The sequence below is a fragment of the Xyrauchen texanus genome, chromosome 14 (assembly GCF_025860055.1).
Source record: "Xyrauchen texanus isolate HMW12.3.18 chromosome 14, RBS_HiC_50CHRs, whole genome shotgun sequence".
Taxonomy (NCBI): domain Eukaryota; kingdom Metazoa; phylum Chordata; class Actinopteri; order Cypriniformes; family Catostomidae; genus Xyrauchen; species Xyrauchen texanus.
Window position 1 is genome coordinate 18,313,830 of NC_068289.1, and position 63,609 is coordinate 18,377,438.

General features: G+C 42.5%; 1 protein-coding gene across 2 annotated transcripts; it reads left to right on the forward strand.

Annotated features, from left to right (window-relative positions):
* The first annotated feature begins 260 nt into the window (after nucleotides 1–260).
* Nucleotides 261–42,955, forward strand: LOC127655278 (cyclin-dependent kinase 16). Of its 2 annotated transcripts, none has more exons than XM_052142991.1 (17): nucleotides 261–379; nucleotides 12,830–12,992; nucleotides 14,740–14,858; nucleotides 17,434–17,559; nucleotides 21,473–21,529; nucleotides 21,850–21,964; nucleotides 23,436–23,530; nucleotides 23,621–23,683; nucleotides 26,763–26,886; nucleotides 27,093–27,213; nucleotides 29,004–29,101; nucleotides 29,256–29,361; nucleotides 29,932–29,974; nucleotides 31,881–31,971; nucleotides 37,390–37,467; nucleotides 38,495–38,599; nucleotides 39,932–42,955. In XM_052142991.1, the coding sequence occupies exons 2-16, from the start codon at nucleotides 12,863–12,865 to the stop codon at nucleotides 38,584–38,586; spliced, it is 1,458 nt and encodes a 485-aa protein (XP_051998951.1). In that variant the 5' UTR covers nucleotides 261–379; nucleotides 12,830–12,862; the 3' UTR covers nucleotides 38,587–38,599; nucleotides 39,932–42,955. The 2 variants fall into 2 exon arrangements, with proteins under 2 accessions (XP_051998951.1, XP_051998950.1); XM_052142990.1 differs by lacking the exon at nucleotides 261–379 and adding an exon at nucleotides 1,626–1,813.
* The last annotated feature ends 20,654 nt before the right edge of the window (nucleotides 42,956–63,609 follow it).

A 63,609-nucleotide genomic window follows, 5' to 3' on the forward strand; every position in this document is an offset into this window, starting at 1 on the left:
CTCTGGAGACACACATTAACATCTGTCAGTGCTTGTATTCAGTGCTGACTGTGGGTGACCAACACTGTGTGTGTGCTGTTCTAGTGTCAGTATTAGAGCTGTGGTGTGTGTGCTTGCGTGTGTGTGTGTGTGTGTGTGTGTGTGTGTGAGTGTGTCAACATAAATTGAAATACATTACAATCATAATTAGATTAATTAAAAAATATAAGTATTTTAAGTAGTGGTCTTAAACTATTGGACCCCGTTGTGTGTGTATGTGTTTGTTTGCAGACGGCTGGGTTCCAGGACACACTGACAGAGATGAGATTCTGGCTCTGATAGTGGGCTGCATTTGCCATGATTTGGACCACACAGGAACCAACAATGCTTTCCAAGCCAAGTGAGACTCTGCAACTACTCATCCACAGTTCAAATATTGAGTTCTTGAGCATCCTTGTGGCAGTTTGTAAAGCTCAAACATATCCAAGAGGAAATTGGGAAACTTTCATTAGCGTTATTACATAATGCTCTCTCTGTATCTTCTTTATCTTATCTTATCTTAGCCATGAACGGGTAGACAGACTGACAGGGAACACGGACAGAAGGCGTTTAAGCAGACATCGGAACTGATACACGGAAACGTGATACTAACATTAACGAACGACAACCACAGCACTAAACAGACAGGGCTTAAATACACAGACAGAGAACAAAGGAACCAATGAGCAAACAAAACCAATGACAGATTAACGAAGACAGGTGATAATAAAATAGACGACAGGTGCGGACAATAACGCTGTGACAGCGGTGATGAGGAGTGAGGACGAAGGGAAGTGTAGTTCTAACAGAGACAGTGAAACAGGCGGGCAACAAGGAAGACATGACAGGGAGCGTGTTGGTGAAACCAAAAACACGGAACGGATACCAAGAAAGAGTGACATGAACGTGACTAGAGAACACAGGGATCGTAACAGATATACAGTAGGGTAATAGTTAAGGGGCAAATTTTTTACCCCAAATACTATCCTTGCACTTATTGGACAGTTATTGAAAAATGTGGGATTTAATCACCTTGAACAAAACTGAACATGACAAAGAAGTATATTGTATGAAAATAAATGTGACCATTTCAGAGATTCTCTTTAGCTACTTAAATTGGCAACAATGTAAAATCTACCTCAAAATCAACCTCTAGACATTGCAGGTGATGTCCTCATGGATCAGGACAGTTTTGCAGAGCATAGAAACAAACAGATGGAAATGCTGTGGTTTTGTTGCTATTAATTGTATAGCCTAAGTAATACATTAATGTGTTGTTGACTGATGGAAATCGAATTTATAAGCTTACGAACCACCCCAAATTCGGACATTCTATCATAATTTTTTAAATCTAAAAAGATAATTTTCTTTTTCTTTTTTATTAAGACTGCGATTGTGGCTTTAACTATAATAGTTTTTGCTTATTACACGCTAATAAAATATACGCATTATTTACTTTACTGCCCTTTAAATGTTGTTCTTTTATATTATAAATAATGCTATAAATAGGAAAGGTGTTAATGTATGAAGAGCAACGATTCCGCTATGGGATATTTACTGGAACACGCGTCAGCGTCACAGGGCTGCGCGGTCACGTGATTACAAGTCCTGGCCGGACGGGAGAAATGTCCGTTCATCTGTCCGTGATTCAGCTCGAACGTTTTAAACATTCACCTTATCACAGTACAGATGTTATCTTGTGAGATATAAATGTGACTTAGGCTACTGTACTGCAGTGAGTAGTACTGAATGCGGCTGTCTCAGCGGACATCACACGCGTCGCATCTTACTGCAGGTACTGTATCTGAATGACCCGCTGCGGTGCTTTAGTCATGATTCTTCATAGGATGCTTTCATTATTGCTGCAGTTACACTTTAAGTAGAGTTACTGACCGTGGCACAGTTATGTTGGTTTTACCTGTAACTCAGCGCATTTATAGCGTGTGTTGTCATGAAATCAATTGATTTGAGAATCTGAACTGAACACGACAGACTGAAATGACGCGTGAGTTTTGCGCTGGGACAAGATGTCAAAGTAAACACCAGTCAGCTGCTTCAAATAACACAAATACACGTATATTATCCTGTATCACCTTCATCATTTAAAGGATTAGTTCATCCAAATTCTGTAATTTCTCACCCTCATGACTTTCTTAACCCATTTGATTGTTTTCTTCTTTAATGGAAGTGAAGATTTATTGATGAAGAAATATATGCAGAAGCATGACACTAGGATAGGGGACAAGACTCCCTATTTCCTTACTCAATGATATCTTATAATAGGGCTATGCCTATTCAATTATAACAATATATTTTTTCCACACTATATTGCATCAGTGGGACTTTAGATCTTTGTATATTTTGTTATTAATTTATGAATTAGTATTAATCAATATTAAACAATATTTATTTATTTACTGTATGTCTGATTTCATATCACTACATGGCCAAAAGTAGGCTTCTGTATGTGGACACCCCCATCTTAATAGTGGGCTGTGCCAAAGTTTGTTTCAAGGCAAGTCAGTCCACTCTGCAGCTATCTTGGGAATGCTCCCAGGCCGCTATTTTATATGGACACAAGCTGCATAAAGGTACAGCTTCAATATATTTGAATGGGAAAAGACAGAAATCTCCAAAACCATCTGTCAAGATTACAATCAAACAATATACTGTATTTCAAATCAGCAGTAAAAAAACTAGATTTTTAGTGGACTGCCTTACCAGAAGAATACAGCTTCCACCTGTTATGGGGAGGGAATGCAAACTGTTGGTATGGAACTCAAAACTTTTTGTGAGGGAGCGCAAACTATTGTGAGGGTAAACATAATTTTTTGAGAGGAAACGCAAACTATTGCGAGGGCAAGCCAAACATTTTGCAAGGGAATGCAAACTATTGCAAGGGAAAGCACATTTTTTGCGAGGAAATACAAACTTTTGCGAGGGAAAGCAAAAAGTTTTGCAAGGGAATGCAATGTATTGTGAGGGCAAGCAAGAATTTTTGCGAGGGAATGCAAACTATTGCGAGGGATAGCAAAAAGTTTTGCAAGGGAATACAATGTATTGTGAGGGCAAGCAATACTTTTTGCGAGGGAACGCAAAGTATTGCCAGGACAAGCAAAACCTTTTGCAAGGGTGCGCAAACTATTGCGAGGGAACTCAAAACGTTTTACGAGGGAGCACAAACTATTGGAAGGGAAAGCAAAACTTTGTGAGGGAGTGCAAACTATTACGAGGGAAAGCAAATCTTTTTGCAAGGGAACGCAAAATATTGCAAGAGAATTAAAAACTTTTTGCGAGGGAGCACAAACTATTGCGAGGGCAAGCAAAACTGTTTGCGAGGGAATGCAAACTGTTGCAAGAGAAAGCAAACGTCTTGGTTACTAATGTAACCTCTGTTCCTTGATGGAGGGAACTAGACATTGTGTCGATGTAGTGACACTAGGGGTTCGCTCTTGAGAGCCCCAATCACCTTTGATTTATTCAGAAAAGGCCAAAGAAAATTAGCTAGTGGAATTTGCATGCCGCCACGGATATACTGGTAAATAAGGAGATGGCGTGTACCACTCATTCATATTTATGCTGAGGAGCCAAGAGAGAGTCCCAGCCATGTCAGCGGTCAGTTCAGTGCAGCGGCAGGAGGGACACAATGTCTCGTTCCCTCCATCAGGGAACAGAGATTACATCAGTAACCAAGACATTCCCTGTCTGTCACTCACTCAACGTTGTGTCGATGTAGTGACACTAGGGATTCCTATACAAAATGCTGCAGGCGCTGGGGTATGGAGGAGCAGACACGGGCAAGCTGCTGTGTGCCTCGCAGCGAGCACTCGATCACGTCGTGACCTTACAGCGAGTTAGGTAAGGCGTTTTCCTGGTCCCATTAAATGCAAACTATTGCAAAGGAATGCAATACGTATTGCAAGGGAATGTAAACTATTACGAGGGCAAAACATTTTGTGAGAGAGCACAAACTATTTTGAGGGAAAGCAAAACTTTTTAGAAGGTAGCGCAAACTTTTGCGAGTGAACGCAATCTTATTGCAAGGGAACAAACTATTACTTTGTGGGAGGAGACACTTACCCGAGGAGGCTACAGGCGGTGGCCTTTCCTGATTTTGTATTAAGCAATATCCCACTTAGCAGAGCTGGGAAAGTGCTCTTCCCTCTCCAGCAGGGAGAGTACTATGGAGACTGCATCCTACTGGAGGGAGGTAAACATGTGGTGAATACCTCACATGGACTTACCGACCGGGAAGGTCACATATGGAACATACCCTATCTATGGAGTGGGTACACAGCCACAGTGGCTGAGGCAGAGTGGAGCTCACCGAGGGGAAGGTACAGGTTTCACCGAGGGAGAAACTGGACAGTGGAAATACATCATATTGGATTACCGAGGGGGGTCACCACGTATGGAGCATTGAGCCCAAGTACACGGGCTCACCTGAAAAGGGGCATACCATGAGTGCCAAGCCTGGTGGCATTACTCCTCCGCCAAGTTCATCATCGGACAGTGCTAAAGAAATCGAGAAGGCGTCCAGTATTCACCAGTTGCGGGGACTGTTGTTGACAAGATAGCACACATTATTACCTAGAAAGGAGCAAGGCACTAATGCAAGCGATACACCCAACAGGCTGCCTGAATTTAGCTTTTGGTAACCCATAACACTTGGGCTGAAGCCGGTGCTCTGCACATGTCTGGTAGAGCGCCGCCATTTGTCAGTGCCCAGGAGGACACAACACCTCTGTTGGAGTGCGCCCGAACTCCCAAGGGGCACGGCAGGTCTTGTGATTGGTAAGTCAAAGATATGGCATCCACAATCCAATGGGCCAGCCTCTGTTTGGAGACAGCATTCCCCTTCTGCTGTCCTCCAAAACAGACAAAGAGCTGCTTCGAGCTTCTAAAGATCTCGGTGCAGTCCAGATAGATGCACAGAGCATGAACTGGACACAAAGATAAGGTCAGGTCTTCCTCTCCTGAAGGGAGCACTTGCAGGTTCACTACCTGATCCCAAAAGGGAGTGGTTGGAACTTTGGGCAAGTAACTGGGCCGGGGTCTCAAGACCACGTGAGAGTGTACTGGCACAAACTCCAGGCATTCGCTGGTGACAGAGAGTGCTTGCAGGTCCCCAGTCCTCTTTACAGAGGTGAGCGCTACCAGAAGGGCCATCTTCAGCGACAGAGTGCTGAGCTCGGCCTTCTCCAGGGGCTCAAACAGGGCTCTCTGTAAGGCTGAATGGACCACAGAGAGATCCCAAGTGGGAATTAGGCACAGTCTAGGAGGATTCAACCCTTGAGGAGCCTGATATTCAGTTATTGCTGCCGCGAGGGTCTCCCATCCAGTATATCATGATATGCTGTAATAGCAGCCACGTACACCTTCAGGGTGGAGGGAGACAGCAGTCTCTCCAGTCCCTTCTGTAGGAAGACCTGATTGCGCACCTCTGTGGATCCCCCCAATGGGAAGAACACACCAGTTCATGAAAAGACGCCACTTCAGAGCATACAGCCGCCTCGTGGAGGGGATCCTGGCTTGAGCGGTCTATCACCACTGGGGAAAGGCCTGCTAGGTCTCCAGCATCACATCCGGGATCCAGATGTGAAGGTTCCAGAGGTCTGGCCATGGGTGGCATAGTGTGCCCTGCCCCTGAGTTAGAAGTTCCCACCTCAGGGAAATACGCCAGGGAGGAGGTACTGCCAGTAGCATCAGGTCTGAGAACCAAGTCCGGTTGGGCCAGTATGGCACAACCATCATGACTTGCTCCCCATCCTCCCTGACTTTGCACAATGTTTGTGCAACAAGGCTCACTGGGGAAATGCTTAATTGTGCAGCCCCTGAGGCCAGGTGTGCGCCAAGGCATCCGTGCCGAGGGGAGCCTCGGACAGGAAGTACCAAAATGGGCAATGAAAGGACTCTCGGGAGGCGAACAGGCCCACCTTTGCCACCCCAAATCTCTCCCAAATTAGCTGGACAGCATGGGGGTGGAGTCTCCCCTCTCCGCGAAGCATTACTTGTCGTGAGAGTGTATCCGCTGCACAATTGAGGACGCCCAGGTCTTGAGTGGCTCACAGAGACTTCAACATCTGCTGACTCCAAAGGAGTGTGGTGAGTGGTGACGTGAGTGTACGCCACCCTGGTGGTGAGGCATGTCATCATGGGGACCGAGTCCAGCTCCATACTGAGAAAAGAGATGCGCTGCACAGGGGAGAGCTTGCTATTTTCCCGGTTGACCTGAAGCCCTAGTCGGCCGAGGTGCAGAAGCATACAGGTCCTGTGCGCACACAATAGATCTTTAAGCTAAGACCAGCCAGTCGTTGAGATAATTGAGGATGCGAATGCCCTTCTCCCTTAGTGGGACCAGGGTAGCCTCTGCGAATTTGGTACAGATACGAGGGAATGAAAAACTTATTGCGAGAAAATGCAAACTATTGCAAAGGAATGCAATACGTATTGCAAGGGAATGTAAACTATTACGAGGGCAAAACATTTTGTGAGAGAGCACAAACTATTTTGAGGGAAAGCAAAACTTTTTAGAAGTTAGCGCAAACTTTTGCGAGTGAACGCAATCTTATTGCAAGGGAACAAACTATTACGAGCAAATTCAAAACTTATTGTAAGGGAATGCAAACTACTATATTAAGAGGATGTGCAAAACTTTTTGTGAGGCAGTACAAACTATTGCAAGGGAACGCAAACTATTGCTAGGGAACGCAAAACTTATTGCAAGGGAATGCAATACTTATTGCAACGCAATGCAAAACATTTTATGAGGGAATTCAAACTATTGTGAGTGAAGTATTATAGAAAACAAATACTTTCCCTGTCCTCTAAGGGGCGCTGTATGTTTCCACGACTTTACAAAATCGCTGATGTAAAGTATTTCACCATCAAAAGTTGAGAACATATTTTGCCAATGATTTCTTTGTCATGCTTTTTCTACTGGGCATTTGAGACAAAACACTGGATTATTTACTCAAGAAATCTCTGAGAAAATTGCTAATTTGAAAGAAAATAGCCTAAGATTGGAGCTGATATAGAGTTTGTTTGGCTACTTTGGGCTTACAGAAACAGTGATCGGAGCAGTCATGAGACGTTTGTTGTCTTACAGAGATCATATTTCACTTTGTGATTCTTTAGGTAATTATTCGAACTGTGGTATTATGGGGGAAAAAATTAATAACTGCATAGTCACGTTCCTAAAAACAAGAGCTTTCTTTTGATTTATTACTTGACTCTTTTAGTGCTATTTGTAAAACTTTTATAGTCATATTCATATTTTTCCATGATTGCCACATGGTGCTCATTTGTGATGCTGACATATTCAGGTCTTTTCTTTTTTTTCTGTTACATAAATGCAAAAATGTTGGAGTTCTGTGAAAAGTTCAGATGCTAAGCTTTCAAATGTTACCACATATGACTATTTATGTATCCAGGGACTTTTACGTTTGAAACATAAACTTACTACACACTTCTGGCCCTGGCCTCTCCTGTCTTCAGAGTCTCTGCAGCCTCATACAGTTTTTGAGTGTCCTACTACGTCCTTTGGGTTTTTTAGATGACAAGATAAGTTATAAATAATCAAAATAAAATTTGAGACTTCTGTGGTCAGTTCCATTCTGTTGCACTCCGTCTAGCAGTTTTAAATGCAAGAATGGATCTTTTGAAAACACCCCATAAGAAATAAGTAAACCCAAAGTGTTCTTGTGTTGCATTATGAACTGTGGTGTTGTCACGTTCCTGTGTTGTCTGCCCTATGTTCTCTGTTTCACCCATCACGTTGGTGTTATGTTTCCGTGTTGTCTGCTCCGTGTTTTCCGCTTCACCCGTCACCGATCCCATTCCATGTCACGTTTTCCCTGTTGTCCGCCCTGAGTCTCACTGTCCATGTGTAAACTACAATTCCCACAATTCCTGGCCTCTCTCACTGCCTGCACTCTTCATTGTTCTCACCTGTGTCTCGTTTAGTCTTCATTGTGTTGGTTTATTTAACCCTGTCTGTTTCTCCTTTCCCGTGTTGGTCTTTGTTGTATGTAGATGCCGGTTTCCCATGTTTCATCGTTGTTTTCGCCACAGTTATCCCCGTGTATACCTTCCGTGTTATGTTAACCCTTTGTTTGCTTTTCGTGTTTTGTTTACCTTTTCCCATCGTGGATGTTTCCTTTTGTGCATGTTATTTTGTGTTGCCCTTTTATTTTAATAAACCTTGCTGCGTTTAGATCCTCGTCCTGTGTCTACTTCCACAACATCATAACAGAAAGACCAACCGCCAAATGGATCTAGTAGCGGTTTTCCTCGAATTGTCCCGGGCAAATCTTCCCGTCCGCGAGTACTCACGGCTCTTCTCCACGGTCGCCATCCACACCGGGCTCAACGATGACGCCCTGAAGTCCATCTACTGGGTCGGGTTACCGTCATCCCGGTGGAGAGTGGCGGCGATACCCAGAGAGCTCCTGTGGAGGGAGTACGTGAGCCTCGTTCTGAGGAACCTCGCGCCCGAGGAACCACCCCTCATGATTCCGGCTGTCGAGCCTGAGCCCCTGCCTACCCGGATCGATGAGCCAGCGCTGCCAACTTCTTCCGCCTGGAGGAGGAGGAGAAGGAAAGCCTCTTCTCTCCAGCTCACGTCTGCCACGGTCAGCGAGCCAGCGCCTACGCCTACCACGATCAGCGATCCAGCACCCACGCCTACCACGGTCAGCAAGCCAGCGTTGCCAGCCTCGACCATCCCAGAGCCAGAGCCTGTAGCCTCAACCGTCCCTGAGCCAGCGCCTGTAGCCTCGACCGTCCCTGAGCCAGAGCCTGTAGCCTCGACCGTCCCTGAGCCAGCGCCTGTAGCCTCGACCGTCCCTGAGCCAGCGCCTGTAGCCTCGACCGTCCCTGAGCCAGCGCCTGTAGCCTCGACCGTCCCTGAGCCAGCGCCTGTAGCCTCGACCGTCCCTGAGCCAGCGCCTGTAGCCTCGACCGTCCCTGAGCCAGCGCCTGTAGCCTCGACCGTCCCTGAGCCAGCGCCTGTAGCCTCGAACGTCCCAGAGCCAGCGCCTGTATCCTCGACCGTCCAAGAGCCAGTGCCTTGGAGCCAGCGCCAGCAGCCATGACCGTCCAAGAGCCAGTGCCAGCAGCCCAGACCGTCCCAGGGCCAACGCCAGCAGCCATGACCGTCCAAGGGCCAGTGCCAGTAGCCAGGACCGTCCAAGAGCCTGCACCCCTCGAGCCTTCCAAGGCTCCGCCTCCCGAACCTCCCGAGCCTCCCAGGGCTCCGCCCCTCAAGCCTCTCGAGCCTCTCAGGGCTCCGCCTCTCGAGCCCCTCAGGGCTCCGCCTCTCCAGTCTCTCGAGTCTTCCAGGGCTCCTCCTCCCAAGCCTCCTAGGGCTCCGCCTCTCAAGTTTCTCGAGTCTTCCAGGGCTCCTCCTCCCGAGCCTCCCAGGGCTCTGCCTCTCAAGTCTCCCGAGCCTCCCAGGGCTCCGCCCCTCGAGTCCTCCAGGGCTCCTCCTCTCGAGCCTCCCAGGGCTCCGCCTCTCAAGTCTCTCGAGCCTCCCAGGGCTCCGCCTCTCAAGTCTCTCGAGCCTCCCAGGGCTCCGCCTCTCGAGCCTTCCAGGGCTCCGCCTCTCCAGTCTCTCAAGTCTTCCAGGGCTCCTCCTCCTGAGCCTCCTAGGGCTCCGCCTCCCAAGTCTCTCGAGTGTTCCAGGGCTCCTCCTCCCGAGCCTCCCAGGGCTCTGCCTCTCAAGTCTCCCGAGCCTCCCAGGGCTCCGCCCCTCGAGTCTTCCAGGGCTGCTCCTCTCGAGCCTCCCAGGGCTCCGCCTCTCAAGTCTCTCGAGTCTTCGAGCGCCCATGCCTACCACGGTCAGCAAGCCAGCGTTGCCAGCCTCGACCGTCCCTGAGCCAGAGCCTGTAGCCTCGACCGTCCCTGAGCCAGCTAGGGCTCCAGGGCTCTGCCTCTCAAGTCTCCCGAGCCTCCCAGGGCTCCGCCCCTCGAGACTTCCAGGGCTCCTCCTCCCGAGCCTCCTAGGGCTCCGCCTCCCAAGTCTCTCGAGTGTTCCAGGGCTCCTCCTCCCGCCTCCCAGGGCTCTGCCTCTCAAGTCTCCCGAGCCTCCCAGGGCTCCGCCCCTCGAGTCTTCCAGGGCTCCTTCTCTCGAGCCTCCCAGGGCTCCGCCTCTCAAGTCTCTCGAGTCTTCGAGCGCCCACGCCTACCACGGTCAGCAAGCCAGCGTTGCCAGCCTCGACCGTCCCTGAGCCAGAGCCTGTAGCCTCGACCGTCCCTGAGCCAGAGCCTGTAGCCTCGACCATCCCTGAGCCAGAGCCTGTAGCCTTGACCGTCCCGAGCCTCCTAGGGCTCCGCCTCTCCAGTCTCTCGAGTCTTCCAGGGCTCCTCCTCCCGAGCCTCCTAGGGCTCCGCCTCTCAAGTCTCTCGAGTGTTCCAGGGCTCCTCCTCCCGAGCCTCCCAGGGCTCTGCCTCTCAAGTCTCCCGAGCCTCTCAGGCCTCCACCCCTCGAGTCTTCCAGGGCTCCTCTTCTTGAGCCTCCCAGGGCTCCACCTCTCAAGTCTCTCGAGCCTCCAAGGGCTCCGCCTCTCGAGCCTTCCAGGGCTCCGCCTCCCGAGCCTCCTAGGGCTCCACCTCTCCAGTCTCTCAAGTCTTCCAGGGCTCCTCCTCCCGAGCCTCCTAGGGCTCCACCTCTCAAGTCTCTCGTCTTCCAGGGCTCCTCCTCCCGAGCCTCCCAGGGCTCTGCCTCTCAAGTCTCCCGAGCCTCCCAGGGCTCCGCCCCTCGAGTCTTCCAGGGCTCCTCCTCTCGAGCCTCCCAGGGCTCCGCCCCTCGAGTCTTCCAGGGCTCCTCCTCTCGAGCCTCCCAGGGCTCCGCCTCTCAAGTCTCTCGAGCCTCTCATGGCTCTGCCTCTCGAGCCTTCCAGGGCTCCGCCTCCCGAGCACCCTGAGCCTCTCGAGCCTCCTATGGCACCATCTCCCTCGGCTCCGCCTCCAGAGCCTTCCAGGTCTTCGCCTCTAGAGCCTCCTACGGCGCCATCCCCCTCGGCTCCGCCTCCCGAGCTTTTCCCGGCTCCGCCTCCTGAACCTCCCTCGACTCTGCCTCCTGAGGTCCCAGAGCCTTCCTGGGTTTCGCCTCCCTTGGCTCCGCCTCCTGGATCTCTCTCCCAGGCACCCCGAACCGGTCCTTGCCTTAAGGCCAGCTCCCGGGCCACCCAAACCTGTCCCCATAGCATGGTCGCCTCCCAGGCCACCTAAACCGGCCTCTGTCCCGTGGCCACCTCCCAGGCCCCCAGAACCGGCCCTTGCCTTGGGGCCAGCTCCCGGGCCATACAAACCTGTCCCCCTATTGTGGCCGTCTCCCAGACCACCTAAACCTGTCCTTGCCCGGTCGATACCTCCCGGGCCTCCTAAACCTGTCCCTACCCGGTGGACGCCCCCCAGGCCACCTGACCCGGTTCCCTTCACACATCCCCAGAGACTGCTTGCTTGCCCTCTCGGCCTCCCTGGTCTGCCTAATTGCCCCTTGTACCCCTGTGGACTGCCTAACTGCCCCTTGTACCCTCGTGGACTGCCTAACTGCCCCTTGTACCCTCGTGGACTGCCTAACTGCCCCTTGTGCCCCCGTGGACTGCCTAATTGCCTCTTGTGCCCCGTGGACTGCCTAATTGCCCCTTTTTCCCCCATGGACTGCCTAATTGTTCCTTGTGCCTCCTTGGTCTGTCTCCGTGTCCCTTGTGCCTCCTTAGCCTGTCTTTGTGTCCCTTGTGGCCCCTTTGGTCTGTCTGTTTTCCCCCTTGTCCAGCCCCCCTCTCCTTGAAGCTTTGTTTATTTTTTCTGTTCCTTTTCTTAGGACCGTCTGGAATCCGGTCCTTTTGAGGGGGGGGGCTATGTCACGTTCCTGTGTTGTCTGCCCTATGTTCTCTGTTTCACCCATCACGTTGGTGTCATGTTTCCGTGTTGTCTGCTCCGTGTTTTCCGTTTCACCCGTCACCGATCCCGTTCCATGTCACGTTTTCCCTGTTGTCCGCCCTGAGTCTCACTGTCCGTGTGTAAACTACAATTCCCACAATTCCTGGCCTCTCTCACTGCCTGCACTCTTCATTGTTCTCACCTGTGTCTCGTTTAGTCTTCATTGTGCAGGTGTGACATATTTTGGAATGCAGCAATGCATAAAATTTAGCTTGTTTAGTTCGAAACACTCACAAATTTGCAGTGTATTTTCTTGTGATTATTTGTATTTTGTCTTGTTAACTTGTGGCTGTCACTTTTAATAGGCAATGTTTAAGACTTTAAATGATTAGCTCAATGATTTCAAATGGGCATATCAGATAAATATTCAAGCTAAAATACAGCCAACATATCCGTCTGATAAGAGGCATATTTAAATGCCACTTAAAGGGTTAGTTAACCCAAAAATGTTAATTCTGTCATGAGTTCCTGACCCTCACATTTCAAAATTGTATGACTTCTATGGAACGTTAAAGGAGAAATTTACCAGAACATCAAGCTGCTCTTTTTTCCATACAATGAAAGTGGATGGTGATGCTGTCAAGCTCCAAGAGGACAAGATAGCACAATCAGACTGAAAATGAGCACTTGGTGGACTGAAAACCATATTTATTTGTGTGTATGTAACCATTAAGTGTCTGCTATTCTTTCATGGTTATTTGTTGATTGTAAAGAGATATTAAATTTAGTTGTGCTCTAACTTATGTGCCCCCCTAAAGTGTGTCTTATTATGTACACTGGGAGGGATTGTGAATGCTTTAAGGGTCATTTGTAAGCAAATAAGTTGCAGCTATTGAATGTGTTTAAATAAACCTTGAACTTCCAGAATCATCTAGGCCACAGGCAGAGCCGAGCTTTGATGGACCGCATGAAGATCATAAAAAAACATCTGTCCATGAGCTTGCACAGTGTCCGGCGTCTTGATGAAAGTCTGTCAGATCTTCCAGAACACACTGGATTGGATGAGCCCTCCGTGTCACTGGCCTGTGGTAAGAACAGGCTTTTTACAGACACACACACACACATATTATAAAAGCATTTGTACACTTAACTGCAGATTCAGGGATTTTATCCTGTAGCCATGTTTCAGTAATATTAAATCTCAGTACCCTTTTAGTTCTTGCAGTTTTGTCATTTGAAGCATGAGAATGTTAATGTTATCGTCGAGAGTGTACATTAACAGAATATCTAGGTCCAGCCAATATCAAGACACCAATGTTGGCCTATTTAGTACACTTCAGTGTTCTCTCACACTGCTGGTGACCCCTCATCACCTCTCTAGACTTAATTGGTTTTTAGATTCTTGACAGGTAAATTTAGTGGTAGGATGATCTGAAGTGCAGGACTAAATACGTTTGATTAAATAAAATAAAACAAAATCATTGTACAACAGCCTCTTTTTTAAATGTACAGACTGTTACGGTAATGAGAATCATCAATGAAAACAACAAAAATAATAAAAAAATAAAAATATCCAGATGTGTTACGTAATAAGAATTGGGTGTAAATAAAAAGGGATAGTTCACCCAAAAATACAAATTAAAAATTCTCTCATCATTTACTCACCCTCATGCCATCCCTGATGTGTATGACTTTCTTCCTTCTGCTGAACACAAACGAAGATTTTTAGAACAATTTTTCAGCTCTTATGGTCCTTTCAATGCAAGTGAATGGTGGCCAGAACTTTGAAGGTCCAAAAAGCACAAAAAGGCACAAAAAGTAATCCATATGACTCCAGTGCATAAATCCATGTCTTCAAAAGAGATATGATAGGTGTGGGTGAGAAACAGATCAATATTTAAGTCCTTTTACTATAAATTCTCCTTCCTGCCCAGTAGTTGGCGATATGCACAAAGAATGCGAATCGCCAAAACAAAAGAAGAATGTGAAAGTGAATGTGGAGATTTATGGTAAAAAAGGACTTAAATATTATCTGTTTCTCAACCACACCTATCATGTTGCTTCTGAAAACATATATTTAACCACAGGAGACATATGGATTACTTTTGTGCTGCCGTTATATGCTTTATGGAGCTTCAAAGATCTGGCCACCATTTACTTGCATTTTATAGACCGACAGAGCTGAAATATTCTTCTAAAAATCTTTGTTTGTGTTCTGCAGAAGAAAGAAAGTCATACACATCTGGATATCATGAGATAATTAAAAATTTTAGTTGATCTATTTCTTTAAGACTTCTTTCTTTTAAGTTCCCAGTCTTATATTGTGCATAATTTATTAGTGAACATTATCCTGTCTTTTTAATAGTTCTTAACATCACTTAGGCCAAGAGCTATTGGTTAATATAGTAACCAGCATATTTACATTTATGCATTTGGCAGATGCTTTTTCTTCCCAAGCAATTTACAATGCCTTCAAGTGTTGCACTTTTTTTCATACATTGTGGAGAAAATATTGTACATTCTCTTGAGTATTTAAAGAACAGACATGTACAGAGAGACAGGAGTTTTTTTACATACCTATGTTAGGACACCTTCACGTCATACACAGTCTCTGACACTCATGTTGCTTCAATTCGATAACACTGAAAATGAATGATTTCTAGTCATTTTGTCCCTGCAATACACTGTCAGTGTACATTTTATACATCAGATCAGATGACCTGTCATGATGTTCTCAACACTGGATCATGGGTTTTATTCTTGTGTGGTGTGCAATGACATGAAGTACAAGGCCTCAAGTGTGTGCTTGTTTTCTGTGTGTGTTTTTATATACAGTTCATGTTAAAATGGGTTCAGATGGAGAGAGTGATCAGGCTTCAGGAGCCTCTTCTGATGAAGTTCAGAGTCCTGTAAGAGTCCGAATGCGCAACCTTCCACAGCGCATCTGTAATGAGGTACACACACACACACACACACACACACACACACACACACACACACACACACACACACACACACACACACACACACAGCACAGACAGACAGACAGACAGACAGAGTGGTGTCTTTCATAAGCATTTCCATATTTATTGTTAAAGTCCCTGCAAAGGGAAACTTCTTTTCCACTGACACGAATGATGATTGTGGCAGCGGAGGCGTGGTTAAGCGCCTGTCCGGAGAGAGAGAGAAAGTGGTAAGGGCGCTTACACCTGAGCTAAATTATGTCTAACACCTGCCTCTAATTCTAGTGAACTTGGGAAGTGCGTTCAGGTTGCATTTTCCTCAGTTGAAATGTGGAAATTCAGACACTCCGAGTTGAATGGAACACTTCATGAATCACAGCAACAACAATACAGAGCATTGCGGCTTTCCTAACAAGAGTGAATAGTTGGACACACACACACTTCCACATACACACCAGGGGCGTGTGGTAGTGTATAGCAGGTGAGTGTTTCAAACAGCTAAACAGAGCGCTGTTAAATGGAACACAATGCAGAATCTTCAATACAGCATATTAAAATCCAATGGTTATGGCATCTCCTGTTATTTGAAAATAGGCTGTTGCGCACTTACTAAGAATACTATGGTAACCTGAAGGAAGAATAGACAGACGCGTGTTGTGCACATTCTTTCAGATTTGGGCAGCGAATCTTCACATAATGACAAAATATGATGCATTATATTGTGATTATGCAATCTTTTGTACATTTTGTAACATACTATTTTAAAACAGCCTGTAATAATGAATAGATGATACACTGGAACAACAAGACACAATGCAGCAGCCATAGACGTTTGTCAGACATGTTGTTATATATACAGTTATGAACACAACGAGTACTCGAGTAGACAAAATGACCAAAATGCCTATCCCTATTCCAATCCAACTTGTAGATGTAAGCGGCTTTCCCACATGTAATAGGGGACTTTGGAATTCACCCAGCAATGAAGGGGCCTATGCGAAGGATCCATAAGGGGGTGACCACCGCCACAGAAGCTATAAAAGCCAGAATGTGCTGGAACCAGGGATAGACTGGCCATCAGGAGCACCAGAATGTTTTCTGATGGGGTGGTTGGTCAAGTATAAATACTAGAGTATAAATACTCGGGTGCTACCCGATTAAACCGCAAAGCGTATCCACTGACTGCTGCAGCGCAAGAGATTTTTCCAGGGCTGATTTTTACACCCAGTCCAGATTTAGCTGGGACATACAAAGTGTAAAGTTTAGCCTGGGTTTGAACAGGGACAAGCATTGTCACATGGCCTGTATAAACAACTCTAAAAGCCGTACACTCATCGTGCACGAGACCAATTCCAAACCGAGGAATGAGATCTTCCTGCAGGGTGTAAGTGAGCTCTAATTACGAGTACTTGATTTTTGTAATCAGATTATATAATCCAGATTACATTTATTAACATTATTACCCAACAAGGTCTATTGTTTAATCACAATTGACCCTTCGCTAAACACTGCCCCCCTTGGTTACAGTTGCTCACTCTGCAGGCAAGCTGTGTAGAGCTCCCCATAGGAATGAATGGGAGATTGACATGAACGGTGCAGTTTTTGGCAAAATCGCAAAAATATTCTCATTAACAGAATGGATAATATTCTTACATGGGCTGAAATAAAGAGTGACATTGTAAGGCATATTGATCTTATGTTTTTTGTAAAGAAATTGTTAAATTATAGAGTAATTTGATTTACTGTAAATCAGACTGCAAATCAGAATAAAGGCAAATGATAGTCACAGTCACTTGAATAGAGAAAAGCGTCATTTGATAGCGATTACACACATGTTAACATAAATTTAAGTGAACAGAAATGTTAATAACATTGCTACAAGAAGTCTCTGACTTCTCAAGGAGGAAGTGAGGGACAGGTAAACGTTCAACACAAGTCTTTTATTTTACTCACTTTGTCGTCTAACACAACAAGGTTGTCACCAACACTCTGCTGCATTTGTGTTTCTCTCTCCTCCTGTGGTCTAGACTCAAGTTTTATCCCTCTCCAGCTCTCACTGTATTTCAGAACAGCCGTTAGAGATATTTTCCCACAGGTGTCAATCCTTACCTTTCTTCCTCTTCCAGCCTTGCTCTCCACAGATGTTTCTCGGCCACACCCACATCACCACAAACATCTCATAACACATTCACAATAATCCTGTGAACTGTTGATTTACTATTGCCTTTATTAAGACCTGAATCAATAAGTAAATTAATTAACATTAAGTTATTAGCTTTATTTTATTTTGGGACCAATGTAGTTGTCCTCGCTGCTGTTATACATGTTCATACGGGTATGAGGAATGACACAGTTTGCTCCATAGCAAACTCTTCATGAGATTTATTGAAATATTTTTTTAAAAGAAAGAAAATAATAAAATATACTGTATACTGTATGTACTGGTAAAGGAAATACCTTTTTCACTATTGAATTAGGAAAAGCTGCAACATCCCAACTGTTCTAGACACAATATTTCCTTATTTCCTTACCTTTTATTTTTTCTTTAATTTGTTCTCTCTATTAGGACATAAATAAGCGCCTGTCACTGCCAGCTGATATCCGTTTGCCGGAGGGTTACCTGAAGAAGTTTACCACAAACAGTCCCCCATTTGACAAACCTTTGAGTCGAAGGCTTCGTCGAACTTCACTTGTGAGTTTTTCTTGCTCATGACCAAACCCCCAAGGAATCTGCGCACGCAGATTTCTGCAGAATTGGAATGCCTGTTCTTCACAGACCTCCACACATCCTATAACCCTTGTGTGTTTGTTTATTCAGTATTTTGGCTAATTTGATAGTGTTTTCAGCCATCAATAAGGGTGTAGTAGTTTTATTTCTGATTAACGCATTTTACCATTTTTCGGTAGATTACTTCTGAAATCCAATCCAGTTGTGATTCCAAATGACAATGGCGCTGACACCCTAACAAAGCAAATAGCCACGTTCCACCGGCTGATTCATATTGTGGAGGATGAGAGTTTAAAGGAATGGCCATTATAATAAATACCTACTTGAGACAAGTTATTTCAAAAAGTCAAACTCCCAATTAAACGTTTAATGTGACTTGAATTGGAGCTATTTTGGTGCATTTCTATCTTTATACTGTGAAAGTCTTAGAACAACTGTGTGTTTAGAACATTTTAATGAAGCATTATATTGTTACGTATTGTTTTCTTTTCTAAAAAGGAAATTTTGGCATGAAAAGAAGTAAATATATAGTCAAACTTCAGCACTTTCAAAATCTGCGATTAATCGGGATTAACTAAAAAACAATTATGCGATTTAGTACCATAGAATACTTCTTTCATTAAATGTAAGTAAACACAAAATCAAACAATAATTTTTGTTTGTCACTCAATAAAACAAAAGGTACTTGAGGTTCATGAAAAACAGAATTACACTTGATTATATTATTTTTTCCAAAATGGAAGACAATAATGTCATGGTCCTGTCACTCTCTCAGTCTGGTATTTGTGTGACAGGACCATAACATCATCGCTCTATGTCTGTCTTGTGTTTAATTTTCTATCTCTGTGTGAGTGCATGGCTTCGGTTGTTATTTCCCTGCTGTGCGCTCCTCGTTGGTCTCATTTTTCATGTTTGGAGCATGGTGTCTGGATCCTGACTTCCCTGTCTGGTTCGGATTTGGTTGGTGTGAGGATTTGGACACTCATGCTCCATGTTTTTTCTGTTATTGGCATGAGTGCATTGCCCTTATGTCAGTTTGGCGGCATGCACTCACGTCAATAATTTTTGTATCTCTCGTGACCTGTCTTCACGTTGGTCACTTCAGTCTGAGGTGTCGTGTTTGTGTGTGGCCGCACTCTCGCACATGTGTCATGTCTCATTTTGTCACCTGTTGCATTTGATGTACGCTCAGGCTTTATCTTGTTTGGGAATGCGTAGCATTGCTTTGTTTGCCGTTGCAACGCATTCTCTCCTCTTGTCTGTTGGTTGGCATAAGCATATATTGCCTTATTGTCTTGGCGTTGTGTGATTATGCCTTCTGGGTGTTTGTGTCTTGTGAGAGCACGTGGCTTTGTTTTTTTTTTCTGTGTAGCTATGTGTCTCTCAGTCTTGCATCATACATATCCCACCTCATTGTTTGCCTGTTATTAGTTCATTTGTAATGGGTTCAGTTGCCCTGTCCATTAATCTGTTTGATTTCTTTCCCTATTTTAGTATCCTCTTGTGTGCTGTCCAGTGCCAGTTCGTCTTGTGCTTGTTTCATGTTTATGTCAACCCTTTTTGCCTTCCAGTCTGTCGGTTCCGGTTAGTCCTGGACAAATTTGCCCCCAGCCTGTCATCTAGTTTGTTGCCCTGGACTGTGTTTTTTCACCTACGGGGTAGTTTTTGTTTGGTTTTGTTTATTTTGTATCAATAAATCCTTTTGTTTTTTAAATCTACATTTGGGTCCTGCCTCTTCTTCAACCTGTGAATGTACAAACTGGCCTTATTGAACCCAGCAAAGTAATGTGCATTTTTAGTACCATCTTGGGTAGGATTTCCCAAGATGGACACAGCTTTGGCATTTATGCTGAGGAGCTGGTCCTGGAACCCCACAGGTGGTGATGAGATCTGTCTCAAACATCTTTTCTGTCAGGTCTGGACAAACTGCACATTGTCGAGGAGCTGGGTGAGATTTTTTTTATTGGCCCTTATGGGATCTGGTGGACCATGTATGCCATCTTGCGGAGGTGGAGTTCATGATGCTGAGATGGAATGCCAGATCCATCAACCCTCTCACCCCGTGCCCTGTTTTAGCCACAGAGGCCGTTTCCCTGCTGCTGCCAGCGCTCACGGCCACGGAAGCGTTCCCCTGCCACTGCCAGTGCTCACAGCCACAGAGACGGTTCTCTTGCCACTGCCAGTGCTCATGACCATGGAGGCCGTTCACCTGTCCCATCAGTGCTCAAGGCCACAGAGGCCGTTCCTCAGGCTCTGCCAGCATTACTGACCACTGCGGCCATTGATTAATCTGTCCAGTTCCCTGTGGCCATCGACGAGCCTGCACAGTTTCTTGCGGTCATCGAGTCTGTCCAGTTCCCTGAGGTCGTTGACAAACCTGCCCAGTTCCCTGCGGTCATCGAGTCTGTCCAGTTCCCTGAGATCATTGACGAGTCTGCCCAGTTGCCTGCGATCATCCAGTCTGTCCAGTTCCCAGCGGCTTCCGCTCAGTCAGACCCCTATTCAGCATCCACCACTGCAACCGACCCTACCCAGTCCTCTGACCGCTGTCAGGCATTCTCTCCCTAAAACCTCCACACAAACTGCTGGACCCCGCCACTGCCCTGTGGCCTCCTCGCAGGCCACCGGACCCCACCTCTGGCCTGAGGCCTCCTCGCAGGCCACCAGACCCCACCTCTGGCCTGAGGCCTCCTCGCAGGCCACCGGACCCCACCTCTGGCCTGAGGCCTCCTCCCAGGCCACCGGAACCCACCTCTGGTCTGAGGCCTCCTCCCAGGCCACCGGACCCCACCTCTTGCCTGAGGTCTCCTCCTAGGCCACCGGACCCCACTTCTGGCCTGAGGTCTCCTCCCAGGCCATCGCACCTCTTTCCTTAAACCCCCTCCCTGGTTTCACTCTCTTCCCTCCCTTTCTCTTGACACTAGAGGTAGACTGATATATTGGTTTTACAGATTCATTTCTGTTCTTTGTTAGTTCCTGTTCTGTTAGTCTTGTATATTGTTTGATGTTCCCCTTTTTGTGATGCCAGGAGGCATCCCTTAGAGGGGTGAGGGTTAATGTCACGGTCCTGTCACTCTGTCAGTCTGGGTTTTTGTGTGGCATCATCGTTCAATGTATATCTTGTGTTTTGTTTTCTGTCTCGGTTTGAGCACACGGATTTGGTTGTTATTTCCCTGTCGTGTGCTCCTCGGTTGGTCTCGTTTCATGTTCGGTGCATGTTGTCTGGATCCTGACTTCCCTGTCTGGTTCAGTTTCGGTTGGTGTCGGGATACGGACACTCAATAACACCCGTGTTCTGTCTGTTATTGCTGTGAGTGCATGGCACTTATGTCATCTTGGCAGCATGCACTCACATCAATCGTTTTGTCTGTTCATGTTGCGCTGTTTTACTAGCTGTCTTTGCGTTGTGCTGAGGTTTGGTTACTTCGGTCTTAGAATATAGGACTATAGGTCTATAGGACTTTTTTTTTAATCTGGCCTAGAAATCAATAATGAGAGAATGGATAAGATGGAGCGATGTAAAAAAGTGTACCTCCTTAGGTAATTCAATACTATTCAACACTTTGCGTGTTTAAATACATTCTGCAGAATGCCGCTGTTTTTTTTCTCCCAAAAATCAGGGCAAACAATTGGAAAAAAATCAGCACTTTCCATCGGAGCATAATCATGACCCATCAGTATGGGATCATAATCATGAATATAAAATATATTCATTATCGTTTCTGTCTTGTTCTTTTTGTAAGATTCCTTTAAAATCAAATGTAATTGAGAATTGTGTCAGATCTCTTTGTGTGCCAGTGGGGATCAGTTTATTGCTGATACATCTCTTTCGGCAACTACACTTTAGCCCAATAATCACTTTTGTCTTTTTTTTCAGTCAGAAATTGGCTTTGGCAAATTAGAGACATACATCAAACTGGACAAACTGGGAGAGGTGAGATGCTGAAAATCTCAAAGCTTCTTCACCACAGTTTATAATATATTTCTCTTTAATATGATGCTGAACTGAATTAGTTTGATTATGTGTTTTGATTTTGATAAAATATGTTTGGAGATTGTGTCCAGACTGGTTTGTAGACCACTGATATTACGATGGTTATATTTTAGCATTATTTATTAAAAACATTTCAGATAGCCCTTCTGAGTTGCAAACAAATATTCATGTTGACTTTAATTACAATACAGTAAAAATACTATTTAAAAAAACCTGTTAAAAGTGAACCTGTATCTATATGTTATTCCATGTGTGTGTAGGGCACATATGCAACAGTGTTTAAGGGTCGTAGTAAATTAACAGATAATTTGGTGGCTCTGAAAGAGATCAGACTGGAGTATGAAGAGGGCGCACCCTGCACCGCCATACGAGAAGGTACAGTGCTTATACAGTTGGTTCCACTAGTTAAATGCTTCTTTTTTGCACACTTTTATAGTTAAATAAAAAAAAAAAATCCAATTATTAAGTTGATTTAATGAATTAATTCAGTGCAATTAATATATTCAAAATAACGCATTAAAACATTATGCAATTCAAGCTTGAAGTACTACCTTAATATTTTTGTCAGGGCGCAGTCAGTGATAAAAGACCGTCTTCTATGTGTAATGAGTGAGTTGAGGTGACATTGCAAGAGACTGCGATGTCAGGCAAGTTTCATTGAGGTCATAGTTAAACTAACAGCTTTAGCATTACTGCCAATCAAAGCTGAGAGACGCGACAGACCAGACAGTAATTAAAATTGCTTGGGGCACCTACCTGATAAACAAGTTTCAAAATTGGGATGAGATATGTAAACTTTCAACATGACGGAGGAGAAAACGGTTGTGTCAATGTCAAAATAAGAGTTCACCAAGATGTATACAAGAATAAACTGGCGTCCTCCAGATTTTTCTCTGATAATAAAACACTTGAACGGGAGAGAAATGCTCGTAGGATATTTCTAATACCAGCATCCATGATCGCTCGGAGTAGATTACTACCACACAACAGCTGAGAAATAGTATGGAGCCAAGCAGGGACACGTAAGAAATAAAATGAGATCTGCTAATACATACCCACAATTTTGCAATTCATACTCTGTTTATAAACCATACTCACAGATTTGTAAACTGTTACTCCATTTAAAAAACAAATTTGCTCACAGTTTTGTTCACAGTATCTCTCAATTTTGCAAACTTTACCCACAGTTTCATAAACTATACCCATAATTTTACAATCCATACCCACGGATTTGCAAACTGCCCATGGATTTGTAGCCCCTTCCACATTTTAGAAATTTGAACCAGCGATTAGACCTACACACAAGATAAACTAATTTAATAGTATAATTAGGTAATCTAATAAGGAACGTTTTTTCACAAATCAGTTTGAATCAATGACTTAAATTCTAAACACATAAAAGGCACACAAAAGACTCACAAAATGTCTCCATCTATTGGTGTAAATATGTAAGATCACAGGTATGAATGAAAAGCTCCACCTCTGGCTCTATGCTCTGCTCACATTCCTCTAGTTCGGAAACTTACGAATACAAGCAGGGTGATACAAACAGTGAAGTTTCCTAATTCTGTTGGACTCCTATATCAGTACTCGCCTCTCATCCAATCAGATTCAAGGACCAGAATTAACTATTGTACAATTTGTTATGTTTGTGTATTAAGTTGTTAAAAGAATGCAAAATAGAAGCATTTTCACTAGCGGGCTTAAACTATCCAAATATACAGCCAGTGACGCATACAATGCCACTGCTGTAAGTCTATTTTGCTGTAAGAAATTATTTAAATGTCACTTGACATGATTAATGAATTCATGTTGATTTGATGTTGCATTTGTTTCTCTCTATTAGTGTCTCTCCTAAAGGATTTAAAACACGCCAACATCGTCACCCTCCATGACATCATTCATACAGACAAGTGCCTTACACTTGTCTTCGAGTACTTGGTGTGTGACATGCATGTATATTTTTGATTCAGTGTTGTATGTGTCCTTTTGTCCATCTTTTTCAAACACGTGTGTTTCTGTGTATTTCAGGAGAGAGATCTCAAACAGTACCTGGATGACTGTAGCAGTATAATGAGTGTTTATAATGTGAAGGTGAGACATCTGTCAAGTTTCAAATAAGTATGTTGATTATCCTAAAAACTTGCAAATAATTGTAAAAAATAATAATGCAAATCAAAGAGAATATCACAGAGAACAATGTTGCAGCAAAAGCAGGGTAGAGAAACACATGCATTGATTTTATTAATTAAATTGATTGATTAAATCTGTATGCATGCACATTCAAACATTATGTAAATGGTCTTGCGCCTAAACACTGACTATACCTAAGTACTGAGGGTGGAATTTACCCAGAACTGTGAACTGTGCTCACTGATGGCGTTGTTTATTTGTTCATGCTTTCTGCATTGTTTTGGTGCTGAGGGATTAATAAACAGACAGACTCACAGACTCAACTAAACTGTCCTGTCTCTCTCATGTTTCACTGAAAATAATATCATTGAAGTGAATCGATAAACAATTTTTGTTATAATAAACAATTCCCTTTATAACTATGTTTACTTTTAGTGAGTCGATTCTTTAGGACAGTTCATGTAAATTACCTAATTCACATAAATTATTCACTTGAGCCCTGCACAGCCTTAAAGGGACTTTGCCTTTTTTTAAAGCAAATATTTAGTTAAAGGTGTTGTAAATTATTTTACATAGCTGTTCTGGAACTTCCACCAGACTAGCTATGAATAAGCCACCCCCCCTCTTTCCAAAACCCCACACCCTAAAGACGCGCACACAAACACACTAGAGACTGCTGTGTTGGAGCAGATGGAGGGCAAAGGCTCCCCCTGAGTATTTTGCCATCTGACTATGGGCGTTTCATGGGAATAGGACACCAGACCGGCACTTATACAAGCAGATTGTATATGAGCTGCCCTGTGAACACGCACAGTGATTGACAGGCAGAATGCCTTTTGATTGGCTAAACAAACAATCTTACAGTGGCCAACGAACATCTTTTTTCCCCACTGTTTACAGAGCTTAGGACTGTTACAGAGACAGGTGTGATATTTCATGACACATATTTCTGTAATTTCTGACTGAGGTGGTTTTTGCATATCATATATCATTTTCAAAATAATTATTACAGCACCTTTAATTTTGTTCAGTTATATAAAAAAGGAAAAAAAAAAATTCTAGTTCAGTCATGACAACTATGAAAGATTTAGCATGTGAATGTGGGTTTGACATATTGATTAGATATTGGTCTTTGCGGACTAGATCTGCTACGCTGTGTTAGCATGTGGACATGCTGCACAATGAGACAAAATGCAAGACATGCTGCATCGAGCATGTGCTACATGCTGCTGCACAGTTACACATTTATACAATCCCACAACAAAGCAGGGAAGCTGCACAAACACATTACACATAAACACAGAACACAAACCCCCAACCAGGCAGATCTATTGCCAAGAATTGTGTACTGCTACTGCTCCAATGAGCCATGTGCACTGAGTGGATACTAGCTAGGGATGCCTGGGGGTCAGGCCAAATGGCGTAATGCTTATGAACAAAATTTCTATGTGTGCCTCAGCCTGCTTAGCCGAATAGCTTAAATGCTAGTGACCTAACTCATAATGTTTACCGGAGCTAGGAAAGGCCAGAGATTATTTAACTAGTGACTTCAAATACCTATGTGTGGATTTATTTAATCTAATGACCTAAGTTAGAGATGTGTGCCAGCCAGATTTGTCTAAAGCTGCGTACACACTGCCAGCGACTTTGTCGCTGCAGGTCGCCAGTGGCTGGCGGTGAAGTCGCTAGTGGGCGTTCCCACTACTGGTTGCCTAGTAACGTTTATAAATGACATTCACAGATGTCATTCCATTGCTCTTGACAGCGAATCTCTTTTCTTGGCGCTAAAAGCATTTTTGAGGGAAAAGACTTAATATAATTGAAATCAGTACATAAAATGCTTTATATCAAAGATGAATGAGAAACAAGGCGTGCTCTTTGCCATAGCGGCTTTTTATCTGTGGCGAAAATGCAAACGGCGGTCTGTCTGGGTCCACAAAACCATTAAATCTCGGAGTCAGCACGGCGAGTACCACCGGCTCGTGCAAGAGCTGCGGCTGGATATACCATATCCATATCATAGAGCACTGAAAAATTGCTAACAGCAAGAATTAGCCTTTCATCCATCTTTCCGTTACTGCAGGAGCTGAGAGAGAGAGAGAGAGAGAGAGAGAGAGAGAAGGATCACGTGAGCTCTCCCGTCTTCTCTCCTGTTGGCTGTCGCTTCCGTTAGTCACTCTTCATTTGAATAAAGTTGAACTTGTCCCACATCTAGTCGCCAACGGTCACGACAGCTCGTGTCGCCGGAAGTCGCTGTGCTCTCATTGAAAATGAATGGGATGTAGTCAATGTCGCTGGCAGTGTGTACGCAGCTTAAGGCTTACCTTATTAAGACGTGCTTCTATGTGTCATGGCCAAAAGCAGAAATTATGTACAAGCTGATAGAAGGAACCCCCAGCAAACCACCTGAACAAATTGCCTTTTCAGAAACCAGTTTAACTGCAAAACTGAGTAATATAAACAAGTATAGGTCTCTGTGGAACAATAATGGGTGTTTTCCAATCGGTGAGCATTTTCAAACCGGGATGGGCGTTTCTAAATTATCCAATGAAAGTAGGGAATCTCAATGGTTTGAAAACGTCCACTGAATGGGAGCCCATTTTTGTTCTGCCGAGACATAAGTCTCCATTTAAATGTTAGACAAGGAAAGAGACTAAAGATGATCGGCTACCCGATAACAAGTCAGAGAACCAATCAGATTACGCCATGCAAACCGATTGGCTTAACATGTCACATGTGAGTGAGCCGATTAGTTAACAGATAAGTCAAGGTCATAAGTCAAAGATCCTATCAGTTCATTAGTATACATTTATGTTCAATTTACTGTTGTCCATGGTTTAACTAAATCAACCATGGCTTTACTATAGTAATATTGTTGTAACCATGTTTTTTTTTTGGGTGAAAACCCTGGTTTTATCGTAGTAATAAGTAATATTTTTGTATTAAATAATATCTTCCAATTGTTATATATCTAAAAAGATTATTAATAATATTAATAAAATTTTATGACATGCTTTTGATCTTTGTGTCCACTTGATAGATTTTCCTATTTCAGCTCTTGCGAGGTCTCGCTTATTGCCATCGTCGAAAAGTTTTGCACAGAGACCTAAAACCTCAGAACATTCTGATCAACGACAGGGGAGAACTCAAACTCGCTGACTTTGGTAGGTACAATCACACATACATCAAGTTCTCATCTATTCATATATAGATACTAGAGCTGGCAATCAATTACAAAAATAAATCTAATTAATTACATGATACTTTGATTAAACAAATGAATCGCAATCAGTCGCACATAAGTATTTGCTGAGAAGAGATTAAATTACTGTAGCACTGTTTACAGTTTCTTTGTTCCTGTCTGTTGTAGGTCTTGCGCGTGAAAAGTCAGTGCCCACAAAGACATTCTCAAATGAAGTCGTCACACTCTGGTACAGACCTCCTGATGTGCTGCTGGGCTCAACAGAGTACTCCACCTCCATTGACATCTGGTAAGATTCCAAAAATCTTTATTTGTTGATTATTAGTAGGTTTCCACTGCATCAGCCAATTATGAGCAGTGATCAGTATAAAAAAGGCTGAGAGTGGCAATCCATTGAGCTAAAGTTGCCAAATAGTGATATTCCATACGATGATTAGTGATGATAATGATTACATTCAGCAGTCAGTTACACAAAAACATTAGATCTGTGGTTCTCAATCTTCAGAAAGACAGGATTTTGGAAAAACAATTAACAGTGTAGAACAGTGTGGTGGTTTGCCAAGCCAACATTATTACAGATTCAAAAAGAACGTCAACTAAACGATCATTATTTCTTGACTAATTAATGTAACATTTTTGTAGTTCGTCAGCCATTTGTATATCCATTCTGTTTTTTCATCTTTATGAAGAAATCACACAAGCCTTTTAGCACATCACATCCATAGTACATCCAAGGAAAATTCCAAATTTGTGACAGAAAATGTGCATACAATAAAAAGAGCCTCCTGCAGAACAATGCAGAAAAAAGACCCCAATGTAGACAATGCACTATCCTACACTGAATATGCTTGTTACTGGTTTAAACTATCTGATTTCAAATCTCATGTAAATGCATGTTTCGTGCGTTTTTTTTTTTTTAATAAGCTTATTTTTGATAGTTATCAGCGTATATATGTTGCAAGACTTCAGTACATGGATATAGCATGCAAATTGAGTGAGTATTAAGTATTAATTACATTTTAAGTATTATAAATGTGAATATATTTGTTACAATTGTCATTTGTTTATAGAGTAATGGGTCACCGTGCTAATGTGATTGTTTGGTCATTTGATTTCCGTAGGCTAAGTTATTAGCACATTACTGAGTGCTTTTGTTAAAATTGGGCTGAGCCTAGATTGTTAGACTGTTGGTAGTTTGGTAATTGGGTCACTGCATTGACTAAGGTAATTTTTTTTTATCTTTTAAATATATAGTTTAAATGACATGTTTCAAGTTTGTAGAAATGCCATCTTTGAGTTTGTTGGTTTCCATACATTTTTTAAAGCATTTATTGCATTATCTACAAAAAAATTGATTTCATTTAAAAAAAATGTAATTTGGTGTAACCATCAAGCAATTTTTTTATTATTAATAATTCTTCACAAACCATCATGAGGGTCTAGGTCCTCTCTGTTTTATGTTTTTTGATTTTATGTTCAAATTTACTAATAAAAGATCATTGTGCACATGACAATATTTATTTTTTCAACTATAAAATTTGTTCTTTTTACATCACATTATTGCCCCAATTGTATTGGTTGTGAGAGGTGATTGCATAATGCTCGGTGTTGACAGGAGTGTTTTGCACATGCACACCAATACATAGTATTGATAAAACACACAAAGCTAACAATATCACAAATAGAAACAGGTTTTGAATATTTAACATTAGTGGCACACTGATTGATTCAGTTGGCAGGATTGGGGTTGTGTCTAGAAGGGAACCATCTGGTTGCAAAAGTCTCACAAGAGTGGCATTTGCTGTTACAGAGGTTAAGGTTGGGTAAGGTATAGGTTTAGGGGTAAGGTTAAGATTAGATTTAGGGGCAGGGACTGCTGAAGAGTTTCTGTGGGACTCCAAATAAACAGCGCATGAATGTTGCGTGCAACTCTCGTGAGACGTTTGCAATCAGAGGGTTACCTTCTAGACATGACCCAGGATTGGTACTCCTGGAGAACATTTCTGGTCTAAGAACAGGAAATAATTCCAAAGAGAAATCTCAGTGATTCTAGCTGTCTGTTTTTGTTTGTTAACGTAGGGGTGTAGGTTGTATATTCTATGAAATGATCACAGGACGGCCCCTGTTCCCTGGATCAACTGTGGAGGATGAACTTCATCTTATATTTCGCATCTTGGGTAAGAGCTATGATGTTATGTTTTAATCTTAGATTTTGTGAGTTTCATCATCTTCCCAGCTTTACTAGTTCTGTTTAAATCTCAAAATACAACTAGTGACACCCGTGATAGCAAGTGTAATTGGCATGTTTGTATCTTGTGCCTTTATCTTCAGGTTCTCCTACTGAGAAGTCTTGGCCAGGAGTCAATACCAATGAAAACTTCCATTCATACAACTTTCCTCCTTATGATGGTGAACCTCTCATCACACACGCACCCAGGTATGTGTCTGTTAATTTTGCACTTGTTGTTAAATGGCATCAACATTGTGGGGCTATGTGTGTACAAGTTTGGTACCTGTATATAAACTGTTGTGTGGCAGGTTCTATATAACATTTTAGCAGGGAAAAAAGTACTTACTACTCCACCCCTCTCCTGACAAGCTGCCATTGAGGAACAGTTATTTATATGGCAATCCAAAGGATCAATGATTGAAAAGGAATGCAAAGGTCAACAGTGTAAACAGTTAAAAAAAAAAACAACTAGTCCAAAATGAAGAGCAGAAGACAAGAACAGGATAAGAGTGACTAAAATTAATCAAAGATGAAGACTGTAGGACTGCAGAATATGCTGGCAATCCTATACAAAAAATAGTAGAGCTATTCATAAAGCTCAAATGACAATAGAGGTGTATGCAATCATGAATGATGAACAGTTGAGAATTCATATGACAACACAAAATGCCCCCAGATCCCACTTGACAATAATACACATTTTTAAATTATGGGGGACCTGTGCAAGGTTAGAAATGCCCCTGATCTGGAGTATGTTTGACTGTTTTTGTTCTACAGGATCGGTAATGATGGTCATGGTCTACTCTGCCAGTTATTGCAGGTAAACCACACATCTGCTTTCACCCTTTCCTTGCAAAAGTTGTAAGCCATTAAAAGTTTTTTGATTATTGTCTTCATTAATGATTTACATTTTACTTGGACATTTTAGTTTACGTTCAGCATCAGTGTTGGGAAAGCTATATAATATATATATAGTGCATTCAGAAGTATATTCTATTCAGAAAGAACACCTTTCATTTTTTTCACATTTTGTTATGTTGCAGCCTTGTGCTAAAATGCTGAAAATTATGTTTTGTTTTTTTCAAATCAATCAACACTCCATACCCCATAATGACAAAGCAAAAACCTAAATTTTGATAACTTTGTACATTTATGAAAAAAATAAAAGACTGAAATATCACATTGACATTAGTATCCAGACCCTTAACTCAGTACTTAGTTGAGGCACATTTGGCAATGATTACTGCCTCACGTCTTTTTGGGAATGATGCAACATGCTTTGCACACCTGGGTTTGTGGATTTTCTGCCATTCTTTTCTGCAGTTCCTCTAAGCTGTCAGGTTGGATGGGGACCGTTGGTGGACAGCCATTTTCAGGTCTCCGCAGAGATGACCGATTGGGTTCAAACCACATTCCCAGAGTTGTCCCTAAGCCAATCTTGCATTGTCTTGGCTGTGTGCTTAGGATCATTGTCCTGTTGGAAGGTGAACATTCAGCCCAGTCAGGTCCTGAGCACTCTGGACCAGGTTTTTATTGTCTGTATTTTTCTACGTTCAGCTTTCCTTCAACCCTGACCAGTCCCCCAGTCCCTGCTGCTGAAAAACACCTCCACAGTATGATGCTACCACCACCATGCTTCACTGTTGGGATGGCATTGCGCTGAGGTCAAACAGTTCAATCTTCGTTTCATCAGACCAGAGAATTTTGTTTCTCACAGACTGAGAGTCCTTCATGTGTCTTGCACTGAGGAGAGGCTTCCCACTGCCACTCTGCCATAAAGCCCAGATTGGTGGAGTGTTGCAGTGATGGTTGGCCTTTTGCAAGTTTCTCCCATCTCCACATATGATCTCTGGAGCTCAACCAGACTGACCATGGGGTTCTTGGTCACCTCTCTTATCAAGGCCCTTCTCCCCAGTTTGGCCGGGCGGCCAGCTCTAGGAAGAGTTGTGGTTGTTCCAAACGTATTCCATTTAAGAATTATTGAGGCCACTGTGCTCATGGGAACCTTCAATGCAGCCAAACATTTTTTATAGACATTCCCAGATCTATGCCTCGACACAATCCAGTCTCTGAGCTCTGCAGGCACTTCCTTTGACCTCATGGCTTGGTTTTTGCTCTGATATACATTTTCAGCTGTGAGATCTTATATAGACAGGTGTGTGCCTTTCCAAATCATGTTCAATCAATTTAATTTGCCACAGGTGGACTCCAATCAAATTGTAGAAACATCTCAAATATGATCCAGAGAAATGGGATGCACATAAGCTAAAATTCAAGTGTCATAGCAAGGATCTGAATACTTATGTCAATGTGATATTTCAGTTTTTTATTTTTAATACATTTGCAAAGTTATCAAAACTCTGGTTATTGCTTTGTCATTATGACAAATATGCTTTGTCATTATGTATATACACTGATGAGCCAAAACATTGTGACCACTCACAGATGATTCAAATAAAGTTGATCATCTTCTAAAAAGGCCACATATCAAGGCCTGGGTAGATTAGATGGTTCTCGTAGTCAATGTGTTGAATGCTGTAGAAATGGGCAGGAGTAAAGACCTGAGTGACTTTTTAAAAACAATTTATTATTTATGAGCCTTAGGGTTTACAGTGTAGTATTACTGCCTACGTTTCCATTTTAGTGCTGTTTTTGCAATGAGATGTCATTTGAAGACATGCTCAAAGACCAAAAATAAATGAACTCCCTGGATGTGTGTTTTATAGTTTGAGGCAAGACAGCGTATTTTGGCAGAAGAGGCTCTCCAGCACATTTATTTCAGAGATCTGGGAGACAAAGTGCAGGAACTGGCTGACAGTAAGTTTTTAATACTACTACATGAACATATTAGTCAAGTGTAAGCTCATTTGAGACATACTGTTGACTCGAGACATTAGCAAAATTTGTTGAACAGTGTATTTTTTCTTGTGATGTCTACATCTCATTCTGTTTCCCAAATGACTTGATGAATAAGTTAAAAAGGCTTTACAGGACAAGCTTCATGAGGCCGTTTCTGCTTGTGGTCAGTAAGGACAGTGTTATGAATAGAGGAAGAGGCAAACGGGAGGTGTGGATCCAAACACAAACTTTATTGTAGGCAACTAAAAATAACATAAAAACACAGGAACAAAAGAAAACATCCACAATGGGAAAACTGAGACTGAAACTTGAAAGGACATGGGGACATCTACAAGGGGCACAGGAACCTCGAACGAGTGAGTAATCACAGGAAACACGGGCAGGAAGCAAGGAGCTAACTCATACAACGATCGACCAGGAGTGGAAAACACACAGGGTTTATATACACAGACACAGGAGGATCACAAACGACAAACAGGTGCAAACAATGACACAATAATGGCAGTGAGAAGATCTGGGAATTGTGGGAAGTCTAGTTTTTCACAAGGACAGTGAGACTCGGGGCGAACAACAGTGAAAACGTGACATGGAATATGAACGGTGAAACGGAAAACACGAGACAGACAACAAGGAATGGTAACATAACCCCCCTCAAAAGGACCAGATTCCAGATGGTCCTGAAAAACACAAGAATAACAAAAACAACCAAATGTTCAAGGAGAGAGGGGCTAGAACTGGGGGAGAACAGACAGACCAAAGGGGGCACAAGGGACACAGAGACAGTCCACGGAGGCACAAGAGGCGGACAGGCAGACCAGGGAGGCCGAGAGGGCAGACAGGCAGTCCACGGGGTGTGAGACGAGGCCAGGTTCAGGTGGCCTGGGGGGCATCCACCGGGTAGGGACTGGTTTAGGTGGTCTAGGAGGCAGCCACGCTATGGGGTCAGGTTTGGGTTGCCCGGTAGCTGGCCACAAGGCAAGGGCCGGTTCAGGGAGCCTGGGAGGTGGCCACAGGACAGAGGCCGGTTTAGATGGCCCGGCAGCTGGCCAAAGGGCACGGGCCGGTTCAGGGGGCCTGGGAGGAGGAGTGGCCACTGGGGGAGCCGGCGGAGCCGAGGGAGGCAATGGCTTAGAAGGCTCAGAAGGCGGAGCTGAGGGAGCAACTGGAGGCGGAGCTGGGGGAGGCTCAGGAGGTGGAACTGAAGGATGCTCGGGAGGCGGAGCCGTGAAAGGCTCGGGAGGCGGAGCCGTAGGAGGCTCGGGAGTTTCTGGGAGAAGAGCCATAGGAGGCTCGGGAGGCGGAGCCGTAGGAGGCTCGGGAGTCTCTGGGGGCGGAGCCGTAGGAGGCTCGGGAGGTGGAGCCGTAGGAGGCTCGGGAGGAGGAGCAGTAGGAGCCCCGTAGGCGGAGCCGAAGGAGGCTCGGGGAGAAGAGCCGTAGGACGCTCAGGAGGCAGAGCCCTAGAAAGCTCTGGAGTCTCTGGGAGCGGATCCGTAGGAGGCTCGGGAGGCGGAGCCATAGGAGGCTCAAGAGGCGGAGCCGTAGGAGGCTCGGGACGCAGAGCCGTAGGAGGCTCGGGAGGCAGAGCCGTAGGAGGCTCGGGAGGCAGAGCCGTAGGAGGCACGGGAGGCAGAGCCGTAGGAGGCTCGGGGAGAAGGGCCGTGGAAGGCTCGAGAGGCTCTGGAGGCGGAGCCCTAGAGAGAGGCTTGAGAGGCGGAGCCCTAGAAGACTCGAGTGACTTGAGGGGTGGAGCCCTGGGAGGCTCGAGAGACTCGAGAGAGCCCTGGAAGGCTCGAGAGCCCTGGAAGGCTCGAGAGGCGGAGCCCTGGAAGGCTCAAGAAGCTCGAGAGGCAGAGCCCTGGGAGGCTCGGGAAGCTCGAGAGGCAGAGCCCTGGAAGGCTTGAGAGGCTTGAGAGGCAGAGCCCTGGCAGACTCGAGTGACCTGAGGAGCGGAGCCCTAGGAGGCTCAAGACGCGGAGCCCTGGGAGGCTCGAGAGGCGGAGCCCTGGGAGGCTTGGGTGACTTGAGGAGCGGAGCCCTAGGAGGCTCGAGAGGTGGAGCCCTGGAAGGCTCGAGAGGCGGAGCCCTGGAAGGCTCGAGAGACTTGGGAGGCAGAGCCCTGGGAGGCTCGGGAGGAGGAGCCCTGGAAGACTTGGGAGGCAGAGCCCTTGGAGGCTCGGGAGGCGGAGCCCTAGAAGGCTCGGGAGGCTCGAGAGCTGGAGCCCTGGGAGGCACGAGAGGCGGAGCCCTGGAAGGCTCGAGAGGCTTGAGAGGCGGAGCCCTGGAAGACTCGAGTGACTTGAGGAGATGCCCTAGAAGGCTCGAGGGGTGCTGGCTCTTGGACGGTCATGGCTACTGGCGCTGGCTCTTGGACGGTCGAGGCTACTGGCGCTGGCTCTTGGACGGTCGAGGCTACTGGCGCTGGCTCAGGGACGGTCGAGGCTACAGGCGCTGGCTCAGGGACGGTCGAGGCTACAGGCGCTGGCTCAGGGACGGTTGAGGCTTCTGGCACTGGCTCTCTGACGTTTGAAGCTTCTGGCACTGGCTCACTGACGTATGAGGCTTCTGGCCCGCTGACCGTGGCTGACGTAGGCTCAGGCTCGCTGACCGTGGCTGGCGTGGGCTCAGGCCCACTGACCAGGGCAGGCGTGGGCCGGGAGGCGGAAGCCCGTCTTCTCTTCCTCCTCCGGGCAGACGAAGTGGGCCGCGCTGGCTCGTGGAAGGCGACTGGTGTGGGGGTGAGCTCGCTGACAGGTGGGACTGGCGTGACAGGAAGCGCCATGGGTGACTGGAGAGTCACCACTGAGGGAGGAGATGTAGGGTCCTCCTCAGCGACGCCCACGGTTAACGGCGAGCCGCAGACCCGCAAAGTCACCTCCACGAAGCTGCAGAGAGTCCACTCGTGCATTGCCGGTGGCAACCGCTCCCTCAGTGAGGCGTTCAGGTTGCCCCTGAAGAAGACCACCAGGGCAGAGTCAGAGACGTTAGCCAGCTCGAGAAAGTCGCCAATGTGGTCCTCCACCGGTCGGTCCCATTGTTTTAGACAGAGTAGCCGGTAGTTTGATTGTTGTACCGCTGGATCCATGGTGGGTCGATCGTTCTGTTATGAATAGAGGAAGAGGCAAACGGGAGGTGTGGATCCAAACGCGGAACTTTATTATAGGCAACTAAAAATAACATAAAAACACAGGAACAAAAGAAAACATCCACAATGGGAAAACTGAGACTGAACCTTGAAAGGACATGGGGACATCTACAAGGGGCACAGGAACCTCGAACGAGTGAGTAATCACAGGAAACACGGGCAGGAAACAAGGAGCTAACACATACAACGATCGACCAGGAGTGGAAAACACACAGGGTTTATATACACAGACACAGGAGGATCACAAACGACAAACAGGTGCAAACAATGACACAATAATGGCAGTGAGAAGATCTGGGAATTGTGGGAAGTGTAGTTTTTCACAAGGACAGTGAGACTTGGGGCGAACAACAGGGAAAACGTGACATGGAATATGAACGGTGAAACGGAAAACACAAGACAGACAACAAGGAATGGTAACAGACAGCTAGGGACAGTCCTGAATATAGTGGCACGTCATGCTTGGCATCCAATTTCTATTTTTTTCTTTTTATTCTTATCACTGTAACTCAAATTCTCTGATCAAACAGTAACTTTATCAAATGTACTCATCTCTCCAGCTACAGTGCCCTCTATAACTATTTGGACAGTGAGATTTTTTCATAATTTTGGCTCTGGATGCCACCACAATGAATTTGTTTAGAAATTACAGGATGTTTATACACAGATCCCCATTTTCAGGGGCTCAAAAGTAATTGGATAATCAACTGAAAAGCTGTTTTATGGCTAGGTGTGAGTATCCATGTTAGTTCATTAAAAATTAAGCAGTTGAAAGCTGATTCCAAATGTTGAATTTGCATTTGGAAGCTGTTGCTTTAAACTCTCAATTTGTGTTCCAAAGAGCTGTCATTGTAAGTAAAGCTGGCCATCATTTGGCTGTAATAAAAAAACAAATCCATCAGAGAGATAGCAGAAACCTTAGGGGTGGACAAAACATCAGTTTAGTACATTCTCAAAAAGAAGGAACACACTGGTGAGCTCAGTAAAACCTAAAAAAAAGACAACAAGTTATTTCCTTGTTGAAGAAAAAACAACTTTACAACATCAAGCCAAGTTAAGAACACTCTCCAGGAGGTAGGCATATCATTGTCAAAGTCTACAATCAAGAGAACATTTCATGAAAGTTAATACAGTAGATTTACCACAAGGTGCAAACCACTGGAAAGCCTCAAGAACAGGAAGGCCAGATTTGACTGCAAGAAGAAAAAACCTGGCAAGTTCTGGAACACTTTTCTTTGGACAGTAGAAACTGATGAAAAAAGATGAATCTGTACCAGAATCATGGGAAGAGAAGAGTATGGAGAGGGGAAGGAATGGCTCATAATCAAAGCATACCACATCCCCTGTGAAACATGGTGGATGCAGTGTTATGGCTTGGTTATTTATGGCTGCAAATTGAACTGGGTCACTAGTGCTTGATGATGATATGTGCTTGTATATGATAATTCTGAAGTGTTTAGGGCTATAAAATCTGCTCAGATTCAACCAAATGCTGCAAAATACTGGTACACAATACTGATGAACAGTGTCCCCGAGTCTCACTGTCCTTGTGAAAAACTACACTTCCCACAATTCCCAGATCTTCTCACTGAAAGCATACCATTAAAATTCAACCAAAGAGCTTTTCAAGACAAATAAATTGAATATTCTTCACCTGACTTCAGCCCGATTGAACATGCATTTCACATGCTGAATACAAATCTAAAAGCAGAAAGAACCACAAACAAGCAGCAACTTGAAACACATGATAATGTGATGTCAATGGGTTCCAGACTTCAGACAGTCAATCAATGCAAAGGATTTTCAACCAAGTATTAATAATTAGAATTGTATTTATACTTATGTTAGTTTGTCCAATTACTTTAGAGCAACAGAATTGCAAAAATAAACATTTTCAAAATCAGGAACACCTGGATTTTTTAAGTGTGGATCCATGCATGCTTTTTATAATTGTGATAATTGTGGAAAAAATGCAAACACGGTGGTGAGACCAATGGTGCATCATCAGTTCTTAAATGTTTTAACATAATGTCATGTAAATTTAAACACTGAATGCTATAAAAAGAAAAACTTCAACTTCGTTCTCACTGTAATAAGATGAAGAAACTGATCAGCTGACTAAATTGCAAATGGTCAGCTGCTCAATTTATAAAGGGAACAGAAAAGTGTTTGAGAGATGAGAGTAATTGTCTATAGCAGTTTTTCAGTTCTGATATACTATGTGTCGCCCCCAGCTGCATCCATCTTCTCCATTAAGGAGATTCGGCTGCAGAAGGACCCAGGAAAACACTTCAGCACTCAGAGAGAGATGGGTGAGTGGATCTTTGGAGACAAAGATATTCATCAGTTTATTTTTCCTGGCATACTTAAGAGAGGAGTTGAAAAGCAGCTGTGGTTGAGCCTGTTTTTTCTCACTTATTTCTACTGTATTTGTTGCTTGTCAGATTCCACATCAATAACGCTTAATTGGCATGGTTGTCAGCATTTATTGTACAATATTGCCAAAGCGTATACAGTACTTACAACTTAAATTGCCCATACATAAAATAAAAATGGTGAGTTAAATTGGGGCCTGGGTATCTCAGCGAGTATTGACTCTGACTACCACCCCTGGAGTCGCGAGTTCGAATCCAGGGCATGCTGAGTGATTCCAGCCAGGTCTCCTAAGCAACCAAATTGGCCTGGTTGCTAAGGAGGGTAGAGTCACATGGGGTAACCTCCTAATGGTAGCTATAATGTGTGGTTCTCGCTCTCAGTGGGGCGTGTGGTGAGTTGTGCGTGGATGCCATTGAAAATAGCGTGAAGCCTCCACATGCACTACGTCTCTGCGGTAACACGCTCAACAAGCCACGTGAAGAGATACGTGGATTGACAGTCTCAATTGAGAGAAACTGAGATTAGTCCTCCACCACCCAGATTGAGGCGAGTCACTACGCCACCACGAGGATTTAGAGCGCATTGGGAATTGGGCATTCCAAATTGGGGAGAAACGGGGAGAGGAAAAAATAAATAAATGCATAAAAAAATTAAATAAAGGTAAAATAATATGAAATAAAATGATGATTAATTTACATACAAGATATATGGTAAATATGCCTTGTGATGAGCCATAATGTGTGTTCATAATGTCAGATAAATAATTGATTGTTTCATAGCAGCATTTTCAATTGTATTATTTCCATAAAAAAAAGAAAAATCCAATCATGAAAATTCATGTGGTCCAAAATTTCAACAAGCACACATAGATAATTTATTTTATGGCTATGAATATCTGTTGTCTCTTTCTGAAATATTTCATTATGTGTCTATGATTCTCTTTATCCTACATTGTCTTCACAGCTGTGGCCCATCGGATGGGCTCAGCCCCATCTGAACATTTTCCCAATGAAGGAGTGAATCGTGTTCTACATTCAGTCCCTCTCTCTTCATAAACATGCTTATGGGGTAAATAAACACTTCCTTTACCTCCCTTTTAAATTGTGCTTTCTTTGTGAAGTTTGCATAGTTATCTTGCATTTTAATTTGTCTATTTGCACAGATTTACTTTCTGTATATAAATATTTTTTTCCTATACAATGAAGTTGGCCTGAAAAATCATTATGGTCATTAGGAGCTAAACGCAATGACAGTTCAACCATCATGGGAGTCTATGGCAGAAATATAGGGTTAATAGGCTTAAATGTTTACATTGACAAGTCTACTAGTCTAAAACCAAGAAACTGTAAAACAAACAAACAAACAAACAAATGCATTAAAAGTAGATACGAGAGAAAAAATAGGCCTGTGCGAAAGACCTAACATATTGTCCTAAAACATGACATCCACTCACAGAATAATAGAACCAGCTGTCAGCACTTTATTTGGAAACAAGCATACTTGAAGAACTGGCGGGGTTAAAAATAATGTGGAAAAAGAAGGCATATCTTGCCTACAATAACCATTTACTACTTACTCATACACATTTATGGAGCGAAATTAGCATGTCAAAATTGTCCGGTGAAAACCAATTATTCCCTGCACTTGAAATGCCTGCACAGCTAGAACAGAAGTATTTCTAGTGCCAACTAGTAGCAGCAGTACCATTTAGTAGACTAGTCTCGCACATCCCTACTAGTTACCTAAAGTCCTCTGCAAAAACACTTTTCAGGTATTCATGCTCATTCACATCATGTATAATATAATAAAGCCTAATGACCATTAAACCACTGAACTTTATGTACATACAATAGGTTTATAATGTTGGCAACTCCTTAATAAAGCTTCACGTGTTTCCACTTCACATTAAGGTTCATTTTCATTGGTTATTAATATTGAATAAGTGTTATTAGGCATTTATAACATGTGAGGTAAAATGGCTCACTATTTGGAAGGTTGCATGAAAGTCACCCTTTTATGCATGTTGTTATAACCACATATTAATGATTTATGCATTTGTAAATTACCTTATTAGTCATTAAGGAACCCCTTTATAAACCCTTAACAAAAGTAACATTAAGTAAAGTGATGTCAATTTTTCAACAGTTTTGTGTGGAAACTATTATTTAAAAAAAAAAATTTAATAATACAGGCCACATTTAGTCCACTTTCAATGTCGGCCTTACTGGAATGTCCTCTATCTTGGATTTTAGTCATAAGCTTAGTTTGATTTTCATAGTTTTTTGGCTGCTCCTACATATTTCAGATCAAACAATTGTGTATGAAATGTACTATATAAATAAAGTGCCTTGCCCTGTCCATTCAAATCTGACCAAACTGATTTTCTGTTGTTCAATACAGTAATTCAACATTTCACCAATAACTCGCCAGTACAGGAAGTTGATGGGGAAGACACCAAACAGGAAGAGATGCTGCATCTTTTCAATGCTTTTGCCTTATAAATCAAAAGTTGGTATGTGTTTGCAAGTGTGTAATGAGGGCACCTGAGCAGTTTCATTACTGCAACACCTTGTTGCCATTTCACTACTCCTATAATGTTTATTAAATAACCACCAGATTTGGCTCAGATGATCTTCAGATCATGACAGACAAAAAGATTGCTAATGTCACATGAGATCCATCCAACAATATCTGCATATTTCCAGAGACTTACACAAAATAAGCCAATAGTTGTTTGACATCAGTAGCATTACGTTTAGTGCTTCTTTATTCACTCTGTCCCCATAGCAGCTCAGGGGTAATCTCAAAAACAGAGCATTTTGTTTGAACTCCGATTAGGATGTTTGCGGTGACATTATGCTCAATGCACAACCATATGATATGTAGAGACTCACCATATGGGCATATTAAAATCACTTCAAAATCATGTAATGTTCAATATAAAGTATGTAAATATGCGTAGGGTTGATTTTTAGTTCACTTATACACTCAATGAAATGTGCACATACTGTGGTAGAACAATTTATATCCCTTTACACCTTATGAGTTAAAATCAAGACTATAGACACAAGAAAACAAATCCGAGTGTGGTGGTGTGTTGGTTCAGCCTTAGGTCTTGAATTTGAAGGCTGGTGGTTCAATTCCTGTGAGGAGTGATCTGTGAGCCATCACCTTTGTGCCTTTGAGCACGACACTTACTGTAACACCAGGCTCCTCCAGGAAAGTTGTACCTGTAATAATTGAGTTGCAAGTCACTTTTGTTGAAAGCATCTGCTGAATTACTGCTTGCCTAGATTATGGAAAAATGGAAACTCGACATTGATATTTCAAATGCATGCATCTCAGGATTGACACTGTTATACTAAAGTGTGTCCGAGCAATCATAGAGACAGCGAAGACTTCTGCGAACAGGTAATAGGCATGAAAGAGCATGGATATTCTGCTACTTTTAAAGATGTACTGACAGAAAGTGACAAGGAGAAAATATGAGGTGAAACTGGTTAAGAACATGTTTGGGCCATATTTCACCCCAAAGTCAGAAGAAATAAATGAAAAATTATTTTGCATAAACAAATGGTACCTGTTTTAAATTCATTAAGATTAATGACAATAGCTGGGTTTATATCCACATATTGTTATGCAAATTTTAGGATATTGCATCAAAAATGCTGGATGGAAACACCCAAATGCAAATAAAATCTCCAAAGTGCACATAAAGATTTTATAAATATCTATTGTGCTGAATACCTTTTTATTCATTCAAAAATAAGACATCTGCATAAACTACAATGGAAACACATTTAAAGAATACTTTTCACTATATAATTATATCTAAGGGATAACATACAGTCAGTCGGTCGTTATCACAAAAAATAAATCCCAACAGGGTGATCATGACCTCGACGCGAAGTGGATTATAACATGGCGTCCTACCAAATAAATAAATTAATGGACATGAAATATTGATTTATTTTATAATGTGAGAAGAAAGAAATTGTAGTCTCTAGAAACAGTTGAATTTAAACTGTTTAAATTAGTATTTAAATAGTTTTGTTGGTGATCATTTTGCCAAAATGACCATCTGACTGCTCATTATCCAGCTTATTAAAGACTTCCTGCCAAATCAATTAATAAATGGACATAAAATATTGATTTGTGTTGAAATTACGTATGTTATTATGTGAGAAAAATGAAATCACTGAACATCAAATTTTCACCTCCGGTTGGTTTCGTAGTTCTGTTGGTGTTTATTTAGCAAAAATGACAATCTGACTGCTCATTATCCAGCTTATTACAAGACTACCTGCCAAATTAATGGACACAAAGTCCATTAGAAACACATGAGTCTCTAGAAACACATGAATTTAACTTATGGTTTGCGTCAGTTTTGTTAGCGATCATTTTGCGAAAATGACTGACTGCTCATTATCCAGCTTATTACAAGACTACCTGCCAAATGAATGAATAAATGGACTTAAAATATTGATTTGTGTTGAAATTATGTTATTATGTGAGAAGAATGAAATCACTGAACATCAAATTTTCAACTCCAGTTTGTGTCGTATTTCTGTTGGTGTTAATTTTGCAAAAATGACTGTCTGACTGCTCATTATCCAGCTTATTACAAGACTACTTGCCAAATAAATTAATAAATGGACATGAAGTATTGATTTACATCGTAATTATGTTATAATGTGAGAAGAAAGAAATATTTACAAACACATGATTTTAAGATCTAATTAGTGTCAGTTTTGTTTGTGATCATTTTGCCTAAATGATCGTCTGAGTGCTCATTTTCCAGGTTAATACAAGAGTACTTGCCAAATAAATAAGTAAGCCTAAATTATTTGATTAGCTTACTTGTAGAGATCACAAAGCAATATGAGAAGTAGGAAAAATTACTCACAATCTCATGATTACTGGACTGATATTACTTTATCCACGGATGTGGTTTTTATTTAGGGTTGTTATTTAGAAATATCAGACCACCAGATGGCATTATTGACTAATCAGAATTGAGTATTCCAGAGAGCTGCTTAATAAAGGTATACAGATGGCCATCAAAAAAGTTATGTAACTTTGCCTCAATAAGCCATGTGAATAAGCTCAGAGAATATAATTGCAAAGCATCTGAAATTTTGCTATGGTGATTCTGAAATCCAAAGTATGTCATCAAAATGATTGTCACTACTGGTCTATTACTGTACATCCCAGAACTGTGACGTCCTTTCACTCCCAGACAGAAGGCATCTGCCACTTAACACTAACAAACATGAAGTTCGTCAGAGCATTTTGTCTGTGCGCTCTTAACCACAAGTCATTTATTACATTGAATCACATGTTCTACCAAATCAATCTGTTTCTAGAAGTCTCTCTGTGTATAACGCATCCTGGACAACTGGGGATTCTTGATTCTGTAATTAGGACTGTGATATGGACAACTACAGTACAAACAGAGTCATGAGTAAATCATATTTTACACAATGAATGCTTTATTTCACACATACATCATGTAATAAATCTTCCACATGTTTGCAAGAATTCTTCTTTTCTTACACAGTCACACCAGTAAATGTAATTTTCAAAATCATTTTACCCAACCACTCACAAACTCCAGTATATGTAGTGTTATTTACATGCAACTTTGTGGTTTACCATTGACAAAATATGATGCAAAGGAAGTTGAGTTTTATGGTTTTAATAGACCAATCTGAGGCCTGACTTAAAACTTTAACATTGGTGAGACATTGGTTTTACCTGCTGCAAAAGATGTGCAGAATCAAGTTTGGTGAAAGCTCTGCAGTGCAATTAAGTTGAATTCCAAATTCAAACCACACCGGCAGTTGCAGAATATCAAATCTTGCCAATGAAGGTAAAGAACAATTACTAGACTTTGTTAGGCAGAGACAATACTATGCACATTTCATCTAGAACCTCTCTGGGGGAGGGGGCTGTCTTAAGTTTGAGAACTCCTACTCCAAGAGGGATCCTGAGATGTAAAATGCAATTTTTACACAATTAAAGGATACAGTGATGGGCTGTCGGATAAATCCATTGTTGGGTTGCTTTGCGTGCGATATGCAACTGCCAAACAGATGACGATGCAGACTGACAAGTTGTGTTTTTTAGGTCTACCTACATGTGCAAATTAAGTATATTTAAGCCGTATATTCATTTTATGCCCATGAGCAATAAACATGAGAAATGTAGCTGATTTCTCACTTTAAATTTTTTTTAAACAAATATTTAAAAAACAAGCATTTTTCTCATATTTTATTAATTTTTTTATGAAAAACAACACAAAGTTAAATCCTTAATTTATGTTTTTCAATTATGAAACAAAACAAATGACTATTTGGACAAATTGTTGTGTATAAAGGTCACTAAGTCATGGTTGATCTGAAGAGTGCACGTTAAGTTCATTCTTTCTTTTATTGGCATTTAACAAACGGCATTTTTGCCACTCGAAGGGTCTTTCAAAATTAAAGTTAGAAAATGAGTTGCTTACTATACTGTTAGTGAAGGGTACATTCATATATTCACACTTCAAGGGCCTTGTCAGAGTAAAAATTAGTTAAGGTTAACTTGTGCAATTGTTTGCAGTCATAAAAACTCAAAGTAGTTAATGATATCAGCATAACTAACCTCAGTCCATCGCTTCATGTCACCTACCCACTCGAGTGATGCATTGTCATAAGATGGTCATGGCTATGGAGACACATGAGTTTTTACAAACTGAATACACAAAACATCACATTATCTGATAAAAACGTACTCTGATCCCTGTGAAAACACTGAGACAGGATTCTGTTATGATTCGTGGAACACTTCCGCATTAAGGAAAAGGTAGATTAATGCACCTACTCTTTCGTCCTCCTTAATACATTGCAAGAGTTTTATACCTCTGTTCCAACTATCTCCGTATGTGAATGTATGGTAGCAAGTCTGATGAGTCTCAGAGCTGAGATAAACAGTCACATCAAGCAAAAGCACAACAGCAGATGTCAGATAATGCTGTCTTTAAATCAACTGTGAAGTGCTACAGGAGTAAAACAGAAGAGACACCGGTGTTCATCACCCCTGTATTACTGAGTCTGATCTGGAGATAATTAGGAATGCACCTGCACTTTCTTTTACACACCCATATAGCTTGGTAAGGAAATTATGGTTTAGAGATTTAGCTATGTTTTGCACGGAGGGGGAGAGAAGAACACAAGGACCTATCAAAATGGTTATGGTCTGCACTTATGTAACGCCTTTTTAACCTTAGCTATATTCAAAGCGCTTTACACTGTGTCTCATTCACACATACATTCACAGACCAATAATACCAGATCTACCATTCAAGGCACTAGTCTGCCATTGTGAGCAACTTGGTGTTCAGTGTCTTGCCCAAGGACACTTCGGCATGTGGAGTCTTGTGGGCCGGCAATCTGAACCGCCAACCCTGCAATTAGTGTACAACCCACACAAACACCTTAGCCATACCCCATCAAACATGCACACCTGCTAAAGGGCGTTGCTTGATCACAAATATTCAGACCGTTTTATAAAAAATGCAGCATTTTGCAGTTTAGTAATTGTGCAAGGTCATATTGCGATTTCATCTTAATCCAATACAATAATAATCATTCAGCCTTAATGGATACCATACCGATGTCTCAGAGGTCAAAGTCTTCAGGTTTAAAGTCTTTTAGATGGTTTTTCCCTCATCATGTACACTGAGTGCCACTTATACAACTGTGACTTCTGCAACGCTCTATGTGAAAATGACAAGAATAGAAATGAAATATAATGAGTTCCAGCACTTATACATTATCTGGCTATTATTATTTCTGGATTGATTATTTAAATTAGCAGTTTTTATAGAGTGTTTTTTCCAATTATTTGTACAGCTTTTTATTTAATAATTCAAATAAATGTGATATTATTGCATTACTTTATCTTTGTGTCTGGATTAGAATGGGCAGGACTCACCAGCACTGGAACGAGTTTTGAAGTGGGAGGGTTTTCAAACTGGGTTGGTTGTGACAACATCACAACCACATTCTGCAGTCAATATGACCAATTTATACCAGACCAGCTTCCAAGATTGTCAAAATCATGGTGACTGACTAGTTATTTATCAACATACACAGTTAGAATGCTGAAGTAATCTAACTAAAGAGATTCAAATCTGCTTTTGCGCCACCGGCACAGAGAGAGACTGGCTATACGTTTGTCATCATAATCACAGTTCACATATAGATTTGATGAGGCAGCTGTTTTCAGTTTCAGAGACTACTGGAAAACTATATTGGTTCAACTTCATGTTCTTATGTATCCATCCCTCTTTTTATGTGTCTATTAAATCATTTGACAATAATTTTATTGTTTGTTTTTAACAACGTTACACAAGCACAATATGCCCTCTGTTTTTTACCTTTTTAAAGCAGCATATTGCATTCAAAATTGTGTGACTTGATATAACAATATCAACCCCAATAACAGGATCCAAAGCAATGTTTGTTCCCTATCAAAAGCTATTGTGAATATGTGTGCAACACGTCAATGAAATTGACTAGAATTTATAGCCTCTGCTGGTGACATCATCAGGATGCGTCGGTACAGGGGATATAAATAGATGCCCCACAGGTGTATCGTCAGGACCACAGGTGTATCGTCAGGACCATTCGGTATGTGTTGTGCTTCTAAACCCTGTCAAAAACTTTCTATTTTCCTCTGTTAGGAGTTAGAATTTGTTAGGCAGTGCGCAGAAACCTTTCTCTTTAAAAAAAAAAAAAAGCACGAAAAAATGACTGATAAACAAAGCAAGCGGTGTGTGTTCCCGTGTTTACGCTCTATGGCTGAAACGGACACACACCAGTTTTGTTTTGTGTGTTTGGGGGAAGAGCATGCTGCTCTTGCATTGGGGTGGGGCAGATGCGAGCATTGCAATCAGTCAAAATTCTTCGCACTTGTCTCGCTTACTTCCGAGAGTCAGCACCCACTCTTCCATCTTGGGGCTCTTGTATGGATCTGGCCGAGGAGTGAGAGACGGGTTCTTCCCTATCGCTCGCTCTCACCCCAGATCCAGCCAGTCCTTCTCATGATCTTGAAGCGCGCTCCAGCAACTCTTCGGTTCATGAGGGGGACGCCGAATTTCTTGAGTCTGCTGACTTTGAGCTACCCACCTCTGAGTGTTCCTCGCACGATTATAAAGCGGCTGAGGAATTGCTTGAGGTGGTTACTCGGGCGGTGGCCAGACTACAGCTTGACCTGCCACGCGAACAAGAGTCCCCCAAACGCCCCAAGTTGGCTCCAATATTTCTGTCTGGTGGCCAAAGGAAGGGAACGCTACATCAGTCCCTTCCTTTCTTTGATGACCTCCATGACAAGCTTTCTTGTTTATACTTCCTGTATTCTACTGTCTTCGTTCCTTTGATGACGACATATTTGACTATCGTGGATGCTGAGGCACGGGGGTATTCTGGGTAGAAGAGACACTTGTGGGTTGTCTCTCGACTGGCTCGGCATCATCTCTATAGAGACCTACTCTCCCCACAAAGCTGTGCAGGACCACCTCTACACTTGTGTGGAAAGCTTATCAGGCAGCAGGTCAGGCTGGTGCTGCCCTGCACACTATGGTAGTGTTGCATGCATACCAGGCTGACCTGTTGAAGGAGCTGAGTGCAGGCAGTACGGTCAACGAGGAGGCGTTTTCAGAGCTGAACAGATGGCTCGCGCCAATGGCTGGTCTATGGCTGCTTTGGTCAGCACGGAGAGGCACTTATGGCTGAACCTGTTGGGCATCAGAGACAAGGACAAAGTCACTCGTAGAAACTGGGGACCGGCTCATCGCCCTCAGCAGCCCCCAAAGCAAGACCTCAGGTCCATTATCTCCAGGAAGAGAAAGTCCTGACGGTCTTGCGCCCAGCCTTGTGGGGGTAGCCCCCCTTTGGTATGGGTCGCGTGAGACATTCACCTGCACCTTCTTGATACCCCCACGAAACCTCTTCATTCATGCCTCTGTTGTTTCAGGAGTTAGTGGTTTCTAGCTAAATGTTGGGTGTTCCGTTGCTTCCTGCCGTAGTCCAGGACGGGGAACACTCGCCATCCCCTCAACAGGAAGTATCAAAATTTATACCCATCTCAGACAACCTGTCAGCATGGAAGCTAGTGCCGGGTGTTTCTATGTGGGTCCCGAGAACAGTAGGAAAAGTCTACAGAACTCAATTTGTTTGCCATCCTCCGCGTTTCAACTGTGTGGTTCCCACTACCGTGAAACCAGAACAAGTATGTCTACTGTGGAAAGAACAGCAAAATCTCTTGGTCAAAGGGGCCATAGAACATGTTCCCCTTTCAGAGAGAGAGTCAGGTTACTACAGCAGATACTTCCTGGTTCCCAAGAAGGATGGGGGGTTGCGTCTGATTTTAGACCTTCAAGGCTTGAATCGCTCAGTCAGGCGTTCAAGTTCTAGATGCTAATTGTTAAGAATTCGTGTCTCAAATCCAACATCACGATTGGTTGGTCACGATCGATCTCATGGATACATATTTTCATATAGAAATTCTGCCACAACACAGCAAGTTCCTGAGTTTCGCTTTCGGGGGCGAAGGATTCCAATATCGGGTTCTTCCATTCTGCCTAGTCTTATCACCCCACACAATCACGAAGTGCATGGATGCAGCACTGGCTCCTTTGCGACTCCGGGGCACCCACATTCTAAATTATATAGATGACTGACTGATACTAGCACAGTCACAAGAACTGGCATTACAGCACAGGGATATCGTCTTAACTCATCGGGTTTCTCTGGGTTTGAGGCTCAATGTCAAGAAAAGTGTTCTCTCTCCCACTCAGAAAACTACCTATTTGGTTATCGTATGGAATTCGATCATAATGTGGGCACAATTGTCTCCCGCTCGAATCGAGTCCATTCAGAACACCCTGAACAAGGTTGCACTGTTCGTCAGTATCAACGAATACTAGGTCTTATGGCATCTGCGTCCTCGGTGATCCCTTTGGGCCTTTTGCACATGAGACCATTTCAGTTGTGGATCAAAGCCAGGGATTTCATCTAAGGGCCAGTCCCCAAGGCTGATAAGGGTTACGTGCTGCACGCTACGTACCCTTTCTATGTGGTTCAGACCCTGGTTCCTCACTTTGGGTCCCACTCTAGGTGCATCTTGCCATCGTAACTGCTAACGACAGATGCCTACCTGTTGGGCTGGGGAGCAGTCTTAAGTGGTCGTCCAGCTCAAGGGGAATAGGAGGGTCGTCAGCTCGTTTGGCCGAACAGGGTATAGTTCTCGGAGATAATGTCTCTCCTCGACGGCTCGCCTTGGGCGATTCCGGACAGGAGGGACCTTCTGTCTCAGGCACAGGGGACAATATTTCATACCCGGCCCGAGTTGTGGAACCTTTATGTTTGGCCCCTGAAGGGTACCAGCTGAGGGACACTGGGCTTTCACCTTAAGTTATCTAGACCATTCTAAGTGCTAGGGCTCCCTCTACTAGAAAAAGTTATGCCAATAAATGGGGTGTCTTTGAAAGATGGTGCAGTGCACATAATGCAGATCCAGTTAACTGCCAGATTGCTTCAGTTCTGGATTTTCTGCAGGAAAAATTATCAGCAGGCACATGCCCCGGCACTCTCAGGGTTTATGTGGCCACTCTGTCGGCTTGCCATGCCTTGATTGACGGGATGCCATTGGAGAAACACCCTCTGCTCGCTCGCTTGGTTTGTGGAGCCATGCGATTAAGACCTCCTGCTAGGACCAGGATCCCTTCATGGGACTTGGCAATAGTTCTTGAGGGTCTGGTTGAGACCCCCTTTGAACCTCTAGAGTTAGTGTCTGATAAACTTATGACTCTCAAGATGTTTTTTCTTATGGCGGTTATTCTCTAAAAAGAATTGGGGATTTGCAGGCTCTGTCTGTCTAGCCATCCTGCTTAGATTTTGCCCCAGGAATGGCTAAAGCAATATTGCACCCTCATCCTGACTACCTGCCTAAGGTTCCTTTCTCGGCCGTACATCTGGTCATTCTTGAAGCCTTCTGTTCCCCGCCGTTTACTGTATCCAGTCCATGCCCTTCAGGCTTACGTCCACCACACTAGCCAGTGGCATAAGTCAGGGCAACTATTCGTTTGTCATGGGGGCCATAGCAGACAATATCGCATTGGGTGAGGGATGCTATTGCCCTGGCGTGCGGTCAAGCTTCGCCATTAGGAATCAGGGCTCACTCTACCAGAGGGGTCGCCTCCTCTAAAGCCTTGGCTAGAGGTGTCCCTCCACAGCATGTTTGTAATGCGGCAGGCTGGTCCTCTCCGCACATATTCATAAGATATTATAGTTGGATGTTCATGCCACTCTGGGCTCTTATGTCCTTGAGTCAACATCACAAGCTCATGTCTGAGACCTCTCGTGCTCTTTTAAGAACAACTACACAACCATAAGGAGTCCAGACATCCGCAGTGCGGTGGCGTGGGTATTCTCATTCCCAAAGCACTAAATCGTCACAGCAAAAAAGAGGAGCTTTTGATAGGAAACATCTCGGGTTACTTAACTGTAACCCCTGTTCCCTGAAAAAGTGGAACGAGATGCTGTGCTTCATTGCCACACTGAGGATGACCCAGCACTGCTCTTCAGACAAAATACCTGATGATGCACCTTTGGCACATCTATTTATAGCACCTGTACCGGCGCATCCTGATGATGTCACCGGCGGAGGCTATAAATTCTAGTCAATTTCATTGACGTGTTGCCCACACATTCACAGCTGGTCACTCCTAAAGATGTTCCCAAAGCGCTAAATCAGTGCAGCATCTCCCTTTCCACTGCGGCGGGGCAGGATGTGTGAAAAAACTGCTGGGCGAAGTCCTCGACGGTGTCGCCGAAGAGGCCGAACTGGGAGACAGGGGCATCAAGTAAGCATGTCTTGTCCGTCTCACGCATCTCGACCAAGTTCAGCCACAGCTGACGTTCCTGAACCACAAGTGTGGCTATTGCCTGCCCGTGTGACTGCCTTCGTGGCCCTGAGGGCGAGGTTGGCCGCTGAACGCAGTTCCTGCAGCACGTCGGGATCAGGACTACCCTTGTGCAGATCTTTGAGTGCCTTGGCCTGGTTGACTTGCAGGAGGGCCATGGCATGCAGGGCGGAAGCGCCTGTCCGGTGGCACTGTAGGCTTTGGTGGCCAATGATGACGTCGCCCTACAGGCCTTGGAGGGGAGCACAGGGCGAACACGCCAGGTGACGGCGTTCTCGGGGCATAGGTGTATCGCAACTGCTCTATCCAACTGGGGAATCGCCGTGTACCCGTGGGCCGCTCCGCCGTCAAGGGTAGTGAGAGCGGATGAGCGAGGGGCTTTGTGACGGGTGGAGAGGGGTGCTCTCCATGCAGTCATCAGCTCATCATGCACCTCCGGGAAGAAAGGGACCGGGGGGGCGTGGCTATGAGCGGGGCACAGACCCAAAGAACCAATCATCCAGCCGCGATGGCTGTGGGGAGAACAGAGGGTTCCAGTCCAGCCCCACGCTGGCGGCGGCCCGGACAAGGATGTCAGACATCTGGGCGTTGGCCTCAGCCTGGGCATGCTGGCATCAGATGCCGGACCGCTCTTCGATGCAGCGGCGAGCTCATCCAGCTCAGGGCGCTCCAGAGGATTGGCAGGCTGGCTGTTAGGCGAGCCGCTGTTGCCTCGAGCCCGGACGGAAGTCAACGAGCATGCTGGGGGGCAGGTGGTTTGCGGGGGTGTACCCAGCGAAACCAAGCCCGCTGCCATCCTCAGATCGCCTCCATCACCAGCCGTGTCGTCCTCAATCCTGTGGGAAGAATAAGCGACGCGGGGGCGGTTGAAGGAAAGCCGGTGCCATGGTCATGTTCTCGCCGTGAGAACATGAACCATCCACAAATGCTGCCTCGGTGTGATCGCAGCCTCAGACACATGAGACAGCGCCTGTGGCCATCTGAAGCGGAGAGCACTCTACCGCATCCAGGAACTACACAGAGGCAGAAAGGCATCTTTATAAAGACGCGTCCTGAAAAGGACTTTCAATGCCACTGTGTATTGCTCTTTTAGAGGAAAATAGAGAAAATCACTCTTTTAACAAACACTCTTTTAAGTTTGCACTGTCAAAGCGCCCAGGGGCAAACTGCGCTGCCGTGCAGAGAAGGAGAAATCTGCTGAAGTGCGCCGTAGATCCAACAGCAGATTGCTCAGAGGTAGAGGAACAGGTGTGTGACAGCTCTACACGACCATCAGCTCCGAAGAAAATTTCTGAATGAAACAGACGTATTTCCCTGCCTTTATACCCGTATGTCCGGGGGCGGGACATGCAAATTCTGTCTGCCAACTTCTCATTGGCCTTTTTTCATAGATCAGAGGTATATTCGGTGCTCAAGAGAGACCCCTAGTGTCGCTTTTTTGACACAACGTCAAAGTGAGTGACAGACGGGGAACTAAAATACATAGCCTTGAAATCCAAATTAACTGTATAATCAAAAGTTATTATAATACAAATAATTGATCTTGCTTTGTTCACCATCTTTAATTTTTTTTCCCGAGCTCATTAATGGTGCATTCTGATACTGCCTTCCAGGAAAAGGATACAAATGATGGTACCTTAAATCTGGCCAGAATGAGATGTTTTAGGAGGCACTATAATTAGGAAAGCTACCTTATGGAACAGGCTTTGTGATGGGAGCGCACATATGATGTCCTAAAATGCTGACTCCGGAGGCAGTTCACTAGGTTTTTGAACAGACCCTATATTTTCTAGTACGACACTTCCTTTTATAAAAGAAAAAGGCATATAGTACTGCTCTATATTGTGAAAATATTCACAGCTGAAGTAGTGTGTCTATCTATACATCCCCCTTTTTGTTTATACTAAAAGTCCATGAGGTGAACATCTTTTAAAGATACTGTGCATTCATATTCATAAGAACAACAACAAAGAATAAGTAATGATGATACAAGATGCAGCCAAAATGTTTATTTGTTTGTAAAGATTTCACGGCTAAAGGTAATTACACTGGTTTAGAGTACCACAGGTGTTCATGAAAAAAATAAAAAACGCCGCCACGATATGCCAAAAGGGGCAGCGCTATGCAGAAAAGGACACTTCCCAGTCCACCCCTGACTGTAATGCTCAAGACTGAGCTATCTATTTAAGATGCATGGCATACACAAGGCCTAAAACATGTAAAAAATAAATTTATGCATTTGCCTTGAACCACTGAACCAAAATATGAACAATTAGGTAGGTTGTCATACATAATACAATGATATGAAAATTTTCTGCCATTGTAGATTCTGTAGCTGGAAAAAGCAAATAATGTGCAACTGAATATATAGTTATATAAATACTGTAAAGCTACAACAGTTAGTTCTGGTCCTTGAATCTAATTGGATGAGAGCTGTTCAAAGAGTCCTGATAAAGGTGTCATAACAGCACTGGGGCACATTACTGTTTTTATCACTTGTGTTCATGGTGTTCTAAACTTAAGTGTAAGAGCAGCACAGATGTGTAAGAGCTGCTAAATGTGGGAATTTTGATTAATCCCTTTAAGATTAAAGATTTGAGCCAGCAGGTGTCAACAGAGACTGTCTTATGAGTGCATGCATTTACGAGTGAGCTGAGCTGATGTTGAGAGTCTGCACCGTCAGTCAGCGAGTGGTTTTCTTTGATGTCATCAGCTCGTCTCTCATTTCATGATTGCTCGGATTACTACTACACTATTGTTGAGAAATAGATTTAAACTAACAGCTTCAGCATTACTTGTGGAAAATACAAGTACTGGAGTGGTGGTGGCGTAGTGGACTAAAGCACATAACTTGTAATCAGAAGGTCGCTGGTTCTATCCCCACAGCAATCACCATTGTGTCTGTGAGCAAGACACTTAATCCAATAAATGTAAATTACTGCCGATCACAGCTGAGAGTCATGACAAATGAAGTAATTAAACACGCTCAAGGCACCTACCTGATACAAGTTTCTGAGTTGGGAGAAGACATAAACTTTCAACATGGCAGAGGAGAGAATGCTTTCTGTGTCCGTGACAAAATATGAGTTCCCCAAGAAATATACAAGAATGAAACTGGCATTCTCCATGTTTTCTCTCTGAAAACAAAACACTTATAGGAAATACTCGTAGGAGAATTTCTATCATAGCATCACTCATGATCGGAGCGGATAACTCACTCTACAGCTGAGAAACTGAACAGCTTGAGCATTGCTGTTCATCACTGCTTGGGAGTCACGACAGATGCAGGTAATCGTACACACTGTCACTCTCATACACACACTCTCACACACACACAAACACACGTTGGTGTAGCTATTCTTTTGAGGACTCTCCACAGATAAAATAATTTTTATAGTGTACGAACTATAGATTCAATTCCCTAACTCTAAACCTAACCCTCACAAAATCTATCTGCATTTTTACATTTTCAATAAAACATAGTTTAGTGTTAAGCTATTTAAATTATGGGGACACAAGAAATGTCCATATAAACCACATTTATAGCATAATACCTTTGTGATTACCAGTTTGTAACCTAAAAAAAGTACTCGTAAACCACTTAAACCTGCACACACACACAAGTCCTAGTTTCTCCAATAACTTTTTAGAAACAGCCCAAGCCATCATTGCTAGTTCTAAAGTGACTATTTTTAATTAGTAATGGAGGCTGAGGCATACAGTGCATCCGGAAAGTATTCACAGCGCTTCACTTTTTCCACATTTTGTTATGTTACAGCCTTATTCCAAAATGGATAAAATTCATTATTTTCCTCAAAATTCTACAAACAATACCCCATAATGACAACATGAAAGAAGTTTGTTTGAAATATTGTTTATATTATCAAGCCGGTTCTTGCCTCCTCTTTTCCATTAATCCCTTTACTCTGGTGCTGAAATCTGGGAAGGAGGAGGGATGCAGCATAGTAGAGTCCTCGCCACTACATCCATCCCAACGGAGCAGCCGTGGCCATCCGCCAGAGGAGCCCGGCCGTCTGGAAGCGGAGGAACGGCCGCCGACCACGAGGAGAGGAGGGGCTCCCAACCAACCGCCTGAAGCGGTCAACTGTTCGCTCAAAGCCAGCATCAAACCCTGATTTGCCCTCCACATGAGAACTGTTGCAGAAAGCATCACAGAAGGGTGATTTTAAGAGTGTGCCAGACAAGAAAGCAGGAGCTGTGCACGGTAGACATTAGCCATATTTGCTGCCAAATGAGAGTGTGCTTGTGCATGCCAGGGCCAGTTGTGTTCCCACTGTCACTTCCGGGGCCTCAATGTGCCTTCTCTGGGCCAACAGCCAAAGGCCTTTGCCAAGCGGATTACCCTTGGCTCAAGGTCTGAGGCTTTTGGCCCCAGCTGGCCAGTTGATGGCCCTGGCTCGTACCGGCCCGATAGCGGAAAAGCAGCTATTTACAACCTGTAATTGAACATCTAAGAGAAAAAAGACCTGGCAATTGCTTTGATAAATTATTTGCAGAATGTAAAAAGAAGACAAATTTCTTGGTAAATTTAAATTAGTTCAATAACTCTTGTCACTGTATGCTCCATAACAATAATGTAAATGTTTAATTTTAAATTAATTAAATCATAAATTTTGATTGTTTCTTTGTACTTTAAAAAACACCATTAGTGAGGTAAAAACTAGTTTCAAAGGCAGACTTTGCTTGTATTTAAATTGCCTGGAAATCCTTGGCTGACACTTTAAAGGTCAGCAGAAAGGTCAGTTGCAACAGGGTCAAAGTTGAAATTGTTTGAACTTGCTAAGGGCAATGCTGGTACTTCACTTCATTGCATTCGGCAACACTGAAGCAAATCATATGAAAGCTGTTTCAAGGATGTTAATAGGGTTTAGAATGGAAGAAAATGGCAGAAAATAAAGTTGTAAAGCGCTGCTCCAAAAATACACCAGGAGATGTGAGCAAGGATTTGGGAAAAGATACAGGAGAATCCATATCTTGTGGAATAACAATATTTGGGGGATAGTGGGATTTCATTCAATCAATCGTGTGACCAGATCAAGAATGAAAGAGCTCTTAAGATTTTGTGATATCAATTTCAGTGGCATATTAAAAATATCAAGCCTAAGAAGTTTTCACTGACAGATCTTTCTTAACTTGGATCCCACGACAGCGATCGTACCTCTCCATCAACACTGACAAACAGAAGAGCACGATCAAACATATACGATTGAAACGCTACAAATAAATCCTCATGCATTCATAATCTGAGACTTGGACACATGGCAAGCTACTGCTGAATTTAATCAAGTAACACTGTAAATTAAATGCAGCTTTGAGTGGTGTGAACCGAGTTTTTGCTCTGCTTAAAAATTAGCTTGTGTGCATGCTCAACTCCACTGCTCAAATTGAAAAGTCATCGCTGTGCTCCTTGCTCATGGCTGCATGCTTCAATAAAAACCTTAATAAAATCCTATGGTAACAAAAACCATCTGTCCTAATTTGCAAGGAATTTTGCCCGTTGAATACGTTATGTTTATCATTTAAAAATAAATAAAAACCCTTTGTGTGTGTGTGTGTGTGTGTGTGTGTGTGTGTGTGTGTGTGTGTGTGTGTGTGTGTTTCCAAAAGTTGGAATGTCTGTAAATATTAAAGATATAGTGGCAAGAAAAAGTATGTGAACCCATTGGAATTACCTGCATTTTGTTTATAAATTTGTCTTAAAATCTGGTTTGATCTTCATCTTAGTTACAATAATCAACAAACACAATCTGATTTAACTAATAGAACATTATATATTCAACTAATATAACATATTTCTTGTGCATATTGAATACATTATTCAACAATCACAGTGTAGATTGGAAAATGTGAACCTAGGATATTAACGTCAACAAATAATAATAATAATAATAATAATAATAATAACAATTAAAGTCAGCAGTTGGCAAACCTGGGATCCAGTAAATGAAATGAGTGTAGGTTAGAGCTACTTTGACTTATAAAAAGCACTCAAACATTTTGAGTTTGCTATTCACAGGAAGCATCTGCTGACATGGACCATGACTCGCAAAAAAGGAGATCACAGAATCACCTATGATCAAGAATAGTTGCTTTGCATTAAGCTGGAAAGGGTTACAAAGTTATCTCAAAGAGCTTAGATATTAATCTGTCCACAGTTAGACAAATCGTCTATAAATGGATATAATTTATAACTGTGGCAACTATCCCTAGAAGTGGCCGTCTAGCCAAGATGACTCAAAAGGCACACTGCAGAATGCTCAATGAGGTAAAATAACTCTAGAGTGACAGATAAAGACTTGAAAGAATCATTGGAAAACATCTCTGTTTATGAGTCTACTATATGGAAACATTAAACAGGCATGGTGTCCATGGCAGGACACCGCAAAGGAAGCTGCTGCTTTCCAACAAAAACATTTCTGCGTGCCTGAAGTTTGCCAAGGGAGGGAGCATCATGATTTGGAGCTGATTAGGTGCTTCAGTGCCTGTATCACTTGTCATCATCGAGGGAAAAATGAATTTTCAAGATTATCAGGATATCCTACAGGATAATATCAGGGTTGCTCTGCATCAACTGAAGGTCAGCAGAGGTTGGGTGATTCAGCAGGACAATGACCCTAAACATCGAGGTAAACCCACAACAGAAGTGGCCCAATCAGAGCCCAGACATTAACCCAATAGAGATGTTGTGGAATGACCTCAAGAAAGCCATTCACACAAGACATCCTAAGAATATGGCTGAGCTAAAGCAGTCTGTAAGGAAGAATGGTCCAAAATTCCTTCTGAACGTTGTGCAGGTCTAATCTGCAGTTAATGGAAACTCTTGGTTGAGGTTACTGCTGCCCAAGGAGGATTGAGTAGTTATTAAATCCAAGGGTTCACTTACTTTTTCCACAGCACTGTGAATGTTTAATGGGATGTGTTCAATAAAGTCATGAAAGATTATAATTGTTGGTGTGTTGTTAGCTTAAGCACATTGTATTTGTCTATATTTTGGTATATTCCTAATATTCCATAATAATTTTTTCTACAATCTGAGAGCATTAGAACTGATTTTAAAGGAAAACTGATAGCTTGTATATAATTCAGAAAGGTCCATACTTTAAAGCCCTTGATCCTACTTTGCCTTTATGAAAATGTTCTTCCATGGTATCCCTGGTTTATAATAATAATAATAATATTTAGTATGAATATACCAGCCCTGCGATGGACTGGCGACCTGTCCAGGGTGTCCCCCGCCTTTCGCCCAATGTTAGCTGGGATAGGCTCCAGCCCCCCGCGACCCTGTACACAGGAGAAGGATGGATGAATATACCAAGGTTTTGCCCCAAGTGAAGGAGTTCAAGTACCTCGGGGTCTTGTTCACGAGTGAGGGGACAATGGAGCGGGAGGTTGGCCGGAGAATCGGGGCGGTATTGCACTCGCTCTATCGCACCGTTGTCACGAAACGAGAGCTGAGCTGAAAGGCAAAGCTCTCGATCTACCGGTCAATTTTTGTTCCTACCCTCACCTATGGTCATGAAGGTTGGGTCACGACCGAAAGAACTAGGTCGCGAGTACAAGCGGCCGAAATGGGCTTCCTCAGAAGGGTGGCGGGCTTCTCCCTTAGAGATAGGGTGAGGAGCTCAGTCATCCGTGAGGAGCTCGGAGTAGAGCCGCTGCTCCTTTGCGTTGAAAGGAGTCAGTTGAGGTGGTTTGGGCATCTGGTAAGGATGCCCCCTGGCCGCCTCCCTAGGGAGGTGTTTCAGGCACGTCCAGCTGGGAGGAGGCCTCGGGGAAGACCCAGGACTAGGTGGAGAGATTACATCTCCACGCTGGCCTGGGAACGCCTCGGGGTCCCCCAGTCAGAGTTGGTTAATGTGGCTCGGGATAGGGAAGTTTGGGGCCCCCTGCTGGAGCAGCTGCCCCCGCGACCCGACTTCGGATAAGTGGTTGAAGATGGATGGATGGATGGATGAATATACCACATTTCTAATACACTTAGTATTACTACAGTAAATTCATGGTAAATTTTTGTGACGTGTGGATTGAAAAGCCTTACAATTTATGTGTGTTCATGGTACAGTTTTTTCCTTGTCAGTGCTGTTTACAATGGCAGGGCCATTTAATATGGTTTTAAACTAATGTGATATTTAGGGATGCAGCAAAATTTTCAGGATTTGTTTAAATTTTCGGATGAAAGAGGAAAAAAGGCCGACATTTGAACAGAAACTGTTGCTTTACAATCTGGTAACAGAAACACTCACATGAAGAAAAAGCATTGTTTATGTTGCACATTAAAGTCCACATCCCCAGAATGAAGAGCATATTTCACTGCTCTGTTTTTGTGTGTCATAGTTGATGTCAAGCTCCAATATGACATTAAGTAAGCATAAAGCACCATTAAAGTAGTCAATATGACTCATGCATTCTATTTATAGTCTCTGGAAGCCATACAATAGTTTTGTGAAATTCATTTAATAAGTTCAAATATTGTCTGCCGGCTTAGTGCGCTTCAGTGAATGAGCAGCTCAAGTTATTCCTGGAATGTTCCATCAAAATAAAAGTCATAGGGTGTTAAAGTTGATTAATTACAACCAGGGGCGAAAATTTCATAAAAATGTTGGGGGGACAATAAACATAACAATTCTCAAGAGCAATTTTTGAAGGGGACACCAAGGGGTTTTTTGTTGTTGCCCCGTTTGCATTTGTATTATTTTATTTCTTAAACAATTATTTTAAGAATATATCATTATATTATTTACAATACACATATTTTAATGCTATTTTAGGGGGGTGACAACCCTCAGATGGGGGGGTCCTAACCCCCCCGACCCCCCCTCGATTTCCGCCTATGATTACGACTGAAATGTCATTATTGTATAAAATAACTGTATTATTACATGTACAATATTATTTTAATTAACTGAGTAATGTGATATCCTATTAAAACTAAAATAACCACATAAGAGATCCACTAAATAAGCAATTCCACATTCCAGGTCCAGGCAACAGAACTGGCTTCATTTTCACTGGAATTGTTTTTTGCTACTAATTTAAAATACTCATATTCAGTTTTCATCCCAGTGTGTTTAGAATTGTAAGTTTCAGCCTAGAATTTTCATTTCAGTGCATCACCTGAGATTATTAATCACAGACACATTTGGGGTTTTCATAGAGTTTTTCAAGAAATATTTTTTCAGGACATTTTATGTGGGTGTAATATTTAAGCAAATACACATGAGCGGTATACATTATTGTGGTTATTGGACGATCATTTTTTCTGAATTCCATATTTGACAGTTTAATTACATTTTGTTATAAAAATGGTGCCAAATCAAATTAATTAGTTATACATTTTATCAAATGATAATAGGTTTATTTTAATTAATAAATATTTTCAACATAACATTGCATAATTTTTTATAAAATTATGTGTTTTAATACAAAATCCTCACAGCACAAGAGATATTTTTGTCAAATAAAGTGCTGCACAACAGAACATCACAAATGTGAGATACAGCTTTAATACAGAACATTACTATTATTATTATTATTATTATTAGAGATATACCCATTTTCATAAAATGATAACATATTTTGCGTTCCTGGGCCAATTCTGACCCGGCATAAATTGTGGCTTTAATAAACCAGCTTGCACCATAATCACACATTAACATTCAGCAGTTCATGCAATAAACTGAATAATTGTTGTTTAAAAACATTGTCTACAAGTATAGATGTTGTGTAATTGTGTTGTATGGTTGTTCTGATGTTGTTTGGTTGGGGAAAAAATTATTTGGTTGTGCAGATTTTGACTACTGAGTTGTTTTCAGCAGTAATGAATTACTTTAAGCCTTGTTAAAAAAAATATCTTCACAGGTATCACACTGGTTTATATGTAGTTATGTAGTTAAAATATATTTTGAAGAATGTTAAAGAATTTTTATATAAAAAAAATTGGCATCATACATAATAGCATTTATATTTTTCAGTTAACATGTTACATGTATGCTCATTATTATTACAGCTCTTATGAATATGAAACCGTTGGTTGTATTGTCCCAGCACTAGCTCATTATAATTACAGCTCTATTGAATATTAATATAAACCTGTTTGTTGTGTTGTCCCAGCTCTAGCTCATTATTATTACAGCACTATTGAATATTAATATAAACCTGTTTGTTGTGTTGTCCCAGCACTAGCTCATTATAATTACAGCTCTATTGAAAATTAATATAAACCTGTTTGTTGTGTTGTTCCAGCTCTAGCTCATTATTATTACAGCTCTATTGAATATTAATATAAACATGTTTGTTGTGTTGTCCCAGCACTAGGTCATTATTATTATTATTCCAGCTCTTTTGAATATTAATATAAACCTGTTTGTTGTGTTGTCCCAGCACTAGCTCATTATTATTACAGCTCATATGAGTATTAATATAAACCTGTTTGTTATGTTGTCTCAGCACTAGCACATTATTATTACAGCTCTTGTGAATATTAATATAAACCTGTTTGTTGTGTTGTCCCAGCACTAGCTCATTATTATTACAGCTCTTTTGAATATTAATATAAACCTGTTTGTTATGTTGTCTCAGCACTAGCACATTATTATTACAGCTCTTGTGAATATTAATATAAACCTGTTTGTTGTGTTGTCTCAGCACTAGCACATTATTACAGCTCTTGAATATTAATATAAACCTGTTTGTTGTCAGCTAGCTCATTATTATTACAGCTCTTTGAATATTAATATAAACCTGTTTGTTATGTTGTCTCAGCACTAGCACATTATTATTACAGCTCTTGTGAATATTAATATAAACCTGTTTGTTGTGTTGTCCCAGCACTAGGTCATTATTATTACAGCTAATTTGAATATGAATATAAACATGTTTGTTGTGTTGTCCCAACACTAGCTCATTATTATTACAGCTCTTGTGAATATTAATATAAACCTGTTTGTTATGTTGTCTCAGCACTAGCACATTATTATTACAGCTCTTGTGAATATTAATATAAACCTGTTTGTTGTGTTGTCCCAGCACTAGCTCATTATTATTACAGCTCTTTTGAATATTAATATAAACCTGTTTGTTATGTTGTCTCAGCACTAGCACATTATTATTACAGCTCTTGTGAATATTAATATAAACCTGTTTGTTGTGTTGTCCCAGCACTAGGTCATTATTATTACAGCTAATTTGAATATGAATATAAACATGTTTGTTGTGTTGTCCCAGCACTAGCTCATTATTATTACAGCTCTTGTGAATAATATAAACCTGTTTGTTATGTTGTCTCAGCACTAGCACATTATTATTACAGCTCTTGTGAATATTAATATAAACCTGTTTGTTGTGTTGTCCCAGCACTAGCTCATTATTATTACAGCTCTTTTGAATATTAATATAAACCTGTTTGTTATGTTGTCTCAGCACTAGCACATTATTATTACAGCTCTTGTGAATATTAATATAAACCTGTTTGTTGTGTTGTCCCAGCACTAGGTCATTATTATTACAGCTAATTTGAATATGAATATAAACATGTTTGTTGTGTTGTCCCAGCACTAGCTCATTATTATTACAGCTCTTTTGAATATTAATAATAAACCTGTTTGTTGTGTTGTCCCAGGACTAGCTCATTGTTGTGCTCGTAAAGTGTGTCCGGCTGCTGTGGGTGATGGGAAAATACTGAGAGAAGTGAACACATCCACCCATCATACAGAAAATAAAAAAATATTAACAATCTGTTTGTGATCATATTTATTTTTGTCTGTATGCTGCCTTTATTGAATCTATAAACGTGTAAAGAGTACATCTATTAAAAATAAAGCTCTATTGACTTTAATGTTTTTCATTAACTCGATAATAGTGTTGTGTGGTGTTTTGTTGTGTTGTGTTGCACTGTACTCAACCTGTGATGAGATAAACTTTAAAATAAAACTCGCTGCAGCTGAACCCGCACTTTGAAATTTCGATAGACCCCTTGTTGGGACAAAATTAATCAGGAAATGTCAAATCAACCAAAGTGTTTTCATAACAAAAGCCTCGGAACAGTGTTACCTTATTTATTAAAAAAGAAATCACATTAATAATTTTCAAGTGTATAGCATACTTTGTGTCGTATTCAATAATAAAATGTATAAATGTGTCATATTTTTTATAATAATAATTATTCTTCTACTTTGTGTATAATTGGAGCATCAGTACACTATTTAGGTTAAGTTGGGTATGGAATGCAAGATATCTTCCTACTTACTGAATACTGAGCAGTATACTCTGTATACTACATACTTAAAAAAAATAGGAAGTGAAAAAGTGTGTATTATTTTGTGATAAACCTTTCAAATAATAGCAAAATACATTCATTGTTCTCACATGACATCATTTGCATAGCGAGCGATGCCAAGTCATCACTTTGGAAATTAAGTCACTTTCACTATGGTGTGTTCATATCCCTTACAAAATTCTTTGCAAATTTGCAGCAAATTTACCCCTCGTTATTTTCACATTGAAATTTCCTTTTGATTCGCTGCAAATGTTTGCCAGAAGTTTTCAGCTTTTCGCCGGTAGTGGTGAACCTCCGCCAAACATATGGCAACAATGGACAATTTGCCACAAGTTTGCCACAAAGCTCATTTGCATGTGAAAATGTTCTGTGGTGAATTTGCTGCAAGCTTGGGGCAAATATGCCATGAACTCTCGATTTTTGTAAGGGATGTCCTGGCGTAATTACCATAAACTGTTCAGACAAAATGTCAATTTGTAGGCGAACCCGAAAGGCTAATTCGCGATGGGTTCCCTCAGGAATTCCCTATGGGTTTTTAGAATAGGTTCAAATAAGTTAGAGAAAATTACTTCGAGACCTTTACGTTTTGTTCTAGAACTGCACACAGGCATACCTCAATAGTGGATTGAATTTTGTGAACCCATCACTTAACAAGATCTACATAAGCATTTTTAAAAAGCACAGTATCTTCAAAATTAACATTTGAAGGATGACTGTGTGTAAAAGAATAAAACGTTTAAGTCTCTTCAAGTATTTTTAACCTATAAAGTATTTCTTATACTGCCATTATAAAACCCCACGATATATATAACT

Bases quoted from the DNA above. Each gene is read 5' to 3' on its own strand.
- LOC127655278 (XM_052142991.1), top strand. From the start codon at position 12,863: ATGGACCGCATGAAGATCATAAAAAAACATCTGTCCATGAGCTTGCAC. The intron at 23,531-23,620 runs GTGTGTGACATG...TGTGTATTTCAG, and splicing joins CACTTGTCTTCGAGTACTTG to GAGAGAGATCTCAAACAGTA. The intron at 23,684-26,762 runs GTGAGACATCTG...TCCACTTGATAG, and splicing joins TGAGTGTTTATAATGTGAAG to ATTTTCCTATTTCAGCTCTT.